Source organism: Pithys albifrons, chromosome 19, assembly GCF_047495875.1.
Source record: "Pithys albifrons albifrons isolate INPA30051 chromosome 19, PitAlb_v1, whole genome shotgun sequence".
NCBI lineage: Eukaryota > Metazoa > Chordata > Aves > Passeriformes > Thamnophilidae > Pithys > Pithys albifrons.
The window spans coordinates 12,666,492-12,731,862 of NC_092476.1; the positions used below are offsets into that span (position 1 = coordinate 12,666,492).

Here is a 65,371-nt window from a genome sequence, read left to right on the forward strand (position 1 = left end):
GGAAGAGATAAAGGTAAGAAGGCTTTCCAAATTCTGAGTTATCCACTGGATTCCTTCTCTCTAGAAGGAACTTCAGATACATATGAAATTACAGAATCAACAAGATGAGACGAGGAAAAAAACACCTGGGTAATTCAGTCCAAGTCTTCCCACAGTGGTTTTGCTCCCCCTTCCCTGAAGTCTATCAGTCAAACTTTTTGCAAATTCCCAGATCTTCCCTTTTCATTCAGTAGTTTTTCATCACTCACAGCAGAATTAGTGTCCATCAACATTTCAGTCAGGAGATTTCCCAGGATATTTCCATGCATTGTCACACTGCTATTTTTCCCCAAGGCCAAGAACGCCCTGGCCCACGCCCTGCAGTCCGCTCGCCACGACTGTGACTTGCTCCGGGAACAATATGAGGAGGAGCAGGAAGCCAAGGGGGAGCTGCAGCGCGCCCTGTCCAAGGCCAACAGCGAAGTGGCCCAGTGGAGAACCAAATACGAGACGGACGCGATCCAGCGCACGGAGGAGCTCGAGGAGGCCAAGTATGTGGGCAGGGTGGGATGAAAAGGGACTGGAGAAGGCTGAGAGTGGTCAAGAGAAATGGGAGTCTCTAAGTGAGTTGATATGCTCCCTTTGTAGTAAATTAAAAGATTGAGGGAGAGAGAAAGTGTAAATTGGAAGACAAAGTTTGCTCTTTAGAGCTGGAAGTGCTAAGACAGGCTTAATCCACCATAGGTGGCAGGACATTGAAAGGATAGATCTTTTAGGGTTTGTGAAAAGTGCTCAGCTCAGAAGGTCCAAAGTGTCCAACAGCCTCTCATGGCAGTGCAGAAGTGACTCCCTTCTAAGCTCTAACCTGACCTTGTGCTTATCTTCTCCCAGGAAGAAGCTGGCCCAGCGCCTGCAGGATGCAGAGGAACACGTTGAAGCTGTCAATGCCAAATGTGCCTCCCTGGAAAAGACAAAGCAGAGGCTGCAGAATGAAGTGGAGGACCTGATGATTGATGTGGAGCGATCCAATGCTGCCTGTGCTGCTCTGGACAAGAAGCAGAAGAACTTTGACAAGGTCTCTGGGGCTCCAGCCCTGGCACAGCTGGGCAGAGCATCCCTCTGGGATGGCCACATCCCTACTCATGTCGTGTTTCCCTTCAGATCCTGGCAGAATGGAAGCAGAAGTATGAGGAAACGCAGGCTGAGCTGGAGGCCTCCCAGAAGGAGTCTCGCTCTCTCAGCACGGAGCTGTTCAAGATGAAGAATGCCTATGAGGAGTCCTTGGACCACCTGGAAACAATGAAGCGGGAGAACAAGAACTTGCAGCGTAAGTCCCTGGCCCTCTGCTGCTGGATGGGCTTTCTCACAAGCTGAGCGTTCCTCAGGGCTCTGGGCCTGCAGGTGTGCAAAGATGCCAGTCCCCCTGGTGGGACAGGGCCCTTCCCATTCTGCTCAGTGCCTGAGCAAGCCATTGGTCTTTGTTCCCACAGAGGAGATTTCTGACCTCACGGAGCAGATTGCGGAGGGCGGAAAGGCAATTCATGAGCTGGAGAAAGTCAAGAAGCAAATTGAGCAGGAGAAATCTGAACTGCAAGCCTCCCTGGAGGAAGCTGAGGTATATACAGTCCTAAAAATTATTATAAATTCTTTGGAGATACTGCAGGAAAGGAAATCTAGGTTTCATTCAGACCTGCATAAATGACTACTTAGAACATAAATGGTAGTCTAAGTCACTGTTCCTGCACAATGTCCAGGCCTCCCTGGAACATGAAGAGGGGAAGATCCTGCGCCTGCAGCTCGAGCTCAACCAGGTGAAGTCTGAGATTGACAGGAAGATAGCAGAGAAGGATGAGGAGATCGACCAGCTGAAGAGGAACCACCTCCGAGTTGTGGACTCCATGCAAAGCACCCTGGATGCTGAGATCAGGAGCAGGAATGAAGCCCTGAGGCTGAAGAAGAAGATGGAGGGAGACCTGAATGAAATGGAGATCCAGCTCAGCCATGCCAACCGCCAGGCTGCCGAGGCACAAAAGAATCTGAGAAACACACAGGGAGTGCTCAAGGTCTGTTGAACTGAAAGTGCCAACAGAGATATATCTTCGTCGATCCTTTTAGTCCCCAGCAGCTCTAAATCTGCTTATAATTTCTTTCAATGGTTCTGCAGGACACCCAGATCCATTTGGATGATGCTCTCAGGACCCAGGACGACCTGAAGGAGCAGGTGGCCATGGTGGAGCGCAGAGCAAACCTGCTGCAGGCTGAAGTTGAGGAGCTACGGGCAGCACTGGAGCAGACAGAGCGGTGTAGAAAGGTGGCTGAGCAGGAACTAATGGATGCCAGTGAACGTGTCCAGCTCCTCCATACCCAGGTGAGGTCACTTGATGAGAAGTAGCAGTCTTGGTAAGTGGGAGAACACACGTGTGCTTTATTCCAGTCACCATTGGAGGCTCAACTCTGAGTGTCGTCTTTTCTGAAGTTTCCATCTAGTTATTAAAAAAGATCTTTGCTGAAATAGTGTGTGCACTGGCTGTTTTCCCAGACTGCATACCATGACAGCCACCTTATTTGCATCCTCAGAAAATCTCCAGAGGAAAGACACTTTAGTCACAGAGACATGCCAAATGCTCCAAGCAGTCCGGGAATGAAACTCTGAGATCACGGGAATATTTATTCTTGTGAGCTGAAATGTAGCAATGAGGAATCCTCATATTAGATCAAAAATGTATTTTGCCACTAGCAAGAAAGTGGAGCTGAACTCCTGACTCTGATGTAGCCCATACCATGCAGACTTTGACATGAGCTACATGTCATAACAGTCATTGAGTGGTCAAGTGCTGAAATTTATGGAAGTGTCTGGTTTCAAGTGCTGAAAAGGTTCTGGAAGGGATTCATTCTATTTACATTCAAAATTTTTCTCTTTTCAGTTTTTCATGGTAGATTACACTTCGTTGATGTTGAAGAGAGGCTTTTCACTGATTTCTCTCAATATGTTTTTGTTACTTACCTTTGCCAGCCTAGGTGGCTAAGATGTGGCACACATTACATTTTTAAGCACTTTCTAGAATTAATAAAAGTAATTCTCAGAGAAAAGAAAAAATTAAGACAAAACTCTTCTTCTCCAGTGGTAAGAAATTTTACTAGAAAAATCTCTGATATAAATTTTTCACATAATCATGTCTGAAATTATTCAAAATTCTGCATTGTTCTTTATTTCAAATAATGAGCTAACAAAAACAAACCTCTGATTCTGCTCAACAGAACACCAGCTTGATCAACACCAAGAAGAAGCTGGAGACAGACATCTCCCAGATTCAGAGTGAAATGGAGGATACGATCCAGGAGGCCCGCAATGCTGAAGAGAAGGCCAAGAAGGCCATCACAGATGTGAGCTGGGGGTTCTTTCATTGCTGATGGGGGTTGTATTCCCCTCAAAATGTCTCCAGCCCCACAATGGCTTTTACCTTTTGCTCTGCTCAGGCGGCCATGATGGCAGAAGAGCTGAAGAAGGAGCAGGACACCAGTGCCCACCTGGAGAGGATGAAGAAGAACCTGGACCAGACAGTGAAGGACCTGCAGCACCGTCTGGATGAGGCCGAGCAGTTGGCCCTGAAGGGAGGCAAGAAGCAAATCCAGAAGCTGGAGGCCAGGGTGTGTAGGGCTGTGTCTGTGCATGAGTGAGCATGTTCCTTGGAGAGACACCCCCAGGGAAGCTGCAGGGATGGGCTTCTCGTTGCAGGTGCGGGAGCTGGAAGGGGAGGTGGATGCTGAGCAGAAGCGCAGCGCTGAAGCCGTGAAGGGTGTGCGCAAGTACGAGAGGAGGGTGAAGGAACTCACCTACCAGGTAAGCCTGAAGGCTTCTTTGTTTTGACACACCCTTCTTCCAGGAAGCCAAAATGTAGTCCTTAGGAATTCCTCTCTGTCCTAAGTTACACACACAAAAACAAGAAGACCGTAAACACCAGAAGAACTAATCTTTCTGGTCATGTTAGGAAGATCCAGCATATCACTTCTTTCTTACTGGCCAGCAATGGTCAGTTAGGAAGGTTACTGTCTATTTCATGTAGAGAAAGGTCAAAGAAGTACCTGTTTTCTCTCTTTAGTCTGAGGAAGATAGGAAGAATGTTCTCAGGCTGCAGGATCTGGTGGACAAACTGCAAATGAAGGTGAAAGCCTACAAGAGACAGGCCGAGGAAGCTGTAAGTATTGCTGGATGCAGTCAAGCTTTATCAAGGGGGATGTAGAATTCTCTGTTGGAGTTTTCCCTTGTGTAGCTCTGTTTAAGTCCAGGTAAACACTGTGGGAGTACGTCTTTGTTTCTTTTCATTTTCTTTATTTTATATTTCTGCCTAACAGAAATCACCTTCACAAATTGTAATACATGATTTTATACTAGTAAATAACTAGAAAATTATTAATGGAAATCACTGCAATTATATGTATTTCAAAAATTCCATAGTGCATTAGCACTTGATATCTACAGCTGGGTTCTTGGTATGTCTTACTAACCACCTAAACATTTAGCCTTGAAGCTATTCCCTCAGATTCCCCCTTGAAGTATTAGAGATAATTCCATATTAACTCACAGTCCTAGGGTGGTCTTTTTTTCATTATGCCCCAGCATGTAAAGGGTACTGCTACAGTAGGACTATCATTAAACATTTTAAAGCATACTTTATGTTTCTTCTTATCTCCAGGAGGAGCTGTCCAACGTCAACCTGTCCAAGTTCCGCAAGATCCAGCACGAGCTGGAGGAAGCCGAGGAACGGGCTGACATTGCAGAGTCGCAGGTCAACAAGCTCCGAGTGAAGAGCCGTGAAATCGGCAAGAAGGCAGAAAGTGAAGAATAAATGACTCCAGTGCTGTAAAGTGAGAGAATTGCACAAAATGTGGTATTCTGTCACTTCTATTTTGTAATCACTGCTTAGTCCTTTATCAATCTCCAATTAATTATTGCCTAGATAATAAAAATTGTAGAGCTTTTCCCATGTAAATAATCAGAAGTTGAGTGTTGTATTTTAATCATTACCCTGAATTCGTACAAGGTTTACATTGCTTCTTATTTATTTAAACTTAAAAATCTTGCTTCAGGTATTTTCAAAGTGTTTCACCCACTGTTGAAGCAGTCTAAACAGACATCCTGATTTGTTCTCACCATGGAATTCCATCTAATACTTCCTTAATGGAGAAAATAATTATTTCTTTACAATAGAATATAATAATCCCTTATAGCTGTTGCTTTAGGAATTCAATGGATATTACCTCAAATGTTCTGTCCAAAGAATAAGAATTTATTGCATCTTCCATTAATCCTGTTTAATCTTTGATTAGAGTTTTAAATCTTGTGTCTTCTTTGCAAGAATATTCTATTTCATGTTAAAGTTCTTCAATCCTTCAAGCCACATTGGAACATAGTTTAGAGGATATTTAAACTTCAAATGAGGTCTACTTTCGTCTTTTCTTCATGAAAGTGATATGCAAACCAACACTCCCAGGGCAGCACACCAGCAATCTCATATAGTCAGTCATTCCTTGTCTATATTCTGTTCCCAAAACTCTCCTTAATCTTCTAAGTTGATCAGGTATACACTTACCACCTATGTAGTCTTCAGGGTAGTCCAGATAACTTTGCCCAGCCTGACCTCACTCAAAATGTGTGTTTTCATTCTTTATATCTCAGCAAATATCAGAGAAATCCATGGTCACCTCTTAAAAACAAGGAGAAATTGATGTCACTTTCTCTGTCATAATCTAATTTGTAGAGGACTGGTCCTTCCCCTGTCTGAAGAGATTTGAATCCCTGAGACCTTCTGAAGATTTTGTCATATTCCACCTGCAAATAAGATAATTGAAGAAGCCAAATCAGCTACTCCCATGGAAAATCCACAGCTATGTCTTTAGGAATAAAATCAATTATCAGCAATGAAAAATGTCAAAAATGTGTCTGTAGGATAACAGAGAAATGCTAATCTGGCAAAGGATGACTGCATTTTATTGACCCATCAGCACTACTGAATGACTGTCAATTCACTGCTCTGACATGGGCCTGCCCCACTCTTTGATTAGTTGATGAATCTGATGGTCAAGACAGGAAAGACTTACCAAGGCAGAACATCCTGCTACACCACCCTCACAGGACAGAATTTCTTTCTAACAACCAATCTAAACCTACTCTCTTTCAGTGGAAAGCCATTCCCCCTTGTCCTGTTTCTCCATCCCTTGCCCGAAGTCCCTCTCCAGCTGTCTTGGAGCTCCTTTAGGCACTGGAAGGGGCTCTCAGGTCTTCCTGGAGTCTTCACTTATCCAGGCTGGACACCCTCAGCTCTTCCAGCCTGGTTACAGAGCTAAGGGGCTACACTCCTCTGAGCATCTTTGTGGCCTCTTCCAGCCTCATTTCAGTGGCTCCATGTGCTTCCTGTGCTGGCCCTCAGAGCTGAAGGCCACTCTGCAGGTGGGGTCTCACCTGAGCAGGGCAGAGGGGCAGAAACCCACACCCCCGCACCCCCCGCTGCCCATGCTGTGGAATCAGCTCAGGGCATGGTTGGTGTCTGGGCTCCCAGTGCACATGGCTGGGGCTTGTCCAACCTCTCACCCACCTGCACTCCCAAGTTCGTCTTCTCATGGTTGCTCTTGACTCATTTCCTGGCCAGCAAGTACATGTGCCCAGGATAACATACTAAATTATTTATCGAAGGCAATTCATGTATATATATAAATATGTTTGTGTGTCTGTGTGCCTCTGTGTGTGTATAGATACATATACATACATATATACATACACTTATATATATGTTTAGCCGTAAAAGTCTGTAAAAAAGACTCCAAGCCAAGTTTTTGTAGGAGATAAGATAAAGGATAGTTACTTTAATGAGCAATCCAGCTCATCCAGGAATACATAGACGCACACGCGTGCAAGCTTTGATTTCCATAGCTTTTATAATATAATCTATCCAATCACTACTTTACACATATACAGTTTCACCTCTGTCCCTCCCAGTCCCCACCTCCCCAGGTTTGAGTCTGGGGTCATCGAGACCCTCTGTCTTCATCCACCTCCTCTTCTTCAGCACATAAAGGTCTCCTGGATGCTTTCCAGTGCTCCGGGTCACTCTGCTCTGTGCTTATGTTTCCCTCTGATATCCTCTAATCTTGTATCTTGAGAAAGAGACTAAATAGCTGGCAGATCTTAGCTGCCTGTTCTGGAGCAGGGGTAGAGATAGAAAGACCTTAAACTTAAACTATTAGAAATATTAACCCACTAAAATCTACAGTGCTACATCTACTGTGTTCCTAAAACCTACAAAATATGAAAATTGAAAAGTCAAAAACCTCTTCGGCATCATGTCCCCCCTTTTAGAAATGGACAAAACTCAAAATTTTGTTCCACTTCTACGTTCTATACTTGAAATTGTACCAAAGAGATGACCAGCATTTGCAGCCTTTGATCATGCAATAAGAAATTATGCAAACACTAACTATATATATCACTAACAAAAACAGCTGTTTTATCCAGGCCCAGTTCAGCAACCATGAAGTGAGTTTGTGGAAAATATCATCCAGACCCAGTGAAACATTATCAAGGGTTACCTGATGTAAAATTTTGGTTTGCTTCCGGATTACAGCCAAATCTCTGTCAATTCTTCCACTTTGGTCTATGTAGGAACAACAACTAGTGTTAATGACTTTACACACACCTCCCTGTGAGGCTAGTATCAAATTCAGGGCCATTCTATTTTGCAGTACTACACGAGACAAACTGTGGACCTCTTCTTTTAAAGCTGTAATAGCATCTGTGGTTTTATCTTGAAGGTTTCCAAGGATAGCTGAGATATTGACAACTGCTTTCTCTAATTTACTTACTCCCAAGGGTGGAATTGCAGCCCTGACTATGCTGTGGAAAAGTGCGGGATGATCTATAAGGGGATTATTGGTTCTCTTTACCGTTCTGGGATAGATTCTTCTCCATTCCTCCTGTTCATCAATTCGGTTGAGGATTGTTATGTTTGGTATCACAACTCCTAAGGCACAGACCCTATCTTTATTGAGGGGTAAAACTCTCCAGGTTTCATTTTCAGAGATCCAGTACCACCCTGAGCCCTGTTTAGGGACTATTCTCCAGGGTCGTGCTGCCATTTTTATCACCATGTTTGGGGTTAACCTTTTAGTAGCTGTGCCTGTGTCACCGTAGGTAGGAAAGGTGACATTTCCTGTAACATTAACAAACAGACAGGGAACAGTTTGATCGTCTTGACTGAGAATTACATTACTCAGAGGTATTGAATAATAGCCTCTCTCAACTGATTTCCATGTCCTTGGGACTCCATAAGTCTCACTAAAAGTTTATCTCATTCATTAAAATGGCAATCAGGGGCCAATCACTGTCATCGATCGCTGGCATTTGTGTACAAATCAGCTTTGTGAAGGATTTTAGGCACATTTTGCACTAGGGTCACATGTAAATTTTGATTCCACACTCACATCATAGTTACTGACTATACAGACCACATGCACAGAAGAAGCAGTCTAAGCCACATCATCTTCATCGGTGTCCGGCTCTGATTTGTCAGTCGTCCCAGGAATCGATGCTTTCTTCACTCTGGAGTAATGAAACCAGGGTCCTTTCCTGGCAACTTTAACTGCAGTAAAAAAAGTCAGCAGGACTTGGAACGGTCCTTTCCATTTAGCTCGCAGCGGATCGTTGTCCCACCATTTATTGTAGACCCAGTTTCCAGGCCGGAACTGATGAGAAGGTGTGTCTAGTCCAATTGGTCTGGATAGTTCAACAAATTTCTGGAGTTTCTGTAAAGTAGAGCTTAAAGCAATTAAATACTTCTGTAAATCAACCTTCCCTTTCATGTGAATGTCCCCTGGGAGGTGCTGAGCTTACTATGGTCTCCCATACAATATTTCATAAGCACTTAAGTTATCCCTCTGCCTTGGTTGTATACGAATTCTCAGGAGAGCCAGAGGCAGAGCTTGAACCCATGACATGGATGTTTCTTGACAAATTTTACTGATTTGCATTTTGAGGGTACCATTCATGCATTCAACTTTGCCACTCACCTGAGGTCTGTAGGGAGTATGCAAGTCCCCAAAAATTCCCAGAGTGTGACACACCTCTTTAACTATGGTTGCAATGAAATGTGTCCCTCTGTCTGGTGACATTCCCAGAGGAACTCCAAATCTTGGAATTATGTGGTTAAGTAAAGCTTTTACCACTTCCCTTGCTGTGTTTGTGTGGCAGGGGTATGACTTAGGCCATCCACTGAATGTGTCAACTAGTACTACTATGTATTCGTACCCTTCTCTGGGTGGTAACTCAGCAAAATCTATTTGCCAATAATCTCCAGGAGAGTCTCCAGCCTTTGTTACCCCTAGCACCACTCTCTTAGTTGTGTCAGGATTATTTTGCCTGCAAATTTCACATTCACTTACAATGGATTGCACAACCTCGGTCATGCCTGTTCCTATTATTACCTTTTTCAAGTGCTTTAGAAGGTTTTCTCCTCCCCAGTGTGTAGCTTCATGTTCCCGCAGAGCTATTTCCCTAAGGATTGGGGGTGTAACTGCAACCTGTCCTGTGGGTGTGACAGCCCATCCTCTTTCTTTGATTTCTGCATTAAGGGACTTAATTAACTGCTGGTCTTGTTCATTGTATTTTGGAGTAAATCCTGTCAAGTCAATTTCTTTTTGTGGTATTACTGGCAGGATGCCTTTTTCTGCAGCCCTTTTTGCTGCCTGATCAGCAAAATGATTTCCTAATTCAGGGGCTGTTTTCCCCTGTTGCTGAGCTTTGCAGTGAATGATAGACACCTTTTCTGGTTTCCAAATGCTTTGCAGAAGTGTATTAATTTCATCTGCGTGTTTGATTCCACTGCCCTGAGCAGTTAGTAGGCGTCTCTCCTTCCAGATTGCTCCATGGGCATGAACTATGCTGAAAGCATATTTAGAATCTGTCCATATATTTACCTTCTTTCCTTCACTTAGTTCCAGGGCTCTCGTTAATGCAATTAGTTCTGCTTTCTGGGATGATACATCTGCTGGTAAGGGTTTTGCTGCAATCACCTCGTCCTTCGTTGTGACGGCATATCCTGTCAAACTCTTACCATCCTTCATGAAGCTGTTCTCATCTGTGTACAGCTCCCAGTCTGGATCCTCAAGGGGTGTGTCCTTCAGGTCTGGTCTGCTGGCGTAGACCTCCTCTAGTGTCTGTAAGCAATCATGCTCAGGCACACTGTCAGTTAATGTTGAGGACAGAAACATGGCAGGATTTACAATGGATGTTGTTTTCAGGGTAACATCATCCTGTTCCAACAACACAGCTTGGTATTTGAGCATCCTGCTAGGGGATGACCCTTTTGCTCAAGCACTGCCTGAACTGCATGGGGTACATACATGACAATGCACTGCCCCAGGGTAAGTTTTCGAGCTTCTTGGATCAGGATAACATTCGCAGCCACAGCTCGCAAACAACAGGGCAGCTCAGCCCTGAGGGGGAGTTTGTAATCCCTCTGGCAGCAGCATTCCTGTGGAACCCAGAACACCTCATCACTTGTGGACATTAGCTGGAATGGTCACAGGGCTGTGCAATGCTGGAGCAATCTCCTTTGACTATGGAGTGCTGCAGGTCAGATGTACACTTAAGATATGTCTCTGGCTGACTGTGAGGAGTCACACCCTCGAGAAGAGGCTGGGCAGCAGCTTCTTCTTGTCAGGCTGCCACACCCTGATGATGCTGCGCAATCACTGGTGGGCTTTGCCAACTTGAGCAGTTGCAACAAATCTGGTCTCTTTAGGTTCTGAACAATATTGGGACATTCAAGGAACACCACTGGCACCAGAAAAAATAGGAAAGCTGTCACATAGCCTATCTGGCACCACAAATGGCACAACAACATTTTGATGAGGCCCCAGACGTTACACTAACACCAGCAAAAACATCGTTTGACTCTTTCTGCTTCCCCTCTAAATACATGTCTTGGTTTGAGATAAGCAACTGCCAACCCCCCTCAAGCACAGAGAGAAAAACCTCCCTCCTAACACCAGGGAAAGGGAGGAAAAGAGAGGGGAAAGGAAAAAAACACTTCAAACCACGTTTATACTAAAACTACATATATTTTTACAGAAAGGAAGAGACAAGTAGAAGAGAGTACAAATATACACTCACACAAGTCTGCAACAACAAGTTCCCCACCTCAACTTAACGAACACACAAATTCTACTGTCTTAACTACACATTACTTAAGAAAAGACTTATTCCCCAGGGAGACAAACTCAAGCAGAAAGGAGAGACCCAGAACAACACAGTTTACTTTCCTGAGATACCCTGTGAGCCAGTGGTGGGCCTGGTCCTCTCCATCCCCCCTGGGACAGCATCGTGCGTCCTCCCAAGACGAGGGCTGAGAAGCCACTGCCTTAACCACTCCCACACTGGTTCCTACTTCCATGGAGATGATGTCATAATGTGGTATGGAATACAAAATTACTGGCTAGAAGAGGTCAGCTGTTAGCTCAGCCCAGCTCAAGTCAGCTGACAGCTTCGGCCTAGTCCAAACTTCAGAGCCCAAATTTAGGCCCACCTAGGTGAACCCATAACATTCTCCACCCCTTATTCCATACCATATTATGTCACTCATATCTTAAGTTCTCATGCTTAAACACTCTTTATTTTTCCAGGGCTGTTTCCCACCCCTCCATATTGTGGCTAAGAGTCCATTAGGATGGGGTAGATATTTCGGACGGAAACAAAGCAGTTCAGCTCAGGTCATCTTATCTGATGATTCATGTCTTTCAGTAGGGTTACCGTCCTCTCCTCAGGAGTCTCTAGTTTCCCACTGGGGTTAAAATAGTGTTCACAGTCAGATCCACCCCTTGGCCTCATCCACCTACAGGTGGTCTGAGGCATCATAGGCCCATTGAGCCAGGAACAACCCTCCCCCAGCCAGTCCAGGGTGTGATGTTCTTCATTGGCTTGGCTCTTGGGCACATCAACACTCACACGATGGGTTTTCAAAGATTCAACTCAAATGGCAGTGTCCCACCACACATCAACAGCTTACACAGGCTTCTCTTCATGTCTTTCTCCTCGGTCACACAGAAGTACTACAGTTCACCATGTGACCCATCCCCCTTAGCAGCAGTCCTAACAGCTTTGGCAGCCTCGGAAGCAGCCCCGACAGCAGCACAAGCAAGCAGCAGAGGCAGAAGAGGCCCCGGCAGCTAGCCAGCCCTGGCTCACTCGCAGCCCTGGCTCGGCTTGCAGCCTCTCACGGCTCGCGGCCTCTCATGGCTCACAGCCTCTCATGGCTCACAGCCTCTCACAGCTCGCAGCCTCTCACAGCTCACAGCCTCTCATGGCTTGCAGCCTCTCACAGCTCACAGCTTCTCATGGCTCGCGGCCTCTCATGGCTTGCAGCCTCTCACGGCTCACAGCGTCTCATGGCTCACAGCCTCTCATGGCTCACAACCTCTCACAGCTCGTGGCCTCTCATGGCTCGTGGCCTCTCACAGCTCACGGCCTCTCATGGCTTGCAGCCTATCATGGCTCACAGCCTCTCACGGCTCACAGCCTCTCAGGGCTCGCAGCCTCTCCCGGCTCGCTCGCAGCCCTGGCGTCAGCCCCGCCAGTGACAGCTCTGGCTCCTGCGGGTCGCTCAGCACTGCGGGCGCTGGTTCCGGGCGCCGCATCTGTTGTGTTCTCTGCAGGGGGTTCCGCAGCTCCTCTTTTCCCCGTTCACTGGGGTCTCACAATGGCAAACACGCTTCACAGCTGTGGATAACCTTAAGAATAGTGTTCACGGTTAAATCCACCCCTCGGCTTTATCCACCTACAGGTGGCCTGAGGCACCATGGGCCCATCGAGCCAGGAACAACTCCTCCCCATGCCAGTCCAAGTGAGATGCTCCTCATCAGCTCGGCTCCTGGGCACATCAGCATTCACATGATGAGTCCTCAAACAGCCGTGTCTTGCCACACACGAACAGCTTACGTGGGCCTCTCTTTTTGCAGTGACTACAGTCACAGCAGGCACCAGTCGAGCTGTTTGAACTCACAAAGACAGTGAAACAGTGGAAATGAGCATTCAGCAGTAAGGAAGAGTTGTTTACATTTTCTATTCTGGATGTACCTAAACAAGGCAGTTATCAATCTATGTTTCTACAACAATCCTCCCGGGAAGCCTGCCAAGATTCTGGGACACCCGCCAAGGTCCTCTGTTGTTCCCGGGTTTTGGCACCATTAACTGTCTTGGTTTGAGATAAGCAACTGCCAACCCCCTCAAGCACAGAGAGAAAAACCTCCCTCCTAACACCAGGGAAAGGGAGGAAAAGAGAGGGGAAAGGAAAAAAACACTTCAAACCACGTTTATACTAAAACTACATATATTTTTACAGAAAGGAAGAGACAAGTAGAAGAGAGTACAAATATACACTCACACAAGTCTGCAACAACAAGTTCCCCACCTCAACTTCGTAACGAACACACAGATTCTACTGTCTTAACTACACATTACTTAAGAAAAGACTTATTCCCCAGGGAGACAAACTCAAACAGAAAGGAGAGACCCAGAACAACACAGTTTACTTTCCTGAGATACCCTGTGAGCCAGTGGTGGGCCTGGTCCTCTCCATCCCCCCAGGGACAGCATCGTGCATCCTCCCAAGAGGAGGGCTGAGAAGCCACTGCCTTAACCACTCCCACACTGGTTCCTACTTCCATGGAGATGATGTCATAATGTGGTATGGAATACAAAATTACTGGCTAGAAGAGGTCAGCTGTTAGCTCAGCCCAGCTCAAGTCAGCTGACAGCTTCGGCCTAGTCCAGACTTCAGAGCCCAAATTTAGGCCCACCTAGGTGAACCCATAACAATACATCTCTGACTTACCCCATCCCTGTCTGTCCTAACTCCATGTGATCACACCACAGTTGTGTATTACCCCTGCCATCACCCTTTTTTTCATGCTGGCTCACGCACTGTTCACAAAACAGTTCTACCACACGCCCACACCAGCTCCAGCCTGGCTCTGTCTCTGTGCACCATGGGCAGTCTGACAGCGGCTACTGCCCCAGACCCCTGAAGAGAACATTGCTATCCTATCCTGTGCCCAGGACAAGGCACTGCCTCATTGCAGGTAAGTCTCTGGTTTGGGCAAACATTTCCAACAACAAACATTGAATACCTAAAACAGTTGTGCCTCAACCATCACGTGTCTGAGGAAAGCAAAAGCAGCAAGTGGAAAAGGCTCAGTCCTACACATGCCTTTACAGAAAAGAAATAAATAGAGCTTCAATCTGCTTCAGCCATGATGTTTTCTTTGCCTGGTTGACTTCTGCAGAACCTCTGAAGACATGAGGCTGCAGCTAAGGTTCATCCCCACTGGTATGATGGGCTGCAGAGACTGTCATTGACTGAGAAGCTGATCACACCCTGGAATAGTTTACAACATAGCATCACAGAATCATTTAAGTTGGAGAAGACCTCTAAGATCATTGACTCCGATCATTAACTTAACACTGCCGGTCCACCACTAAAACCTGTACCTAAGTGCCTCACCTACTTTTTTTAATACTCCTGGGATGGTGACTCCATCACTTCACTGGGTAGCCCATTCCAATGCCTGACCACCCTTTCAGTAAAGAATATTCCCTAATATCCAATCTAAACCTCCCCTTGCATACTTGAGGCTGTTTTGTCTCATCACTTGCTCCCTGGAAGCAGAACTCAACATGCACCTGGCTCCACCTTCCTTTCAGAGAGTTGCAGAGAGCAAGAAGGTCTCCTCTAAGCCTTCCCCCAAACAGACAGTATATATCACTAATCATTTTGCAGTGTTCAGTAGTAGCTAAAAGACATCTTCAATATTGTGTATGTGAAGACTGGTGTGGAAATTGGCTTCATGATATGAGTTGGTTTCTTTTGAAAGACAGTTGGGCTACCACAGATCAAGTACTAAGTATCTTGAATACCAAGCAGGTAGAGGTCAGAGAGCTGAGGCAGGTTCTCTGCAAATCACGTGTTGAAAGCTGAGTTACTGAGGTACTAAAAATTGCCAATGAGTGTCCTCAACTTACAGGAGAGTTTCTAATTTTACGAAGTTAATAAATAGGGTAATAGGGCTTCAGTTCATAAAGGAACACTATAGGAGGGATGAAAGTTGCAAATTTCATCATTACCTTCCTTGTAAAGGATTTTGTGGGTTTTGACCTTTTACCACCTCCTTTGTCTCTACAACCTGCCTTTTTAATTCTTTCTTTACAATGAAACTTGCAGCTGTAAGTACTGCAAATATGGAGATAGTGCCTGTGTGAGCGCTGTCAACAACGTGCAGAGTGCAGCTGTGCAATTGGCTCATGAGGTGTACACACATGCTCTGGGAATACATCTGCAGGACCTGAGGGCATGGAGCTGCAGCAATTGTCACTCTCAGGCCAGCTGAGAGTTATATTTTCTGCAAGTGTGTTATATTTTCCTTCAAAATCCTGAGGTTTGTGATGCTGTTACAAGAGTATCCATACTTCAGCTGGGAAGACCAGGAAGGGAACTAAAATGAGTTGGTGCAGGGTATTCCTTGTTAAATGTGCAAGAAAACAACATTGTAGAGTTTTCTGTTTGTTTTGAAAGCTAGAAAAGGATAGCACATTTCACAAATTCCACTCTTTCTGATACCCATCCTCCGAGATAGTTTTGTAGCAAGGAGAGCAGCAGTCCCAGAGGAAGCTTCCTCAGCTTGGCTCCACAGAGATGAGCTGGAGAGCAGCTTTGGGCTGAGTGACCATCCAGGTAGTGCCGAGTGGCATGAGAAGAGCACGGCCCTGGTCTCAGCCCCATGACCTAAGCAGCTGTGCACTGGGTGCTGTCAGACTTCCAGGAAAGGTGAGGCAGGTGGGGGTGCTGGGAGAGCAACAGAGAGAAGCAATCCTACTGAGTCAGAAGGTCACTTCTCCTCACTCCCTTTACTGCCTACTTTGAAACAGCTCAAGCAAAGCAAAACATTGATGTCCCAGATGAAGAATATATTTTACAAAAATCAGAGAAGTCCTCAGCAGCACGCAAGGTCCTTCTGACACCCTGTTAATCCTTACTCAGTACACAATGATACTTGTTCTAACTCGTTTGCAGGTCCTACAGAGGACAGCAGGGGTATAGGGAACAATACTTAGGAGGGCTGTGAGGTTAATTAAGGAGAGTGAGGACACCAGGCCCATTGAGGGCAGTACAGGAGGGCTGTGCTGGGCCCTAATGCAATATATGTATAAATAGACTGCTGGATTGAGCTTCCCCCCAAGCTGCTCATGGGATTCGCTACAAATCAAGCCACTTTGGACACTCGGAGACCATTCCCAGGGACACTGTCTGCAGGATTATCAGCCTGTCCTTGTGCAGGATCACTTCTCAAAACTATCTTGTATAACAACAGAGACACAAACTTAGCTTCTATAAGAAAGGTGTTATACCTTCTCACACGGCTTATAGATATTCATTAAGGCAGTACCAGCTGGTTTTCTCACCTACCCACATATGTGGATTCTCCACTAGGTTTGTGGAAAACAATTCCCCTTTACAAATGCTGTTTTTCTCAGAATGTGATATTTATCACTGTGTCCTCAAGTTCTACTTGTTATTAGCTTCTACTCTTTTCCCAGTACTGGCACCAGGTTTACTGGGCCACAGTTCCTTAAAACAGTTTTCAAAATTTAGCTTTCTACTAGACAACTTCCAGATCTCCAAAAGCAAGGCAGTTTTAGTAAAAGCTCACACACCACAGCCAATAGTTCAGATGTTACACTCTTTTTTGTCATGTGCTTTTTTGGAAAGCTTGTGTAAATGCCCTCTGGTCTTGGCCACTTGTAACTATTCATGTTATCTGTTTGGCAACAGGCAGAATATACAGTCCTCATGATTCAATTAGCTGAAAAATTCTGGCATGAAAGTCATGACATTTTTATCTCAACACTGTTTTTTGTGTTTTTTCCTGCTTGCTACTACATAACATCCCAAATACTAAATATAAGTTGCTCTTGTGCAAAGAGACAATATGGTTATGGGACCAGCTGTAAGTGGAAGCAAACAATCTGCATTATTTCACTTGCTTCTGCCCCTACTTTTGCTTTTGCTGCCAGAATGGCCTGGGGAAAAACACAAAGTGTTTTCTCGACTTCACTGTGGCAAGGTACAAACGATGGCCTGGTAATGAATTGTCTTCTAGTTTGGTTGCCTCAGAAAGGGCATAAGGAAGTAGATCTGTCATTTAAGGTGAAATGGCCCCACAGTTCACAGGGTAATACATTTCTTGTCAGTAACTTGCACAGATTACAGATTGCTGCCAACTTTGCAGCTACTGTAACAACCTGAAGATATGATCATATCCCTGCTTTATGCTGGTGGGAAAAAAAAGAGAGAACAGTAAACTCAGAATAGAGATCTCCTTCCCCCCCAAACAGACAGTATATATCAGTGACCATTTTGCAGTGCTCAGTAGTAGCTAAAAGACATCTTCAATGCCCATGCTCCAGTATTGAAACAGAAGATTTCCTAGGCTGGAGGTAGATGACAGCTGTGAAAAAAGCTTGCAAATATATTTTTAGAAAGGAATCCCACAAAGATTATCATTACTTCTATTTGGCCTTGGTGCAGTGTCAAACTCAAGGTCAGTGATGCAGAAAATCAGCATGCAGTACCAGACACTTCTGGCAAGTTTAAATTATCTTTATGTTCCCTTTATATAAATTATCTTTGTATTTTCATTAGAAAAGAGTATTATTTAAAGTCAGGTTCAAAAAATGAATTTTAATACATATGCAAAGGTCAATAATTTTATTTCTATTTAATGCAGGAATCCTTGCTGACATCAAAAATATGTTTGAATATACATTTCTCCATGTATTTGCAGGTTTTCTGGCAACACTGATCATATGAGCCTCAAAATCACACTGGCTAACCTGAGAAGAGCTGTGGAGGAATTCTTGCTCTTTTGCCTATGGAAAAGGAGACTGAACACCAAAACACTTTCAATAAAATAGGAGATTATCCAAATAAACTGTGGGGTTACCATAGCAATAAACTGCAGTGAGTCTTGTACCAGTTCTGCATGTTGTGAATGGTCTCTTTTCCTCCTTTTCTCCAGAACCAGTCTCCTACAACATTGCAAACACATAATTTAAAGCACTGGAACAGGCTTTATCCCATCATGAACACTAATAATGTGTATGATAGAGTATGTTTGTGGATTTCAGAGATCAGCATAAACAGTGAAGGATACAGTTGAAACTTACAGAATTACTAATGCAGATTAAGGATTTTAAAGGTCAGGCAACTTTGAATCACAGAGGATGTAACAGATGACTCCTACATGAAGGCCAAAGCCACAAAAAATAGATTTTCAGAGGTTTTTTAAATTGCTGGGAGACAAGAAGAAGACAGTTGCCTGTATTCCACTTTCAGTCTTCCCCGTTGTACTGCAATAAGAACAACAATGTTAAGATGGAGTGATTAAAGATCTGAAAGATGATGGTACCAGGAACAAATAAACATTTGCTCAAAGCATCAGGGAAAGGGGGGTGGATATGAAATGTGAGAATAGGTACACAAGTTTAGATCAAAATGCCCATCTGACCCCAGAGTGTCAGACACTTGCAGACACAGCAGCTTATCAGTCAGTGGTTTGGGGTCTTGGTATGGCAGGTTGGCTTCCCCGGATAACTGTATGGGAAAATCATCCCTTCATGAGCATCCAGTGGAAAAGATCCTGGGTAACTGTCATGGGTTCAAAGCTATTTAGTGCTATGAACAGATGTGGTGTGCACCCTGCACTAACTGCAAAGACTTGAGGAGTACTACCAGCCTCATAGGAGAGAGAAAATGTACACTCTTCTATCACTAAGAACAAGTAATTCCTAAGATAATAAAGTGCACAAATTAGTGAGGTTGTGCTTTTCAGCTCCCAAAGCAGGCTGACATTTGTGTATCTTATACTGTTTGACAAAGCCAGAATTATGAGAACTCCTGAAGATGTTTGTAATTGGCCAAATTTTGCAAATAGCAGAATTTACAGAATTTCATGGATAGAAGAATTTATAGAAACCCTTCAAGTGAATCAGATAGTACAACATATGTTTAGAGACTGCCACAATAAATCTTGCCATTTCCAAGACAGATAAATTACTGTAAAAAATTGCATACTTATGCTTTTGATAAATTCACATCTACATGCAAATTCAACTAGGGGAAGTGTCGGATTCTGCACCTGAGATGAGGCAACCCCTGATGGATGGAGAGACTGGGAATGAGATGCTGGAAAGCAGAGCCAGGAAAGGGCCTTGGGGGTCCTGGTGTGTGGCCAGTTGGGCACGAGTCAGCAGTGCCCTGGAGCCAGGAGGGACATCCCTGTCCTGGGGGGCATCAGGCCCAGCATGGCCAGACCAGGGAGGGGATTGTCCCGCTCTGCTCTGCACTGGGGCAGCCTCACCTGCAATGGGGGGCAATTTGGGGGGACACAATCGAAGGGAGAGATTGAGCCATTGAAGAGTGTCCAAAGGAGGCAACAAAGATGGCTCAGGGCCTGGAGGGGCAGCGTGTGAGGACACTGAGGGCACTTGGTGTGTTCAGCTGCACAAGAGGAGACTGAGGGGAGACCTCAGTGCAGGGACAACTTCCTGGGCAGGGGCAGAGGAGGGGCAGGCCCTGAGCTCTGCTCTGTGGGGCCCAGGGACAGCACCCAGGGAATGGCTGGAGCTGTGCCAGGGCAGGGTCAGGCTGGATCTCAGGGAAAGGCTGTTCCCCCAGAGGGTGGTGGGCACTGAGCAGGCTCCCCAGGGCAGTGGGCACAGCCCCAAGGCTGCCAGAGCTGCAGGAGGGTTTGGATGATGCTCTGGGACACAGGATGTGACTCCTGGGGATGGGCAGGGCAGGAGTTGGACTTGATGATCCTTGTGGGATCATCTTGGCACATTCTGTGACTGTGTGTTATGTATATATGAAGTAACTAGTATGAACAACAAATTAATTAAGACAGACAATAGATCAGTCACATCAATGTCTTCTCTATATCTGCTTACAACTTCCTCTAGAACTTACCTGATGTGTTTACCTGAACTGACTTAAAATCTGCTTTCCACAAATCTTCCTGATACATAATGTTTTCTGAGTCTTTACCTGCAGCAGGTTTGGTTGATTGTTTTTTCATCTTAAATAAATTTTGCAGGTTCAGTTTCTTTAATTAGAAGTGACAATTTTTGCTTGACCGTAAGAGAAGTCTTTTATATTTTGTTTATTGAAAAGAGAAATTATTTCCCCACTCATAAAATGGGTAGTAAGGTAGACATTGAGACCCCTGAGTCATTTGGCTCTTCAGTGCCTTACTGGGATGCCCCAAAAAGTCAGCATGCTCAAGAGCACACATACAGACTTTCCCTGTCTTTGGAGTTGTTCTTGCAAGATAATTGGATGATCACCAAGAGGGGAAACTTCTTTTGGCGTAACACAAATGCCCACTTATATCCAGGAACTGGGAGCCATCGGAAAAGATATTTATATGCTCTGGAAAACAAAAAGAAGTGGAAAATGTAGATCTGTCTTATCTGGAAAATAATTTTCCTCCTGAGATTGCTCCTGAGTTTGTTCATTGGTCTGTAATATACTGTGTAAGAGGAGTACTCCAAAACATGACTCCCCACATTCTCTCAGCATCACCAGATTTGAGTTTTTCCAGGACATGGATGAGTGTAATCCTGGGTCAAAGAGATACTGAGAATGCTGGAAAACCCTTCTTATCCTGTGCAAACCAGTCATAGAGTCCATCACAAGGAGAGTCCCAAGAACAACGGGGCTGCCAGTTTTGGGGCCTCAGTGGAGTGTACACCTCACGCTATTCTGTCGCTGAACAGGGCAACACTACTTGCCTGCCACAGGAGCCTCCAGTGCCTCCAGATCCGAACTCACTGTCCTGTGGACATTTTGGACAATTATCTCTCTATTGGTTTATTCTGTCTCCTTGCAGGATTCTTCTGGTTTTCCTGCTCTGGTTTTCAGAGAAGACTGTACCTGAGACAAGGATAGAGAAGATACAATGTGCCCTGAAGTTGGTATGGACCTGTCCTCTCCATTCTAGTTTAGTGGAAGTGGTGGTGTTTTATTTTCTGTATTTCAGAATTGTAATAAGTAGTGTGCAGAGCCATAGGACTGCTTTACAGATATTTGGGCTTTTCTGAGAGAGACAGTGCCAGACATCATTACCTGTGAAGAAAAAGGAATGGATTTTTGTCAAAACAACAAAAAGAAGAAGTTCTACTTAAAGGTTCTTTGTGTCTGCTGATAGCAATCACAACTCTGGGACTGTCATCACCTGTAACAGTAGTTCCTTTTGGCTGGGATAGAAATGCACAATCTGTGTGTTCTGATAGTACCCCTGAAACTCATAATCTGCACCACCTCCAGTCCCTTGCTTCTCACACCCCACGTCCTCTCCCAAAAACTTGTGAATTCCCAGACATGCTGGAAGATTATCTTTATTGCTTCTCCTTCATTCCCCCATTCCCTTGGAAAATCCATTCTCACTGACTCTTGCAGTCAGATTCCCTGTGTAGGCACATCCATTATGCCTTCTGGTACAATTCCTTTCACCTGCTTTGAACTGTCATGCTGCTTTCATTTGCCATTGCAGATCTTACATAAAAGAGACATTGAATACACTCTGGATTTTTCACATAGTTCAGATGTATTATCTTCTCCACTGAATCTTTTTCAAATTGGAAAATCAGTCTACTTAGTCATTCCTCAGGAGGAACTTACTGCATACCAGTCATTTGTTTCTGCATGCCTCTTCTGAAGTAAGTTGTTTCCCAACCTGGCAAGCAGATATCATATTGTAGAAGCATAATTGATAATAATTTTCAATAATTCTTGAAATATTGGAGAAGATCCAGAGGGCAGCTAGCAATTTAAAATTCTAAAAATAGTAAACATATGTGCAACACTTGCAGCAGTGTTGTAAATAATGGACTAATCATATTGATACTGATTTGAGGCAAACACTGAAATACTTGGTATGTCAAACTAAATCCAGTAATTTGCGCTGTCTTTAAGGTAGCTTAAACTGGGTTGATATTTATGAGTTGATACATTTTCTTGTTAAAAACAATAATAATAAGCACAAAGATCTGCTACCGATTTTCATTTGTATGTATTTTGGTAAGCTAGAACACCACTAGACCAGAGCAGTACACACTACACAGATTAAAATTTGCTGAATTGACAAGTGTTAAAATTATTCAGAATGTGTAGGGTCACCAGTAGGTGGGTGTGCCTTTGGAAAGGATTGGTTCATCACTACATATTGTTTTACTGCTTTTAACCCAAGAGAAAATGCAAAATCATTTTAATTACAAAGGAGCTGGATGAGTCAGATGTAAAAGATCAGACAGCGTCTGACAAAGAGAATCATGGTTCCAGTATACTTATGCTTAAGCCAAAGATGCACATGATCAAAATGCAAAAATAAGTCCATATAGCAAATAATAAACACAGTCTGTAATACAGACGGGGGGTACCAAAACTAGGTCTTCAAACAGTTGAAATGTAAAAAAAACCAGAAATTTTGGGGGTGCAACCAGCATAGCTCATTTGAATGTTTGATACACAGTAATTGGTCAAAGAAAAATATAATAACAATATTATCTCCATATCTGAGTGGTGTCATTGTCATTTCAGACAGTGTCTGTACTCACACGTCAGGTCAGACTGTGAAAGACTGAAAATTACTCTGATTAAAAAAAAAAAAGAAAGTAATAAAAGCATGGAAAAACATACTAGAAAAGACTCAAGAAGCAAGAGAAAAAGCCTAAATAAGATGCATATCAACATTGCAGGAATCCATTTTCTATAGCAGAATCCAATGCAGATGCCTTTTTTGCCTTTTATATAGGGTAGTTACATCATAGGCACCATGTACACATCCAAAACATACAGCCAACAAGAACTGGATAAATGCACCAAGGACTTTCCCCAGACCCAGCCAACATGAAGAGATGGCAACAATGCATCTAACAATTCATCTCTTTCCAGAAAGGGACCTGGGCCATTCCAGAAAGAAGTGGTTAGATTGCATGGCCTCCAAAGTTTAAGTAATTTTCTGACAAATGTTTCTTCTGCCGTTAAAATAAAGAAAAGATCAGATGATGACAAATCTACTTTGCAATCTCATCTCCTTTACAAAATAATCTAACTGTAAGAATATTTTCCCCAAGTTGTGAGTGACCTGCAATCAGCTCTTACTGCCCCTTGAGATCCTAGGCGCTCATTCTGGTAGCCACAGAGCATGGGCCCAGGTGGGAACAGATGAACATTCTCTCCAGCCCTGCTGAAATTCTAATCTCCAAGAGAATAAAAAAAAGTAGTCTTCAGGAGGGCTTGAGACACAGGATGACTCTGCACCCTACTGTTCAGCTCTACATCCTAAACCTTATTCAAAGGCCTCTTTGTATATTTTATATCAAGCAGCTGCTGATTAAATATCATAAATGGACACCACCTTTGTGATGATCCTACACAACCATGGTTATCTCTGGCTTTCTCATATTTGTTCTAACTCAGAACACTTCATTTTTGGTTCTTATCAAAACAGCTTCAAGAGAAACGAAGGAGAGATTCACTCTTTCTTCAGTGTAACTATCTTTTAATTAAAGCTGCAGACTAAATTAATAATAATAAACATGAAATTATGCCCATTAGAAAAAATTAATCCCATGCAGATTTTACACACAGAAATAGGGTCTAAGTTGACCATCACTATTCAGAAGAAATCACACTGATGAAATACCTATTCCTCTGAAAACATTAAGCCAAGTAGTACTTGTCTGGGAAGATTTCTCCATTCCTGACAGTGGAATTTCCTCCTTTACACTGATGATTTGGCAAGCAGCAAGCACATCCTTACTCAAAATCCATTACCATGTCCAACTAGAGCATTTTTGTGAATGAGGTCTCCACCTGCACACTCCTAACCCAGGAAGCTGCTACATAGCTGGGCTCCAGTAAATGCTTGTCTAAAACATAAGTCTCCCACACAACTCGCCAAACCATTGCACCTCCGTGATGGAGAGTACTAAGTGATATTAGAACACACAGCACCTCCTCCAGCCACATCAGCCCAGTGAGCCTGTCTGGCCACTGGTGTCCTTGGACCCAGTGATTCTGCCCAGGCTGAGGGACACAGCTGTCACTTTGTTGGGTTCATCTGGTAGCAAAGCTGAGCCTGTGCCCCAGCAACACACACAGACAAAGAGACAGACACATGCAGGACACTGATACAAGTGGCCACAGAGACTGTCACAGCCAGGTGATCCCAATAGCAGTCACACAGGGTGCCACATCACACAGGCAAAGACACATCCCCTCCTCCTCCTCAGGGACTGGCAGAGACAGGAGTCTCCAGTACAGCCACAGAGATCCCCTCACCAGGTTCCCAAGCACATGCACATTTACAACTCCCTTGGGTCCAGCACAGGAACTCTGTCCCAGCTCAGCCCCCAGTCCTCTGACCCACCTCCCTGGTACCTATTTGTTCGCTGGTTCAGCTTGATGCTCACACCTCCATTCATCCCACATGAACCTCATATTCACAGGTCCCGTGGACACATCAGCACAGGCCTGCTTGATACCCCAGCCTGGGCCCAAGGCTCCCCTACTGAGCAGCTGGTCCATCTGAAGGTTTATGGTGAGGGCACACATACAAACCAGGACTCAGGAAGAACAGATGCTCATCTGCCATTCCCAGCAGCAACAGGCCCTTGGGCTGTTAGTTCTGCTCCCACTCCAGTAGCTCACACTAAACCCCTCACTCACCCCAGTGTTCCCCAGCAAACTGGCTTTAGGAACACACTCCATTCCCATGCAATTGCCTGGAGGCCGAAGACCCCACTCTCTCTGGCAGCTGATACTGAGACCTCAATGTCTCCAGCAGCTGAGCCCACATGCCAGGGATGTCCCCAGCCTGGCTCCATTGGATATCACCAGTTTTTACTCACACATATGCAGAAGCCTCACCCTTAGCCAGCACTTAGTCAATGCATGCAGCTGCAGAACAGACAAGGAGATCACACAAAGAGATAGTTAAGAAAGGATTTATTGATATATAAGAAGACAGGGCAGACTATGGTGAACAGGTGCAGCGCTCAGACAGGCACACTGACTGGCCCTGGTTTACACCCTTCCTGTTTACTGCCTTCTTCCTTCCCTCCTGCACCCCCTTGCCCTGCACATCCCCTCATGGGTTTCTACAGCTCTGTCAATCCCTGCACCCACCCCAACCCTGTCTGGCACACTTTTATCAGTCATGAAGTGCCGTTGATCTTTCTGGAAGTGGAATCTGTGGTTTCCTTATAAGCCCATCACCAAGTGTTAATGGTGAAGTTTGTTTCTTCTTGTAGTCTCAATATTGGTTTTGCCAGACCTTTGTCTGTTTTTACTCATTCCTTAGCACTTCTCCTTTTACCTTAGTTTCCCAACAGACTTAGTCCCTGATCTGATAAGCTTGTAGGAATAAACATTTTTACACTCTTACATGCTTTCATCAATGTGACTGACCAGGTTTGGTTCACATCACCTTCTCCCTTACCATTCGTCTGGCAGGTCTGTGTTCCAGTACCTTCTCAGTTGTTGCTTCCTCCCTTTCTTAGTGCCCTTTGTGGTGTCAAAAAGCAGTCCTTAACCAAATTCTCTTAGAGGACCTGACACTGTCCTTCCACCTCCCCCTACAGAGCAAGTTACAGTTATTGTGGTTTGACATCCAGCCTGCTCCATAACATTCCCTGCAGGATAATGGAGCACAAAAGTCAGACACCTTCCTGAAGACTGAGATCTTGAGCATGTCTGCAGGCCTCAGATATTATAAACCTAGAGGCCAGGACTGAAAGTCTGTCTTGTGGCCCCTAAGTTGGCAGTTTTCTGTCTCACTGTCCCAGCTTCAAGGCTGGCTTCAGGCTTGCCAGTGCCCTGTACAGTGGTATAAAAAATTTAATGGGAGAAAACTTTTGCCGCTCTAAATCTTTCTCCTCTATCAGTGTAGATAGAGAGGATAGGATGGGATCTCAAAATTACATCCGAAAAAATAATTGTGTACTATTAGAAAAACACCATCCTGCTGGCTAAAGTGAACTCTGGCAGTGTGGAGCCAAGTGTTGCCTTATTTGGCTTTATCAGAGCTGTCTTTGGGTTCCTCCATCCTCCATCCTGGCACAGAGCAATGTGAAAAGAACAGGTCATGCAGCTGACTCAATACAACCTAAAACCAATCCTGTCTCTGAGTAATTAGCAAAGAGATCAGAGCTTCAACACATTTACAACCAAAGAGTAAATTATTATTGACCAAAAATAGAGTGCTCTAATGCTGTGTGAGCAGAAGGTTACGTATAAAGAGCCACAGCTGAAGGCAACTTTATCATTTGTTACCTCAGCATCTCAGGGTAAGTCCACTTGCCTCATCCTCTGACCATGACATCTTCAAAGCTCCTCAAACAGATGGAATATACAGGGGAATTTTCTTCTCATTCCCCACCTCTAACATTTCAGGGCATGCTTTGTGTGCCATGTCAAGGTTATACAACCCAAACCACTCCAGTGTGGTGGCACAAGCAGAAGAACCACAGCATGCCATTCCTTGAAAGGGCCTTCAAGGCAAACTTTGCTACCTCCAAGTCCTATGAAAGGCAGAGAAAAACTAACTTTGAAGGCAGGTGAAATGGACTGGGATTATATATGTAGAGTAGCTGACCTTTCCCTGGACATTAGATTTGTTTTCAGCAGCTCACTGTAGTGTGGGGAGGAACATAAAATTTTGTATGGGATTTTGCTCTAGCTCAGGAGTTGTTTGGTTCTGTGTGCACTTCACCTGTCTGGAGAGACTACATAGGGTGTAGAAATGTTTGATACAGCATATGCTCAAGACAACAGGCTGGTTTTGATGTAACTCTGTCTTTTCTTTAACTATTCCACACAGGCACTGAAAGTAGATTTCCTCGTGGGGTCTCTGAAGGTAAGAGTCTAACAAATAACACATACATTTGCTAATTGATCCTGAACAGTCAGTGAAGCTCACCCAGACAATGGTGAGAGCAAGTGCAAATAACAGTGACATAGAACAAGGGTCACTGAAAAAGTTACATGCTATTTTGTTCTACATGAGCATATTCCCAGTTCTTGGTAGGAATACTACATTTATTGGGAGAGAAAAGTTACAGATGCTCAAGCTTAGCCAAGAAGGCATGAGAGACAGAGACAGCTATGTCCTTTTGGGGGGTAACCTTGCATTCTAGGATTTATAGATGATTAAAATTCATCCCCTGCCATCTACACAACAGCTGGAAGCCTGAAATGGAGTTGTGTTCAAAGAGGAGGCTCAAAGCACAATTTAAGTGTTAGTTTCCTCTGGGGTAAAGTCTAGAACAATATTTACTGATTTTGGCTTATTACACAGGCAGCAAAACCAGAACAAAGTTCAGGATGATCTTGTCTTCCACCTGGTGCTATCCTAAACCTAGAAGTGTTCACTGAAATTGGAGATGAAAGGGATGGTAGTGTATGTTATTCTCCCAGAGAATGCCACCTTCTCTGTTCAGGAAGTAGAGCTAAAATTTACATTATTTCCTGTCAAAGACATTCAGTAGTTTAACAGACTGTGCCTCTTGAGGAGCTTTCCCATAACATATTGGCATTTTCTGATGCTCTGCTTCACTTTTTCACAGACATTGTGAAATGACACTTCTCTTTTATATTGCTTCCCTTGAGCTCCTCAGAGGCAGAATCACATAGGCAAAAACTCTGGGCTATAGGCAGAATAATACTTCCAAAGTAAGTTAAGGGTTCTGGATTTTGTGCTTTGGAATTCCTGGGAGCTGAAAGTTCCTGTGAGAGACAGTCCCTCAAAGTCATTGCAGGGTGTAGATCCCACAGCAGATAGCTTTTGCTGAGAGAGATCCACACTCTATAATGTGTCCAGAAGTAGCATTACAAATGCCTTTATACTCCTTTCATCATTTTCTTGCACATAAACCCACTCCATGCTGACAGTTTCAGTACTGTAACCTTGGGTGTACACATCAGAGTTGCTCAATTCTGTCCTTTTTCTTCTGAAATCCCACCGTGCATGAGACAGCACACGAAGTAGCAGGAGCTCAGAATTTTTGTATTCCTTTGTTTCTGGCCTGTACATTAGCCTGCCTGGGAAGGAGATTCTGTTCATGCTAGTTCCTGTCGATGTTATTTCTGCTTGTGCTATCCATGACAGTTTAGACTGTAGCAAACAATAGCATTTATTCATGCTGTAGAATTTTTACTAGATATTTTTAAAAAATGTAAAATAAAACTGAACATAAAGCAGTTTTCAAAGTATTTCTACTAAACAAATCCATGATAATGTTTGGTATATATTGGTACACATTAATTATCTTTTAGGGATTCACAACCAATATTAGTCTATATAATATGTTAAAGCTAAAAGATACTGTGTAATTGAAATTCTTTGAAATGCTATATGACATTTATTTATCTAGATACTATATTGTTTACCTAATATTATGTTAATAATTATTATCTGCAATATATAATATTCCTTTATTGGCTGATTTTGCAATGTATCTGAAAAGATGTTTTATGTTTGGTATCTATGGTAAATAGGTTTACTGTGGATAGGTGATGACTGACCCTCACAATTTGTTCCAGTTCTTGGTATAGACAGAAACTAGTTCCTTTTCCCTTGCTTGGTATTACAACATAGAAAACAGAGGGCTGTTAAGAACACCTTCACTGAGAAATCTCATGAGAAAGCCAACCTGTGCAACTTACAGATCTTACTTGCATCTAAATTTTCAGATGTCTAATGAAACAATCTCAGTGGGTCTGTGTATGTGGCTTTGAGAAGGATGTGGCTGTGTAGCTCTGTGAGTAGTAGATGAAGATAGAGCAGGCCAGCTTTTGAATACTTCTAGCTTGATGTTCTCTCTGTCCTCATTTTGGGCACACAAACATCCTGTTTAAGGGGGATAACTCTGTCTACAAAAGGAACTTCTTTTATTAGCACTTCTTTAGCAGATACTTATAACTGAGGCAGAAGTTAAGTGCCTGATTAGCCCTCCTCTTCCCATTAGTATTTGGGCATGACCACTTTCTGGATAAATATAAACTAGAAATGCACAGACTTTCTGAAGCTTTTCTCTATTCCTCTAGAGCAACTGCAGCCATGAGTTCAGATGCAGAGATGGCAATCTTTGGAGAAGCTGCTCCCTATTTACGGAAGTCAGAGAAGGAGAGAATTGAAGCCCAGAATCGTCCATTTGATGCTAAGTCAGCCTGTTTTGTAGTGGATGATAAGCAAATGTATGTGAAAGGTACCATACAGAGCAGAGAAGGTGGCAAAGTCACAGTTAAAACATATGATGACACAGTAAGTGACACCAACCGTAACTCAAATGTGATCATCCAGTTCAGGCAGTTCCCTGTTTCAGATTTTCTTCTCCTGTTGCTCCCTTCTGTTTTCATCAGACTGTGACTGTCAAGGACGATGAAGTCTTTCCCATGAACCCTCCCAAATTTGATAAAATCGAGGACATGGCCATGATGACCCACCTGCACGAGCCCGCTGTGCTGTACAACCTCAAAGAGCGTTACGCAGCCTGGATGATCTACGTAAGTGGCACAGCAGCTTCCTTTGGGCAGCTGCAGGAGCTGCTCTGCCAGGCCCAGGGGAAGCCAACGTGCTGTCTCCCTTCCTCGCAGACATACTCGGGTCTCTTCTGCGTCACTGTCAACCCCTACAAGTGGCTGCCCGTGTACAACCCAGAGGTGGTGACTGGCTACCGAGGCAAGAAGCGTCAGGAGGCCCCTCCACACATCTTCTCCATCTCTGACAATGCCTATCAGTTCATGCTGACTGGTGAGTCATTTGGCAAGAGTGGAAAAACCTGATATGCATAGGGCTGGCTACTTGGTCAAGGAACACTTGATAGTTCAGGTATCTTAGGTTCTACTCAGTGGTCCCATAGTCCTACAGCACAACTCAAGGTCAAACTGCCTGTAACATCTTAATGACCTCTGGGCTACCAGATAATGAAGGAAAACAAGCGGCTGACTATAACTTTGTGTCCTCTCTGCGTGTAAGGAACTTAAATCAATGGTAAAGAAGAAACACAGCAATCTGATTTGAATTAAACAATATTTAAGCCAAGGTCTATACATAAAAAAACCCCAAAGAGTAAGTGGGAAGCCTTATAAAGAATCATTGCTTGAAGTTAAATTTTGAGCTGCTTCACCCTTTCTGCTCAAAAAACCAATCCAGATGTACACTAATGTAGAATTCAGCTTATCTTGTAACAAAGTGATAAATACAGATGCAATATAGTTCTTTCCATTGAAGTCAGCTATTTGTGTCTGAGGAAAAGAAGGACTTCATATCTCATTTGAACAGCTCTTTCTGTGATTTTTATTTCAGATCGTCACAACCAGTCAATCCTTATCACGTGAGTATATTTGCGCATGAGTGACAAAGCTGACAGAGAAGAGAAAATATTTCCTGTAATAATTAATATTTTTATTTCAACAGTGGAGAATCTGGTGCAGGGAAGACTGTGAACACAAAGCGTGTCATCCAGTACTTTGCAACAATTGCAGTTACTGGTGAGAAGAAGAAAGATCCACAGCCCGGCAAAATGCAGGTATGGCATTGGCTCCCCCTTCTAGTCTTGCCCACATTGTGCCCACAGAGCAAAAGTACCAATGTGTATTGTGGGGCTGCAGGACTATCAAAAACCAGAAAATATTGTGCAACAGAGAAGGCAATCAGGATGCACAGCCCAAACATACCTATGCTCATTGACCTCTGCTACCCAGCCTCCATCCCTCTGAACTCTATTTATAAAACCATTTTGTCAATGTAGGAAAGGCCCAAGCCTCAGTTTCTCTCCAGTTTCCATTTACACACGTGAGTCTTCACCAGGGAGAGGAAGACAATGTTAGACAGCAGCTTTCTCTGTTCTGGCTGTCTATCTATTCACCTACCTATCAGTATCCTCTGAGATCAGCCACATCCACAGCACCTGAGTGGCTGTAGGTGTAAAGGGAGCAGTCAGTTCCCACTGGCACCTGGTTGTGCCATTCGTGGTCCTTGGTTCATGCATATTGGCAGGGGAAGTGCAGGTACTCTGGACTCCAGGGTGGCTATGCTGAAGTTAAGAATCATTTTGATTGCATCAGGCAGTAGTTTCCACCAGCTTGTTTTTCTGCCTGGGGTCAACTGAACTGCCCTGAAGGGCAGCATGAGAAAAGGGGCATTTTTGGGACCGCTGGGACTACTTGCTGGGCAGTTAGAAAGTAACCTCAGAAAGGATCCTTGCAGGAAAGAAAGCATATGCCCCGATGTCTCTTTGTTGAGCAGCACAGCTGCTGCAACCTGAGCCCCCTGGTGCATTGGTAAGGAATGGGCTTCATTTCCCAGCACCGAGCAAGCAACAAACACCCTTGTGGCACAAGTGTGTGTCACCACAGCTGTGAGATGGTATGTGCATCAAAGGGGAAGACACGTGTCAGCACGTTATTTGAGTACCCAAGGGCATAGCAGAAGTTAAGGAGATTCCAAGGCTGAATATTCTTTTCGCACTCAAAGGCAGGTGTTTGTGATTGATGGGTTGTTATGGCCAAAGCAAGTTCATCACAAGCACTCTTTCCATCAGCACTATGTTAGAATCTCCTGGGCTCAGCTTTCACCAGCTGCTCACTATGCCAGGACTGATCTCAGAAAAGCTTTGAGATAGCTGAGAGAGGTGCAGACCATGTGTGGTATAGGGAAAATCACCTGGCCTTGAGACTGACAGTGTTCTGTCTTCTTCTGAATTTATTCATAGAATACTCTATTTTTCTTTTAGTATTCCAATCTCTGTGACATTAGTATGTTCCTCTTCATAAGAACATTAAATAAAACACTCAGGTTATCATTCTGTGTAGCCCAGCATTCTATCACAGATATAGGCTGAAAGCAGATGCCAGGCAGGAGTATAAGAATAAGGGATGCATGTAACAGCATTTCCGCAGAATATTGCCTCAGCCTCCAGCACTTTGTCACTCAGCCTGTAAACAGGTATACAGAATGAACTTATGTAAAGAACTGCCATGTCTACTTCCATGCTTTTATCCATGTACAATTCTCTTGTGGTTGTTCCCTGGTTACAGCTGTGCACTAAAAAATCCTCTCTTCTCCTCTCCTCTCCTCTCCTCTCCTCTCCTCTCCTCTCCTCTCCTCTCCTCTCCTCTCCTCTCCTCTCCTCTCCTCTCCTCTCCTCTCCTCTCCTCTCCTCTCCTCTCCTCTCCTCTCCTCTCCTCTCCTCTCCTCTCCTCTCCTCTCCTCTCCTCTCCTCTCCTCTCCCTTTCCTCTCCCTTTCCTCTCCTCTCCTCTCCCTTTCCTCTCCCTTTCCTCTCCTCTCCTCTCCCTTTCCTCTCCCTTTCCTCTCCTCTCCTCTCCCTTTCCTCTCCCTTTCCTCTCCTCTCCTCTCCCTTTCCTCTCCTCTCCTCTCCCTTTCCTCTCCTCTCAGCCCCGCCCCTCCCCTCCCCTTCCTCCCCCCCTTCTCCTTTTCTAAATGCAAAAGTTCACTTAGAAAGCAGAAAGATATATGTGAGAGGGCATTACTCTATGGATTTAGGATTTTTTATTTAGAAAAAAAAGATACAGAGCTTCATACGCTACTGTGTTGTCTTAATGTTATAGGCCCATTCACAGTGACTTAACAAAAACTAATTTAAACCTGCTGTGCCATCTGCAGACAGTGCTGGGAACGGCACCCTCTCCCCACTGCAACATGTTCAAGGCTGCACTGAGCACTATACACACAAACACGCAGCAACTGGAGCAGTACCACTCCTCTTTTGTCTGGATAAAACCTGCTTTGCCTTTTTTTTCTCATTCTTTATTTTCCATATATTTTGGAAATTATCCCTGGCAAGACTTTCACACCCTAACTATGTAGGAATCATGATTTTGTTAGAGACACATTGGTGCCTGTAGCACCAGTGAGACTAAGCACACCAGTGACTGGGCTTCCTGGACTGTATCTCAAAGAAAAGGAGAGATGTAATGTCACAGAACCTCTGTTTTCCACTCATATTTTTGCAGTTACCAAAAGACATACAATACAGTATGAAAACTTTTCATGTTGAAAAAAAAATACAAAAATAATATAAAAAAAAAGTCAAAGAATCTCTGTTCTCTGCTTGTCTAAGTTTGGTATTTGAGTGTCAGGCTTTGCCCATGTCCCACTGTTTTCAGAGATGTATTGCTGCATCCTGACAGGCTGCTGTTGTTTGAATGCAATTCCAAAACTTTACATTCTCCTCAGTAGATGCCTCCTACCAAAGGCTGTAGCTCTTTCGGTGTATCCAAAAAAATTTCACGAATCTTCCCATTTTCTTCAACTGTCATGGCCTTTGTGAACAAGAGTGTGGAAACGCCTCTCATACAGATTTCAAACTCCCCAGGCTCCACTGCAGTGACTGCGTATGTGATATCCAATGTGTGATATCAGGTACTAGAATCAAACAAAACACACCACTCTTCCCTTTGAAACCAATGGCAATATCCAAGAATGCTGGCTGATGAGTGCTTAAAAACTGATAATTTTCCAGTTAAAATCATATGTGATGTGTAAAAATTATCTGTTTGTAATACCTCTTTTGAAATATTTGTTATTAACCACTAGCAAAGTTTGATAAGAGGCATTTTCTCCTGTAACTAGGGAACTCTGGAAGATCAGATCATCCAGGCCAACCCACTTCTGGAGGCCTTTGGCAATGCCAAGACTGTGAGGAATGACAACTCCTCACGCTTTGTGAGTTCATTTCAGATTTTTTGGGATGCAGACATATCATAGAAGTCTCATTCATTAATTGTCATAACCAATGGGTTGATCTGTACTGCTTGATAGGGAAAATTCATCCGGATTCACTTTGGAGCAACTGGCAAGCTGGCCTCTGCGGATATTGAAACCTGTGAGTTAGAGCAACTCCATGCAAGCAGAACCTGTGCACTTAAAATCCCAAATTTATCAGGAAACTAATGGCACCTCTCTTTTGGTTAGATCTCTTGGAGAAATCCAGAGTGACTTTTCAGCTGGCCAGTGAAAGGAGCTACCACATTTTTTACCAGATAATGTCCAATAAGAAGCCGGAGCTCATTGGTGAGTGCCAGCAGTACTGGGCTTGGCTCAGTGCGTGCTTTCTCTTTCCACTGTGACCTACTTCAGTACCACTAAAGATGCCCCATATACCTGCAGATCTCCTCCTTATCTCCACCAATCCTTATGACTTCCCCTACGTGAGCCAAGGAGAAGTCACAGTTGCCAGTATTGATGACAGTGAGGAGCTGCTGGCGACAGATGTGAGTTCAACTGAGCACAAGTGGGTCCTGGCCAGCCCTGGCTCAGTGCCCACATCCCAGTGCCACAGGACTGGGATGGTGCTGCACATGCTTGGCACAGGCAGGGACAGAAACCCCCCCGATTCTTGTGCTTCAGCCTTTGTGCTTTCACAACTTGCCCATTGCCTCTGCAGAGCGCTGTAGACATTCTGGGCTTCAGCCCTGATGAGAAGGTGGGGATGTACAAGCTGACAGGGGCCGTCATGCACTATGGGAACATGAAATTCAAGCAGAAGCAGCGGGAGGAGCAGGCAGAGCCAGACAGCACAGAAGGTAGAGCTGACTGAAGAGTTTGCTTGTGACCTGCACCAGGAGCTACTAACACAGTCTCATAAATTGCCCAACACTTCTGAAAATAATTTTCCTTTCCAGAAACTAATTTTTTTTACGTTTGTTGCAATGTCCACAAAGTCAATTATTTAATTCATGCTCTACAAGAAAACAGAAAGACATAAAGCTTAAGCATTGCTGCAGGCCTCCAGGAATGGAACAGGAGTGTGCTGCAGCTGAGACACTGCCTTTGGAGCAGGGGGAATATTCTCCATGGGACTGGAGAGGCCCTTCTCTTGATAATAGGTGCATCTGAGTAGCACCAAAAGTAGGCTCTTTGAAACAGAAACATCACAGAGTAGCAGGACACTTTTCTTTGTCTCTTTTGAACTCATTTGCTGTTTCTGGTCCTAGTGGCTGACAAAGCTGCCTACCTGATGGGTCTGAATTCTGCTGATTTGCTCAAGGCTTTATGCTATCCCAGAGTGAAAGTTGGGAATGAATATGTAACTAAAGGACAAAATGTCCAACAGGTACATAAACACCTGATCAGCTTTTCATTTTTTTCACATAGTTCTTTCAACTTAAAAGCTAATTCAACATTCATTACTGCCATGGCTGTGCTTCTTACAGGTGTACAATTCAGTGGGTGCATTGGCTAAATCAGTCTATGAGAAGATGTTCCTCTGGATGGTTGTTCGCATCAACCAACAGCTGGATACGAAGCAGCCCAGGCAGCATTTCATTGGTGTCCTGGACATTGCTGGCTTTGAAATTTTTGACGTGAGTTACCATAAGTACACTTGCTCATTGAGGACTGCTTGAAACTAACTGGCATTTTTTTTTATATTTCGAATTTGCAGTTCAACAGCCTGGAGCAGCTGTGCATCAACTTCACCAATGAGAAACTGCAACAGTTCTTCAACCACCACATGTTCGTGCTGGAGCAGGAGGAGTACAAGAAGGAGGGAATTGAATGGGAGTTCATTGACTTTGGGATGGACTTGGCTGCCTGCATTGAGCTCATTGAGAAGGTAGAAGAAATCCTTTTCATTTTAGGACAGCAAATTTCTTTTATGATCATTTATTTTAGTCAAGTAACTCTTGATAAATTGACACGTTACTGTTGAATTACCCTCTCACATCAAAAAGGGGCAGCTTATAAAACCAAAGCTTTTGGCGTAACAAGCTGCCCCTTCACAATGATTTCCTGAACAACACAGTTGAGGTGGAATGGAGAGGGGCTACACAATGTTAATTTGGTGCCTTTATTGACTGCCTTTAACAGTTAGGTGAACCTGAACCTCAACTCTTAACTCTGTGCAGTAATAGCTCTGCTCCTCACCCCTTATTTTCTTCATGTATTCGTATTTCCCCCAGCCCATGGGCATCTTCTCCATCCTGGAAGAGGAGTGCATGTTCCCCAAGGCAACTGACACCTCTTTCAAGAACAAGCTCTATGACCAACACCTGGGCAAGTCCAACAACTTCCAGAAACCCAAGCCAGTCAAAGGCAAGGCTGAGGCCCACTTCTCCCTGGTGCACTACGCTGGCACAGTGGACTACAACATCTCTGGGTGGCTTGACAAGAACAAGGACCCTCTGAATGAAACTGTTGTGGGGCTGTACCAGAAATCTTCCTTGAAGCTGCTGTCCTTCCTTTTTTCTAACTATGCTGGTGCAGAAACAAGTAAGTGCTTGTTTGGTGATGACCAATAAGGCAAGAATCAACTAAACTCTATTCCTGCTTCTCCTCTCTTGGTATACCACAGGCTACTATCCCCTAATGTGGCCTTGCTCTTTTGTGCATCCAAATATGCCAAAAGTGATACCTACTGTAGTGCAGAGAAGTAAAGAGCAGCAAGTCTGAACCCCAGTGACAGGAGGTGTATATTTTCTGGCTGTGTTGTGAATCACATCATGTTCACTCAGCCACTAGACAGGTGCCAAATACACATGCAGATTGCAAGCACTTTATAATCTTTGGAAAAAGAGTTTTGTTTCTTGAGGTGAACTGGAAGAACTAAAAGGAGCCTATGGAACTATTTCATATCCAGCTAAACAATCTTGGCTTTGTGAGGGAAAATGAGAGAGATGGGGAATATAATTTAGAAGTCCTCTATGGGCATCAGAAAGCAGTGCTATCTCTTGCCTTTTTGTTTTGTTTTGAAGACCATTGAGTCAGACAGTCAGTAGGTCTGCCTTACCAAAAATGGCCACCCAGATTTCTACAAAACCTCCAAAACAATGTTCTGACAGCCTGGATGCTGGGCAAAAAGCAGAGGCAGTGTACAGCAGTCATTCAACAGGCACATGAACAGCAGGGTTTGGGGCTCAAGAGAACAGTGCATGGGGGGTTCCCTGGGATCAGCTCGGCTGACACAGTGTGTCTGAGCAAGCCCCGAGGAAATACTGGGGATGGGTCAGCTGTGAACCTCACAGGTATGATCGGTATCAGGAAGACAAGAACAAAGGTTATAGAGATAAAATTTTGGACAAGGTTGAAATTCAGAGCACAAAGACTCCATTTGTTTCAATTTAATTGGCTTAAAGGGTGTAGCAAATGTGGAAAGACAGTGAGCTGCTTGGACTTGTATTCCTGAGACTATGGTTTGCTTCCTGTCTCGGGGCTGCAGTAACTCAGAATAGAACTGCATTCTTCATCTGAAACATTGGATTACATGAGTTTTCTAAAGACTTCACTGCACTGATAAATGAATGTCCACTGCTGAGTCATGTTCTTGTGGTCTTCCTCTCAATCAAAAAAATTTAATTGAGGCTATGGGATAATAGTAAAAGCAATGTGACCATTAGTACAGAGTACAATGTTAGGAAGCCTATGTCAGGCTACACTGTTCCATACCAGCAAAGCCATATACACTGTGTCACAAGCTAAATCTTGTACTTGAGACCAAATACACCGTACACTGAACAACTAGGTAGTATTCATTCACTAAACTCTCATGCAGCAGTGTGTCAGCATTCAAAATTAAGTATTATATTGGACAGGAAGGTGAGGCCTGCAAAACATATTACTTAATCTAACTGTTCCCCTTCCATCTCCTTTTTCCAAGGTGATAGTGCTGGTGGTGGCAAGAAAGGTGCTAAGAAGAAGGGGGGTTCTTTCCAGACAGTGTCTGCTGTGTTCAGAGTATGTGAATTTCTTTTTACATGAACCATGCTTCCACAAAATGATGTGAGGGCTGGAAAACCTGTCCTATAAAGAAAGTTGAAAGAGTTGAGGTCCCTCAGACTAGGGAAAATTCCAGGGGCACCTTATTCTGGCTTTTCAACATATAAAGGGGCTTTTCAGAAATGCAGAGAAAGACTTTTTACTGGGTCCTGTAGCAACAAGACAAAAGACAGTGATTTTAAACTGGAAGATGTTTTACATAGGATAGAAGGGAGAAATTTTTTACTGTCAGGTTGGGCAGTCCCTGGCACAGGGTGCCCAGAGAAGCTATGGCTGTCCCATCCCTTGAAGTGTCCAAGGCCAGGTTGGACAGGGCTTGGAGCAAACTGGGCTAGTGGAAGGTGTCCCTGCCTTTGACAGTGATGTTGGGCTTGATTACCTTCAAAGGCCCCTTCCAATCCAAATTATTCAGTGATTCTATAACTCCCTGACATTTGAATAAGAATGCAAAATCTTCATAGCTGGAAGTTGAAACCCTTGTTTTGTCCTATGACAGGAAAATCTAAACAAGTTGATGACTAACCTGCGGAGCACCCATCCTCACTTTGTGCGTTGCCTGATTCCTAATGAGACCAAGACACCTGGTAAGTGTGTCATTATACTCTGAAACATGAGACTCATGGGAATTGGCCTGTTTAGGTTCCAAACCAATTTCTGAAACCTTTGCACATAAACTCCTTGTGGGGGTTGTCCTGCAGGACAGTAACCAAGTAAACTTTCTTGTGTTACCTACCACGACTGTAAAATTTTGAGCATTATATGGTCCACAACACTTACCCATCTTTGTTTAGCATGTGTACAGAAGTGAAGGTGATAAAGATCATCTTGATTACAGCAGATAAAATTGTCTATTGTAGGCAACAATATTAGAAAAGCCCTTAAGAAATGCCTAGTTTAAGGGACCACTGTATCATTCAGAACTGTTGGGTTCAGCCCAAGACCACTTACTAGTTCCCAATTATTCAGTGTTAGGATCTGATTCACTGAGCTGGGGAACTGTCAAAGAAATTGTATGTCATTTGTAGAATTCCATGTACAAGCTGCTGTGTGCTGCTAGCACTTGGAAAGCATTTTAATATAAAGTTACTTTTTTAAAAACGAAATATTAAACTCTCACTGAGAGTTTAGTCTCTGAGAACTGTCAAGTTCGGGAATGTTGTCGTGTGGTCAGTAAAGTGAAGTACTTGCAAAGAGTTTGCCAGGGTGGGTTGTAGGAGTCTAATCATAACAAGACCTGATAGTGGTAGGATAATAAGGTAGATGCTGTCAGAATAAAGTGGATGCAACAGGAATACCAAGAAACAGGAGCTTAGCATTTGCTCAGGAAACAAAAGATGAATTTGAGAATTTTCTACCTTTCTCATTTATGTCCCTCTGTATAAACCTGAAGACCACAAGCAGGGTTTAAGCAACACTGATGTGTAACATTCACATTCCAGTTATTCATACAAACTCCTTTTCTATTCAGTGGAGAGAAGCTGGCCTCCTAAATTGGCATTTTAAGGTATGACTCATCTGGCTCCTTATATACATCTGCCTTAGAATGAGATGAATCACATCCTAGAAGAAACTGTTTCACTCCACTGACTATAAATAAAGCCCAAATGGAAATGTCCACACTTCATATCCAAAAGTGGAGAAAGAGGAACCCCACTGTGGTCTTGACAGTCAAGAAGATGAAAGGAGGGAATTAAGAAATCTGGCCAAAATAGAAAAGCATATTTGAATGGATGATGTTGCCAGATATGCCTGTCATTTTAATGTTGGGTTGGTTGTTTTGGCAAATGTGACTCAAGGGGAATCTTTACTTTTGCCTTTTAAAAGAAAAGTAGTACTGTGTAAGTCAAATTAGGGATGGTGACATGAAGAAAGGAAAACTGGACATCATTTTGTTTTTAGCTGGTTTTAGGCTGCTTATGATTGACTTTTCTAACTACTTCCTTGGGTAAACCTTTATTGATTGCACTAAAAAGATTAAGGGTATGGACCATTCTGTATTAATGAATGGCTCTAGCAGCAGATGGGAATTTCTACATAACAAAGTGATTCCAAGAGTTTTATTCCACCAGTTGTACTTTGTAATATTTGGGGATAAAGCTTAGTTATGTACTTGATTATTATATCCAATAGATATTTTAGCAGGAGGAACTCTATTCCATTTTTATTCAACTGTCCTCCACAGAAAGAATAAGAGCTTTAAGTAACCTGCTTCTCCACTCCTGTGCAGTAACGTTACAGAACATGAAGAGCCAATTGTCTGGATGGCACTACATTGCACAGTGCTACCTTTGATTACATCCAGTGAGGAGGCTGATGCTGTTGAAAATTGTTCAGCTGGTCTCCTAAAGCGCTGATGTGCCATTTCCCAGAAATGTTTCCTTTGCCTTTTCACAAGCACTGGTAGCCCTCACATTCTTAGTGGAATTCACTGAAGAAACTTTCTGCAACTTGTATACATTGAAGGCACATTCTGTCTGCAGTTCCTGCACCTTTAGCCAAGAACTGCTTGAATTTCTTTTAAAAAGGGGGAGATTATCCTGGAATGCTAATACTTATGATGATTCTTTGGAAGAAAAAGGGAATTATAATGGATATATTTTGTTTAAGGTGAAATGGACCATTACCTGGTGATGCATCAGCTACGGTGCAATGGTGTTCTAGAAGGCATCCGAATTTGCAGGAAGGGGTTTCCAAGCAGAATCCTTTATGCAGACTTTAAGCAACGGTAGGTGTCCAGTTACTACTGTCTGTTAAGATAAGGTCTCAGAAAACACACAGCTGAAGAGACATCATGGGAGGGACACCCTCTGAATCAGACCAGAGGCATTGGAGGGAAGTAAGTTCTTAATACTCTCTGGGGTCACTCCACTGTTTCCCTCTCTGACCAGACCAGAGATTTCTTGATACGTCAGAACCAGTATCATTTCTAAACTGAAATTAATGCTCAGTGATTCAAAGAGATGCAAAACACTTGCAGCATAATGAATAAACTGACACTATAGACTGATTTTACAAACTGCTTTTCAAGGTAGACTTGAGATTAAGAAGTGCTCCCATGTAGAGTCACACATTCACATTGATGTATCTGAAGAAACCCCTTTAGAAGGATTAAGTCCTGTCTGTGACACAGGATTACCTTAATCATTGTTACTTGTAAAATGCTAAAATTGCCATTAGCATTTGCAGAACAATACTATGTCATTTTCAGTTTCTTCAAGGATTCATTGGTATCACTTGTAGAGACTGAGCTACGCAAGATCTGCATTCCTTTTGCAATATAGCTGCTTTTTGTCAATGTTTTTTTAATTCATCTTCAACTCTAATTTGAGTAGCATTCCTCTGATCAATGAAACAAGTTGAGAAGAGGGTGACCCATTCTCACTAATTTCTTCCTAATTCCTGGATCTGCAGACACTCTCAAGGATGTGCCTTAACTTTGTATGTAACAGCACACAGTTGTTACATAGCCAACAGATTCTTCTATAGATATATCCCTTTTTCATCATGCTTTGTTCAGCCAGCCAACACTGTCTAGATTTCAGATCTATTCAGCTGCTTTGAAATAGCTCAGTTTCCACATGTTTCATGATACACAATGGATCATATTTTTCTCACCCTATTTGCAACCAGTTCTTGCAATGTGTCTCATTATAGGTACAAGATCCTTAACGCCTCAGCCATTCCAGAAGGTCAATTCATTGACAGCAAAAAGGCTTCAGAAAAGCTTCTTTCCTCCATTGACGTTGACCACAACCAATATAAATTTGGCCACACCAAGGTAAAGCCCTTGTAAGAGTGTAGGTATAATTAATGGCAAAATATTTAATTTGTTGGAAGTTTTTCTTGTATACAAAGTCAGCCTTCATGATGATTATAAACAAAGTACACCACAGGCAAGAAGGAGTACAGAAAACTTGTTCTTATGTGAGGGGTAGTACTGCCAGCCCTGGGAACATCACACTACCAGCATGATCCAGGCATGGCTGCAACTAGATTTTCTGTTGCCCCTTTCTCCTGCCAGTTGAACACATTTATATCAGTGTACATTAGACAGGCTCAGACAAGTTTGGACAGTCATACTTTTCAGGGAATTTAGGCACGCAAAGCCTGTCTTCCATATCCAAAGCAACGTTAGGTGAGACACAGATCCTCTGGTCAGCACAACCAAGGCAGTGCTATCTCTAGACAGAAATCCAAACACCTCCACTAATGAACAGATACAGAATCATGGAATGGTTTGGGTTGGAAGGGACCTTAAAGATCATCTGGTTCCACACCCTGCCACGGGCAGGGACACCTTCCACTGTGCCAGGTTGCTCCAAGCCCCAACCAACTTGGCCTTGGACACTTCCAGGGATGGGGCAGCCACATCTTCCCTGGGCAACCTGTGTCAGTGTTTCACAATGCTCATGGGAAAGAATTTCTTCCTAATACCTAATCTAAAGCTACTCTCTTTCAGTCTGATGCCATTCCTCCAGCCCTGTCACTCCAGACCCTTGTAAAAAGTCCTCACCTATTTTATAGGCTCCCTTCATGTCCTGTAAAGGCACGATTAGGTCACCCCAGAGCCTTCTCTTTTCTGATTTTAACAATCCCAATTCTCTCAGCCTTTTCTCACAGCAGAGCTGCTTCATCCCTTTGATCAATTTTGACTTGCTCCAACGGCTCCATGTCCTTCCTATCCTGGGATCCCAGGGCTGGAGGCAGCTCTGCAGGTGGGGTCTCACCTGAGGGGACAGAATTACCCCCCTCTCCTGCTGCCCATGCTGTGGGGTCAGCCCAGCACACAGTGGGTTTGTCCAGCCTCACCCACCAGCATCGCCAAGTCCTTCTCCCCAGGGCTGCTCTCAATATGTTCATTCCCCAAGCCTGGACTGATCCTGGGGCTGCTCCAACCCAGGTGCGGCACCAGCAGTTGATCTTGTTAGACTGCATGAAATTCCCATAGGCCACTGTTGAGCTTGTTCAGGTCCCTCTGGATGGCATCATCTATGCATCTCAAGCCAGTTCTAAGGAAGTTACAGACCAAATCTTGAGCCTGAGTTAGAAAGGTAGAACACAGCAAAGGGACAGAGTAGGATATAGTAGTAAGTTGAAAGTCAACTCTTTGAGTTAATAACTATTGATGAGCTAGATTTTCTTGACCTACACTGGAGCAGGCACCAAATAACACTGCAATAATGTGATTAGATCATAGAGTGACTTACCATGAATCACAGCAACACTGAGCAGTTAAATACTGACAAAATTTCTCTAGCTGTTAAACCCTTATCCTGCAGCCATTTTTCCAAAACGGCCTTGTACTGCCCTGCATCAGCTGTCAATGACTGTGTATCTGCCTAACCCTCAAACCATTTGACCCTCTTTTATGTTCTAGGTGTTCTTCAAGGCAGGTCTCCTGGGACTCCTAGAAGAGATGAGAGATGAGAAACTTGTGAGCCTCATTACTCATACACAAGCCATGTGCAGAGGATTCCTCATGAGAACTGAATTTAAAAAGATGAATGCAAGAAGGTAATATAAGAAAACACTAATTGCACTGCATCAGACCAAAGGTCAATCAATGCAGGGTATTGTCTTAGACACAAAACTGTCTTTGGGAAGGAACCTTAGAAAGGGGGAACAAACAAGTACGAACTAACAGCTTCTGCACAACAGCTTCACAAATTCTAGCAGTGGCTATTTAGGAATTGGATCATGCAGCTGGACTGTGATACTTAGTGTTTAACAAGGAACCTTTTTCCAGAACTGCACTCACTGTTTCCAACCTTTAAAGAATCCCGTGACAAAGACAGACGACTGAACAAGGCTCGGGTTTGTCTGTTTTGAACATGTCTCATCGTTTCATTGGATCATGTAGGTTTTGTAAGGGATGACATAAAATCACTCTCTGCTCTCCCTTTCTTTAATTTCCTTTCTTGGCTCCATCATCTAAGATGAACAATTTGAGCTTGTACAGAGAATATACTCCATACTTTCAACTATTTCACATCCCCTTCAGCTCTCTCCCTTTGAGATAGGATGAACTATGCAAAATTTAAAGTGCAGGAGTGACTGCACTGGGCAAGCCAAGCAAACTTTCTCAAATGTTGTTGACAAGTGACAGCTTTAGCAGGAGTAAGGTTTGCATACAGGACACTTTGCCAACCAGCTGCTTTTATTTGTAATACTGTGCAGCATGTATTTAGCTCAGGTTCTTCCTGAGCCACACATAGTTTATAAGAATGTAATAACTCTTACTGGATTTCTCTTCAAAGAATTGTCTAATCTCCCTTTGAACTATGGGTGCAGAGAGAAGGAGAGATTTTTGAGTTGACAAAAAGGGTTTTTAGAATAACAGCTTTTTTAGGGCCTCCTATTAGGTGCGGTTTGTTCTGTGAGAAAGAGATTAGTGACTTGAAAAACAAGGGAGATAAGGTTTCAAGTCGGTTTGCTCATGGCAAAAGAATCTTGAGAGACAATGTGGTAACAGCAATGGTGCCAAAAGTGTCATCCTATTAAAGCTGTGATGAGTTTGATGGACGCTGTGGTTCAGCCTGTGGGATGGAGCTATGGGTGGGAATAAGGAAAAGGATATATTCTGTAATTAGAAGTTAGAGGAGAAGTTTTTACCTGTCTTTTTTCTCTCCATGGAGTTCTTGAATAAAACTGTCTTTGAGTGTGACACCTGTAAGCTGTAGCCTAATTAATCTTTTCCCATCTTCAAGATTTTCTACGAACTCACACAACCACACGTTTACATATGGGCATCAACAACATCCACTCACATTCGATACCGTAAAAAATTTTCCCATTTTTTTTCCCCCAAAAAGCATCTAGCCATTGCTTCCATAATTAACAGTAACTGCCAGATTTGTAATCTCAGCAACAGGACATCAAGCATGTCAGTTTTCACCCTGGTATTTACCTGAGCACACACATTTTCCTTGAGGCTGGGGAAAGTTTCAGAAATTCCCAGTCAATATGCCAGAGAAGTCTGTCTGGTTTGGAGTATTTCTCCCTCATATATCCAGACATAATTATCATTCAAACTACTGAATCAGCCATTCTGCAATAAGGGACTGGAAATGACTCTTAAATAACAGCAAGGGAGCTGAGGGAAAAAAAATCTTATGCAAAAGGTCTTTGTGGTAAATGCTGATCCTGTGTGGCAAATAATGAGAATATGTTTCCAGCTCAAGGGTCACCAACCTCTCAAACTGTTTTATGTCTTTTCAGAGAATCCATTTATATCATCCAGTACAACATTCGTGCATTCATGAATGTCAAGCACTGGCCCTGGATGAAGCTGTACTTCAAGATCAAGCCCTTGCTGAAGAGTGCAGAGTCTGAGAAGGAGATGGCCAACATGAAGGAGGAGTTTGAGAAAACCAAGGAAGAACTTGCAAAGTCTGAGGCAAAAAGGAAAGAACTGGAGGAGAAAATGGTGACCTTGTTGCAAGAAAAAAATGACCTGCAGCTTCAAGTTCAGTCTGTGAGTAACCTCCATTTTCAGATTCATCCCATTTCCTCTCATTCTGTTGCCCTTTCCCTTTTCCATTGCCCTTCATAAACAGGCACGTAACTGGAGCAGAGCCTCCACTGCTTTGTATCTCGTCCTGTCACTGACACCTAAGCAAAGTGAGGACAAAGCAGACACATTCACATCAGTAGGAATACAGGAAGTTCCAAGTAGACTCCCAGGTAAACCCACTTCACCATTAAGCAATCACCAGTGGAAGACTCAGATGTCCCATGGTATATACAATGTGCTCCTCACAGTGGTGTCTGATTTTGGATGAAATATATGTTCTTTCCACATCTGCTGATCTTTACCATACGGAGCCAGGACAGGGGTGCTTTAAACTCTGGGAACTGCTTTTCTCTGGAATATTGCTTAATAGAAACTGAAACAGCACCTGTCAGGTTCTAAAAGGCAAAGGCAGTCTGGTGCAAGTGGACCTGTCCCTTGTTGCCATGTGCTTTTGAATCAGTTGAGATTCAACTAGATTTCTGTATTGTTTCACAAGGCTTTTACCTGTGTCTGCTGAACATAAGATTCAGTATCTGAATCCTTCAGAACTTAACCTTGCCCAGTTTTCTGAGTTTCTTTTTACCATTCCTGATACTTAATGTTCTGTTTTCCCAAACCCACCTAGTTTCCAAGCATTTGGGACTTCAATTTAGCCCTTTAATTCCTAGAATTGGTGAGGTTGGAAAAGACCTCTAAGATCATCATGTAAATACATCAACAGTAAGTCCAGCACTGCCATGTTCACTGGTAAACCATGTCCCTAAGGGTCAAATCTACACATGTTTTTAACACCTCCAGGAATGGTAATTCCACTGCTTCCCTGGGCAGTCTGTCCCAATGCCTGGCCATCCTTTTAGTGAAGAAATTCTTCTTAAGATCCAATATGAACCTTCCCTGGTGAAACCTGAGGCTTGCTTCCTCTTGTCCTGTCACTTGGGAGAAGAGACCAACTTGTACCTGGCTCTCTCCTCCTGGCAGGGAGTTCCAAAGAGCGAGAAGGTCCCCCTTGAGCCTCCTTTTCTCCAGGCTGAGCCCCTCCAGCTCCCTCAGCTGCTCCTGCTCCTCCAGCCCCTTCCCAGCTCTGTTCCCTTCCCTGGACATGCTCCAGCCCCTCAATGCCTTATTTGTCCTGAGGGGCCCAAAACTGACCCCAGGATTGAGGTGCCTCACCAGTGCCCAGCACAGGGGACAGGCATTGCTCTGGCCCTTTTGGCCACACTGTTACTGACACAAGCCTGGCGCCCTTGGCTTTCATGTCCACCTGGGAATACCTGGGCTCATGTTCAGCTGCTGTCACTAGTACCTCCAGGTCCTTTTCCAGCTTTCCAGCCCCTCTGCCCCCAGTGTGGATCACAACATGGGTTGTTGTGATCCAGCAACAGGATCTGACACTTGGCCTTGTTGAAACTCACACTGTTGCCTTGGCCCATCAATCTAGCCTGTCAAGATCTCTCTGCAGAGCCCTCCTGCCCTCCAGCAGATCAACACTTTCACACAACTTGATGCCATCTGTGAATTTGCTGAAGGTGTCCTTGATCCCCTCTGTTGCCCTAGGAAACAGCAGATACCTCTTCTAGTATTCCGCCTAGAATACAGCATAGTAGCATTAATTTAGATAAAATTTTATCTGTTAATCATGTGTCACAAAATGTTAGCTATAGTAAAAGTTCAGGCTACAATTTAGGTGGAGCTTGACCCTGTCTTGGCTGAGAGAGAGATTAGAGAATGATGGGAACCAGGTTAGCCTCACATAATTAAACTGGGGAGAGACAGTCTTACCTGTATCATTAGAGTTGAAGGAGCTTATTAAAGACAGAATTACCTACTGTTCTGTGAAAGATGACTTTGAAATGCTGTATGTTTTACAAATCCACATCTAAGATCATGCTTCCATGATCTTCCACTTTGCTGCCCAACTATTTATCTCACTGCTTCCTTGCAAGCTCCTTGAAATGACTGAACCCTGAGAGGCTATTGCATGGTACTGTAGTCAAATCATCTGATCAGCTAAAAGGAAGTGCCTTTTGGGATTATGGTCCACTTTCCTACCCATGGCTGAACAGGACAATTTCCTCATGATTGAATCACATGGATTACTGTGATTTGCATAGAAAATCCTGCCCTGACTTGTGCAATCAGTTTTCTGGATAGGGAACTTGAACTACATATATTGCCTTTTGTCATTTTTATTATAAATACAATGAGCCTTTAATATGTTCTGACAGGAGAGTGAAAATCTAGCTGATGCTGAAGAGAGATGTGAAGGACTCATTAAAAGTAAAATTCAACTGGAAGCTAAAATTAAGGAACTAAATGAAAGACTGGAGGATGAAGAGGAGACAAATGCTGAACTGACAGCAAAAAAGAGGAAACTTGAAGATGAGTGCTCTGAGCTGAAGAAAGATATTGATGACCTTGAAATGACTCTGGCCAAAGTGGAAAAGGAGAAGCATGCAACAGAGAATAAGGTGACAGAGGAAGTGGGGAATTATTCTTCCCCAGACGGTTTTCCCAGACAGTTGTCAGTTTTGTGGAAAGTTGCAGTCATTCTTAAGTGCTCTGAAAAGAACTGAGGTGTGCCCAAGACACAGGAGATAGGTATTTTCACTTAATCAGCTGCCAGAATATTTTATGTTAAAATTTTAACTTCCTCTTAGGAACAATATATTTTCTTTGATAGTTCAGAAATAGTTAAGAGGTTGTTATGGTGCTTTATAATGAATCTTAATCTTTGTCTATTTGCAGTCTTAAGAAACCAGTACATTTGTGTCTCTTGTGGACATTGGAGGGTTATTGAGAGCAACTCAACACAGAACAGCTATGTTGGTCCTTTCTCACATGCATTGAGAACTGATTTTATAAATGTTAAATGTTATCTTACGATTCTTCTGTGTTTAAGAGGTCCAGATCTCAGTCAGGATGGACATCCTTCCCTTCCATTGACCTGATGACACAATGAGCGTTCTTCCTGACTTTTAAGGTTCAGACTGTCAGCGTAGCAAGGAGGGTCTATATCAGGTGGTCATCAACTCATTTATCTCCCAGTAAATGCACATGTACATCTCAACAATCAATATGAACAAAACAGAATTGAGAGACAAATGTTAGAATTCAAAAGTCCATGTGTGCGGGGACAGTATTCAGTCCTGCTGTAGACAGTGCTGGCTGGGCTGTAGCTGTAATGTTGAGGTTCACTCCACTGTCATCACTGAGAACAACACTGGATCTCCTTTGCAATTACAGACATGTTGGATACTACAATTCTAATGTTTACAGGAGATCTAGCTGGTGCTGGGTATTAGGATGAGAGAGTGCCCTATGGGATATCAGGGCCATATACACACTTAGCAGTATAGACAGTCAGGCTTTCCCATTTGAGTGCAACAAATGGACAGCAAGGGTCAGGCAGCCTGATACGCAGGCCTGATGCATTTGAGATAAGGTTGCTGACATGCATTGCTTGATTGAAATACAAGGAGTAAGTTTCCAAGATAAAGCTAGTAGAGCCACTATGTCTGGCAGCCCTGTTAGAAGCCCCTCCCCTCAACATATGATTGCTTGTCCCACAGGCATAGGAATTTCCATCATGTTATCATGTTTCTTTCACTTTTATGGAAAACTTTACATATCTTTGGCTGTGTTTGACACTTGACTATATCTTTTTAAAGAACCTGACTTGCTGAGAATTTAGAGCCATTTTGATAGAAAACACATCACATGCAGGAAAGACATTTTTTGAGCAAGAGCAATTCACGGGGCTTTTCTAATTCCCAGTGGGAAAAGCTTGCAGGGGCAAGTGAAGATCTAGCCCATATTCCACTATAAAATTCAGTAGGATAGGGCAGGTGATCAAAGCCAACTAAAGCAAGAATTCCTACATGCAGAACAGAGAGGTGAGACTCTCAGGCATGACATTTGCTGCTGCTCTTAATCAATATAAACATTTAGTGGAGAGTATTTTGACTTCATCCATGCAAGAGTGCAAGGATGCACTCACTGTGTTCTCAGTCTGCTATTTTTCAAGGCACTCCCTCATAGAATGGATGCTGGCTGTCTGACAGGTTAAGAATCTTACAGAAGAGATGGCAGCTCTGGATGAAAATATTTCTAAACTCACTAAGGAGAAAAAGGCCCTGCAGGAAGCTCACCAGCAGACACTGGATGACTTGCAAGTTGAAGAAGACAAAGTCAGCACACTCACCAAAGCCAAGACCAAATTGGAGCAGCAAGTAGATGATGTAAGTAAAAGTTTTTGGGTTGCATATGTAGATGCTCCAACAGATTAGAAGAGACTAGAAATCTGTAGTTGGGAGTATAAGCAACACCAAAAGTAGCTGAGCCAGCTCTAATAATTTCAGCTAATAAATCATTGCTAATTGACAGGGAATTGTGGAATGCAGTTCATCTTTTATGTTCATCACTGGGTATTTCAGCATTGTAGACTTTTGTGACCTGATTTAAACCATTAGCTGGAGCAGGACATCTGTGACAGGTTGCAAGTTGCTGCACCGTTATTTGTGTGCATATACTCCAGAAAGTTATGAATACTTATTTAGCAGTCTATATACTAGAAAGTGCAGCCACTGGAAAATTTTAATTTCTGTTTTTTGTAAAAACTTGTATTTCAACTGTGCACAAGCCAAGCTGTGGACAGCTTAATGACTGAAACCAAATCACCATGGCAGCTCTGATCTCACAGTGAGAATGCAGCACAGTTGGAGATTATCTGATTGTTTTCTCTAGGCATCAATTTCCAACTTAGTTGGATTTTTAAAACAAGAATAGTTACTTTCGAAGTAAAATTTATGTGTTTCAAAGTATGTTCTATATGTTTTAGCTTGAAGCATCCCTGGAACAAGAGAAGAAACTGCGAATGGACCTTGAGAGAGCAAAGAGAAAACTGGAGGGTGATCTGAAAATGTCTCAAGATTCCATCATGGATCTGGAAAACGACAAGCAACAGATGGATGAGAGGCTAAAAAAGTATTGCACTGACTTCTCATGCTCTTAATCCTGAAAATCAGGATTTATCTTAACTGTATTGAATCTGCCTTCTTATTCTTTAACAGAAAGGATTTTGAAATTAGCCAGTTGCAAAGTAAAATTGAAGATGAGCAGGCTCAAAGTTCTCAGCTGCAAAAGAAAATTAAGGAGCTTCAGGTAAAGTCTAAAGAGTTATTAATATCTTTAGTAGTAAGAACAAGTTTCTTAGAATTAATTGATATTTATTCTTAGACCATTCTACAAAAATATTTTTCCTCACATGAATAACCACTAATATAGACTCTGTATGCTGTTCCCATCTCAGGGTATTTTTACAGTAACTTTGGCCTCAAATCATACATAACTATGTAGGAAATTTTTTAAGTGAAGATTGTGACAGGCTTTGAAAATTGCCACTGACAATCACTTTTCTTAGGAAACAATAGAATGTGACATACTGTGTCATGATCAGGACAGAGATTGCCTTCTAAATGCAGAGCCAGAAAGACAGCTTTCTTCAGTGCTATTATCCCATGACTGCTCACCTCAAAGTTCCTTCCATCCTGTTTACTGATGGAGAAAGGACACTGCTTTGTTTTGGCTTGAACTTTGGAAAATTTTTAAGAAACTCACACTCCTTTACATTTTCCAAAGACCCTCTCTGTTTCTTCAGAAAATTATAATTCTAAATTCTTCACAAAATATTAAATCTATTCTGAGCTATAACATAAAATGACATATCAGATTTTAAATTCACTATTGTTCCTAAACTGAATAACGCATGTCCTATTACCCAATTCAGTGAAATTTCTAATGGAGCTTCTCTTTCTATGCTTATATAAATGGATGTGAATGTTTGCTCTTTATTTCTTAATGATAACTTCAAATCAGTCCGTTCAGAAGTCCTCTTTTAATCAATTAACTGTCACAGGCCCGTATTGAGGAACTGGAGGAGGAAATCGAGGCCGAGCGAACCTCTCGCGCTAAAGCAGAGAAGCATCGCGCTGACCTGTCGAGGGAGCTGGAGGAGATCAGCGAGCGCCTGGAGGAAGCAGGAGGGGCGACGGCAGCTCAGGTGGAGATGAACAAGAAGCGGGAGGCAGAGTTCCAGAAGATGCGGCGGGACCTGGAAGAGGCCACGCTGCAGCACGAAGCCACGGCTGCCGCCCTGCGGAAGAAGCACGCGGACAGCACGGCTGAGCTCGGGGAGCAGATCGACAACCTGCAACGCGTGAAGCAGAAGCTGGAGAAGGAGAAGAGCGAGCTCAAGATGGAGATTGACGACTTGGCCAGTAACATGGAGTCTGTCTCCAAAGCCAAGGTTGCTGCCCAGGAAGAACCATTTCTCGTCATTACCATTGCTGTTCTGAACAATGAGATGAACTGAAGGAGATGTTTTTTATCTCTTCACAGAGCAACCTGGAAAAAATGTGCCGAGCTCTTGAAGATCAGTTCAGTGAAGTCAGAACCAAAGATGACGAACATGTGCGACTAATTAATGATCTTAACATACAGAGGACACGTCTACAGACTGAGAATGGTATGTCCCTTGATAAGATGTAATAGTCCTGTGTTAAGTACTCCTATATCCTGCCTGAATGCCTGTGTATTTTTTAACATGTTCATCACTCTGTGATCTGAACAAAACTCAGAATGTCGATTTCCCCCCTGGTGGCAGTCATAGAAACTCCACCCAAGGAAATATAAAACCAAACTAAAAGAAGATTTCTCAATCAAATTGAATGTGTGGTATTGCGGTTAGTTCTTCTCCTTTCCTTTGATACCAGCACAGCATTTTTCTTTGACAGGTTTTCCTATTGGTGGGAATTATATTGCTTGCATCCCTTCAATTTACCACATTATATCTTGTAATCACTTTCCACATGACAAGATGCTCTCATTCAATTTTTTTATTTCTCCTATCACTGTCTGAAAAAATCAACTTTTTCTCATTAGGTGAACTTACACGGCAACTGGAGGAGAAGGAGTCTTTGATTTCTCAGTTGACTCGAGGCAAACACGCTTTCACTCAGCAGACTGAAGAGTTGAAGAGGCAACTAGAGGAAGAAAATAAGGTAACTTGCTTTCATTTGGACCAACAAATTGTAAAATAAGTAAATACCTAAAATATAAATTAGATTTTTCCTCGGAGAAAGGTGGAGACATCAGAAGAGTGAAAGTTTTGAACTTTGCCTTGGAGTATAATCCAGAGAAGAGACATTCGCAATTAAATGAGAAAGACAGTTTAAGTCCTTCTCATCATGACTTCTGAAGTTCAAAAACATGAGAGAAGCTAGTAAAGTCAGCTCTGGGTGCATACCTTACTGCTACTGGAAATCCCTGAGGCAAAGCAAATAGCAGCAGCCACAAAATAGGAAATAGAGTAGGAGTACTTGCACCTTGTCTGTCTGGATTTTCTGTCTCTGCCTGAAGCATTTGGTGCAGATGTGTTTGAGAGGTGGTGTCCCAGAAAAGATGGACAAGCACCTGACCTTTTTTAACAGCATCAAGTCTGAAACACAGAGTCCCTAATGCTGTTCATTTTGCTCCTTCTGTTGCTCTAGCAACTGTAGCACATGGGCAGGGAGATAAGAGGTTTTGATCAAACTGCAGTAAAAAGTCCAGTCACAAACTGATTTGTATTGTTTCAACTCCCAAGGCCAAGAACGCCCTGGCCCACGCCCTGCAGTCCGCTCGCCACGACTGTGACTTGCTCCGGGAACAATATGAGGAGGAGCAGGAAGCCAAGGGGGAGCTGCAGCGCGCCCTGTCCAAGGCCAACGGCGAAGTGGCCCAGTGGAGAACCAAATACGAGACGGACGCGATCCAGCGCACGGAGGAGCTCGAGGAGGCCAAGTACACGGGGAGGGAGGGATGGCCTGGAACAAGTAGAACAATATTTAAGTATAAATGAGTATAACTGAAGGAAACCAGAATATGTTTGTAGTGGGAGTATGCAGAGCATTGTGCTTTGTAAAGTGTTAGGACTGAAAGGGGAATGAGTAGACATTTAAAGGAGCAGGTGGAGTCGAGGCTTAAGAGTGTCTACATAAGAAAATTCCAATGCATTAACTAGAGAGTTAATCATAATAGTTTAAAAAAATCACACTGCTAATATTGAAAGTGTATTTCTGGTCCCTCTACACATTGGTACAGTATGTAATTTGGGTATGTATTCTCCCTCCCTTCCTATGAACCCCTCCAGAGCACTGCATCATCCCAGGCTCTTAGCACCACAGCATTCTATGTTGCTCTCTCTGCACATCTTTCCCATTCACAACTTCTTTGATGTCCATTTCCTGAGAAGGTCAGAATTTTGCTTTTCTCAATGGTGATTCTCTTGTTCTGCAGGAAGAAGCTGGCCCAGCGCCTGCAGGACTCAGAGGAGCAGATTGAAGCTGTCAATGCAAAGTGTGCTTCACTGGAGAAGACAAAGCAAAGGCTGCAGGGGGAAGTGGATGACCTGATGATTGATGTGGAGAGATTGAATGCTGTCTGTGCAGCATTTGATAAAAAGCAGAAGAATTTTGACAAGGTTCATTCAAAAGACCATGTCAGATCTGAACATCATTAGATATTTGATAGGCCAGGACAAATTCTGAAATAATGAAAGTTCTGCACCCACAGTAAGATAAATTGCATCTTACCCAAAGCAAAGTTATGTGGTAAGGACCACATAATGGGGCATATGGGAAAGACAAAGTCACTGTGTAAGTAACCCCAGATGATAAAGTAGCTTTCTCATACTTTTAGGAAGCACGAAGTCTTCACAGGGGAGACTGGCAGGATCCATATGTAGTCTTTGGTCAAGCAGACTGAGCAAGTACTCACATGCAAGATATCAAGCCCTGACTTTAGCCTGGTGCAAGTCTGACAGCCTTGTATTTGGGTGGGGAAGAGCCTCAGGCTCATGTAAAGTTTCGGCCTTCATTGCCTTTACTAACATCTAAAAGAATCCACACTGTTGGACCAAGTTGCAGATGTTGCATAGCTCTCTGCCTTGGCCTAGCCTTGTGTGAGCAAATTAAGTGACTGTGGTAAAAGGGATGCCTTTCAGGGCTATGGTATCAAACTCAGGACAGAATCAGTAGAGTATGACCTTTCTGGGTGGGCTAAGTCCAGGACTACTGGCTCCTGCAATAATACAAAGGCTCACACATCCTTATTCAGACCAATCACATTGCATCCAGGCTGGTGTCAAACCAGATCCTGTCTGAGGGCTTGGGGCATGCACTAATGCTGGCTGAAGAGGCAAATGTAAGCAGATTCCACCAAAACAGCCAGAGTATGTATCACAGTGAGTCATAGGTAGAGAACAGTCCAAAGCAACAGACTGTAGGATAGACCATGCCTCTTGGGTTCTTGTAAAGGTGCAGAGACGGGAGTGTTGCAGAATGGGTCATTCCTATGCTTCTGTTATCCAGGTCCTGGCTGAATGGAAGCAGAAGTATCAGGAGAGTCAGGCTGAGCTGGAAGCTGCCCAGAAGGAGTCTCGTTCTCTCAGCACTGAGATCTTTCGGATGAAGAATGCCTATGAAGAAATGCTTGACCAGGCTGAGACTGTCAGACGGGAGAACAAGAACCTCCAGCGTAAGTTCAGATGTCTGTCACCTGGAATCCACCATGAGCCCTAAAATGCTTTCACTCCCGTTGTCAAAGAGTAATTGCAGATGCCACTGATAACATTTTCTAAGATAAGCTGAGTATCTATTTTCTGGTTGCAGAGGAAATTTCTGATCTGACTGAACAGATTGCTGAATCTGGAAAAGCAAATCATGGGCTGGAGAAAGCAAAGAAGCAAATTGAGCAAGAAAAGTGTGACCTACAAGCAGCATTAGAAGAAGCAGAGGCAAGTGTCCTCAATAAGGGGCTTGCTTTCAGGGAAATCAGGAATAGAGAAAATTTAAATATATATTTTATATTCTTGTTTATTCTTAAACTTTCCCAAAGGTGCAGTAAGAGAGCACAGACAGACCAAATAGCACCAAATGGCACTCCTCTTCCATACTATTGTGGCATTCCTTGTTGTGCTATTATCCACAAAAAACCTGAGTCCCAGTCTAAAATTGAGCTCATTTTGCATCATCTGAGTTTGCTCCCATGGAAAGCTGAAGAAAAGTCATTTGTATTCCAAAACACTGACAATTTTTGTTTTCTAGTCAAATTTATCAAGGATTAATCAAGGGGACATGCCCATGCAGTCACTGGTGTGGGACTAAGTGTAGAGCCCCTAAGCAGAATTTATCATGGAGATGCAAGAGAAGGCAAGCTGCTTATGAGCAGAAGGCTTGGCTGTCCTATTTTATGTTCTCATGTGATTTGTTATCTCTGCAGTGTCAACATAACAGTCAGTGCCCAAACCTTGTGGTATTGGAGTCATTTTCCTAAGGAGTATTACTCCTAAATTACGATTTAATATCCAGCTGAGGTACAGTGACTCGAGTATGGGATAGCAGATTTTTCAGTGTTTGGCCTTTTCTGAAGGTCCATGTAAGGCAAATACAACTGCCCTGCTGGCTGCAAAGGGTCACATTTCTGCTTGGGCATTTCCCACTAATGGACACTGCATAGACAAATGATAGTATTTCAATCCTGACAGGGCTCTTTAGAGCACGAAGAGGGAAAAATCTTACGTGTTCAGCTGGAGCTGAACCAGGTAAAGTCAGATGTCGATAGAAGGACTGCAGAGAAAGATGAGGAAATTCAACAGCTGAAGAGGAATCACCAGAGAGTATTAGAGTCTATGCAGACCACACTGGATGCTGAGATCAGAAGCAGAAATGATGCTTTGAGGCTGAAAAAGAAGATGGAGGGAGATCTAAATGACATGGAAATACAACTGAGGCATGCCAACTGTCAGGTAGCAGAGACACAGAAGCACCTTAAAGCCGTGCAAGGGCAACTCAAGGTAGGGACCACAAGGCTACAGTCGCACAGGTCTTTGCCACTCACTCTGCCTGCCTCTGAGTCTCATGGTGCTTTCCCCTCACAAGGATTCCCAGCTCCATTTAGATGATGCTGTGAGAGAGAATGATGACCTGAAAGAGCAGCTTGCCATGGTAGAGCGTAGGAACAACCTGATGACAACAGAAATGGAGGAGATGCGAGCTGCTATGGAGCAGACCGAGCGAGCCCGGAAGGTTTCAGAGCAGGAGCTGACAGATGCCAGTGAGCGAGTGCAGCTGCTACACTCGCAGGTATTTGGCACCTCCTAGTAAACGAGATTACCATAGGCATATGGGAGTGGCACAGATGGGGTGGGAATGACCTGTATTCTGACTGTCCCAATAGAACACAAGCCTCCTCAACACCAAGAAGAGACTGGAAGTGGACATTACTCATTTACAGAATGAAGTTGAAGACAGCATTCAGGAAGCCAGAAATGCAGAGGAGAAAGCAAAGAAAGCAATCACAGATGTGAGTCCTTTTGCTTGCCTCCCTTCCATTTTACACTTTAGAAAGGCAGCCATCAGGTGGAGTAGAACCAATTCTTCAACAGAAAATATCTGTGGCACATGATCCCTCCCACATGGACCTCATGCAGCCCTGCCCTACTGCTTGCCTCAGAAGACCAGAATAAATGTAATAGGATAGAACAGATTGTGTCAAAATTGTAATAGTACAAGAAGTATTTGAACTGAGCCCTGTTTAGACACAGCATAGAAAAGCAGAAATTAAGACAAAAATTATACACACTTCTATACAGATGCTAGACATGTAAGAAATAAAAAGAGAGAATATAAATATTTCATTTAAATAAGGCTATAGTTCCACAGCCTCAGAAGGAACAATGCTTAGGACCATCTAGGAGACGTATATGGAAATGAAACAGAAAATAGTGACACTATTGCATCAGGTCCTGGTGCACCAGTGTCTAGTCCTGACTGCCCACCAGCAGCTTTGCTGCATGTCCCCCTGACCTCTCTGCCCTGCCACACTGGGGACAGCTATCCATCCTGGATCCTGAAGATCTCAGCAGGCACAAGTTTTCAATGCAGTTTGAGGTACTCAGGGTCATTTCATTGGCAAAAACTGCTTAGCAGTCTGACTCTGGCAAATTTAGGCACCAAACAGCCAGACACTCAAAATCACCTGGGAGCCAAGAGATGCAGAGTGCTCACTGGTGATACTTCACGATGCTATTAATTTTTGCTGACTTAAAAAATAAAACTTTGGTACTGAACCATTTGCACCCCTTAATTTTTTTTCTTTGTGTCAACTATGCCTGTTCTCCAAGGTGGAGCAGTTTTGGAAATACAGATTTTGAGGAACAATGTTCATCTTTGTGTTACAGACCCTTAGCACGGCAACAGGCACTGACTGAGAACATGCAGGGCACACACCAACACGAAGCTGGGCCTTGCTTCCAGGGACACAGGACTGCCAGGGTGGGGAGCTGTATTTGTAACAAAACTGTGCTCTACAACCAGGCAGCCATGATGGCAGAAGAGCTTAAGAAGGAGCAGGACACCAGTGCCCACCTGGAGAGGATGAAAAGGAACCTGGAACAGACAGTGAAAGATCTGCAGCACCGTCTGGATGAAGCTGAGCAGCTGGCACTAAAGGGTGGAAAGAAGCAACTCCAGAAACTAGAGGCAAGGGTATGGTGAAGATTTGAGTAGACTGGGGTGAAGTTTTGAACTGGGCTTTTGATTGCTGGAACCACATGGAAAGGTGACAACAGGGCAGCCTCAGACCAGGAGGCTTGATGAGAGCTATGTTGAGTAGCCAAACATTGCACTGTGGGTGAGGAACTTGAGAATGACCTCATAAAAACTGAGTGGGCAAAAATGGGGACAGATAAACATCAGAAAAACACAGTAACTTTTTATCTAGGGAAAAATAATTTAAAATGTACTTAGCTGGGAATGAACTTGGAACTGGCAAATACAGCCCAGACAGGAAGGAGAGCTCAGTCACATCCAGGACAGGGCTCAGAAACTGGTTGATGTGGAATAGAAGCAAAAACCTACAAAAAAAAAAGTTTGGGCTTCATTAGGAAAGGCACTGAGAAAAGACAGCATCCTTGCCACTTTAGTAAATATAACATGGGCAGTTCTGGTCTCTGCAACTCAAGAAGGATCTGAGGGGTGAGGTCTTACGAGTATTTACAAACAAGACTAGGAATCTGCCATTTGGAGAGATCAGGACATCTTCATCTGGACATCAGTTTAAAATAAATAAAAGGAAGTACTTTATGGAATGGGCAGTGAAATTCTGAACCTGCTGCCATGGGAGGCTGTAAAAGCAGCTGGTAAAAGGCTCAAAAAGGGAGGAGAAATCAGCCTAGTTCATAGACATACTTAAGGGAACATAGATATGCCACACCTTATATCTCTAATCTAATGGCTGTGGAAACTGGGTAAGAGAGAAGGGAGTAGACAGCAGCCAGGTTTTCAGGTTGTCCCTAAATGGGACATGCTGCTGCCACCCCCAGAGGCAGAGCACTTGCCTGACCCACTTATTGTGCTCTTCAGCTGTTTCCATTCCAAAATACAGCACAACTGACTGGGAATTCAGTGCTTTTGGCTTTGAAAGGGAACAGCCACACAGAAATAAAAACATTGGTATTCAGGTTTGTCTGATATATGCTGCAGAAGAGAGATGGAGCATTGGGAGGTTGTTAAGAACTATTCATGAGGATGAGCTGGACTCAAAGATAACAAATGAAACAGACTTTGACCATTTACCTGATGAACGTGGATAGAATCCTCCCTTCCCTGTTTTCTATCTCTGATAGATTTAAACCCAATTTTGATTATAAATGCTCTAGGTATGCACAGCTTACCTTTATATATCCTTTTATAAATAACTATGGATTCACACACTACTAACATAGCATGGTGAGCAGTTTTTAGCTAGTCTAGACCCAAGAAGTAGCTACAGTAAGCTGCCCTACTCTATTTGCCACTTTCCATGCAGCCTTAATCTGCAGAGCCCTGGTTCCCAGGATCCTCCAGCAGGATCAGCAGCCATTCTTGGCAGCTTGCTATCTTCACCATGATTCTGTGTTTCAGATTAATGAGTTAGAAAATGAGCTTCATGCTGAGCAGAAACGAGGAATAGAGTCCCTGAAAGGAGCTCGTAAGTACGAACGAAGGCTGAAGGAGCTCACATACCAGGTATTGCAAATCCTTTGTCTCTTATGTGGATCGCCTCAGTCCATCTTCCAAAGCTGACTTGATTTTCACTTCCTACAGTCTGAAGAAGATAAGAAAAATATTCTCCGGCTCCAGGACCTGGTGGACAAGCTGCAGTTAAAAGTGAAAGCATACAAGAAACAAGCTGAGGACGCTGTGAGTTCGGGATTTGTTTCAGTGGGCCGTGGGTAGAGATTTCCAGAAGGTCTGGGCTCTGTAGCTCATTAAAATAATTGAATACTCAGTTTAACAGGGCAGCTATGGGCACTCCATTTCAATATTCTTTATTTTATAAAGACAGCTCAGAACAGAGTGGGCGTAGCTGTAATTACCCTGTCACTCTTGTGCTCTTGGAGCCACACAAGCCAATTTCCCCAGCTGGAACTGAGCAGGACTAATCGTTCTGTCTGCCAAGAGGTCCTATTTTTGATGGTACTAGTGGAAATGCACAGGGTACTGGCAATGTAGGGATGTAGTTTTGAGGCTAAAACAGGTGATACTACTATGGCACAGCCACAGAGTTAATGGTAACAGGGCAATGTCATTTGTGTCCATGTCACCAATGGCGCTGTCTGACTTTCAGGAAGAACAGGCAAACGTTAATCTCTCACGATGCCGCAAGGCCCAGCACGAGCTGGAAGAGGCTGAAGAACGAGCTGATATTGCTGAATGTCAGGTTAACAAGTTGCGAGCCAAAAGTCGTGACATTGAAGGCCAGGTGAGTTGGAGGGATGCAGAGAGGGACCACTCCTATGCAGCCAGTGTCACAAAGATCTCTTCCCAAACACCAGGAATACAGCCATAGCTTATTCCTCCTACTCTTTCACTGGAGTGTCCTCAAGGGCAGAAACTGACACTTACTCAAAACCAGTCCATTTTGAAAGTCCTTTTGGTGCCTCCCAAGAGTCAGCCCAAATATGATCATCTCTAAGAATCCAGGTCTTTCAGCAGAACTGGGAGATAATAGTTCTTCATCAGTAAAATGGTAGTACATTTGCAATAGCCACAAAACTGAAACAAGCTCACAATTCATTCAGTTGCTCCCATATCCTCTACATTATCTTCCTTATTTTATATTTAGAAATCAGAGAAATGAGGTCCCTGACCAGAACTGTGGAAGGCTTCCTCCTGATACAGACTTCGGTGTATTCAGCAGATACCCAATACTTTCTTCAAGTAACTCACTACTTTCTTCAAGTAACCAGGCATGTGTGGAATTAATATATTTAGCCAACCTTAAGTAGAAGCTATGAGAAATAAAAATAAACCTGAGTAATGCTCTGGTTAATGTAAGGACTATTCATTCACTATGAGATGGACAGTGAGAGTTTGTAACTGGATGCAGCAGGTATGGCAGTGGTTCCCAAACTCCAGGTTATGCCCTATGCAAGGAGAATGATTCCTAGGCCAGTGGGAGCACATTCCTGGTTTTATTCTCAATTTTAACTTTCTTGGTTGAGAGACGCTAACAGGAACTTAAGGAAAACAGAGAGAAGATCTCTGTCAGGTTGTAACAATATGGAACTTGAGCTGCTCCATCCTGCTGCCTCTGCAGCCCCTGCCATGACCATGTAGGGCCTGGGAGAGCGGCTCCTGTGGGCAGCACGTGTGTCGGATCCGGCAGGAGCAGAGGGGGTGAATGTGCATGTGCATGTGTGTCTGTGTGTGTGTCTGTCTGTGTGTGTGTCTGTGTGTTGGTATCTGTGTGTGTGTCTCTGTGTCTGTGTCTGTGTCTGTGTCTGTGTCTGTGTCTGTGTCTGTGTGTCTGTGTGTTGGTATCTGTGTGTGTGTCTCTGTGTCTGTGTCTGTGTCTGTGTGTCTGTGTGTTGGTATCTGTGTGTGTGTCTCTGTGTCTGTGTCTGTGTCTGTGTGTCTGTGTGTGTGTCTGTCTGTGTGTGTGTCTCTGTGTCTGTGTGTGTCTGTGTGTCTCTGTGTCTGTGTGTCTCTGTGTCTGTGTGTGTGTGTCTGTGTGTTGGTATCTGTGTGTGTCTGTGTGTGTCTGTGTGTCTCTGTGTCTGTGTGTGTGTCTGTGTGTGTGTCTGTCTGTGTGTGTGTCTCTGTGCCTGTGTCTGTGTGTCTGTGTGTTGGTATCTGTGTGTGTCTCTGTGTCTGTGTGTGTGTCTCTGTGTCTGTGTGTCTGTGTGTCCGTGTCTGTGTATCTGTGTCTGTGTCTGTGTGTGTCTGTGTGTCTGTGTGTCTGTGTGTCTCTGTGTCTGTGTGTCTGTGTCTGTGTGTCACTGTGTCTGTGTCTGTGTGTGTGTCTGTGTGTCTGTGTGAGTCTCTGTGTGTGTCTGTGTGTCTGTGTGTGTCTGTGTGTCTGTGTCTGTGTGTCTGTGTGTGTCTGTGTGAGTCTCTGTGTGTCTGTGTCTGTGTCTGTGTGTGTGTGTGCGCTGCGGAACGTGCTGTGTTTGGGGGAGGGAAGGAAGAGGAGAGCACCCACTCATACAAGGCACGGGAACACAAATGGATCCGCTCTTAGCAGTGGGCTCTGCTCCACGCAGGACGACGAGGGGAGGGCTTTGCTCCCGGTGGGACGGGGTGGGGCTCCGCCATCCGGCACACGGCGGTGACTCCACCATTCCCACACACAGCGGCGGTTCCACCATTCCCGCACACGGCGGCTCCGCAATCCCGCGCACGGCGGTGGCTCCATCATTCCACACACAGCGGCTCCGCCATCCCGCACACGGCGGCTCCGCCATCCCATACACAGCGGCTCCGCCATCCCGCACACGGCGCCTCCGCCATCCCGCACACGGCGGCTCCGCCATCCCACACACAGCGGCTCCGCCATCCCGCACACGGCGGCTCCGCCATCCCACACACAGCGGCTCCGCCATCCCGCACACGCCCGGCCCGGCCGAGCCGGCGCTGAGAGGACGCGCCGGGAGCGCCGCCGGGACCAGCCGCGTGCCCGAGGGCGGCGCCAGGGGGCGCTGCGGCAGTGCCGGGCCAGGGCCGGGGCCGGGATGGGAGGAGTGCGGGGTGAGGGGAGGAGTGCGGGGTGAGGGGAGGAGTGCGGGGTGAGGGGAGGAGTGCGGGGTGAGGGGAGGAGTGCGGGGTGAGGGGAGGAGTGCGGGGTGAGGGGAGGAGTGCGGGGTGAGGGGAGGAGTGCGGGGTGAGGGGAGGAGTGCGGGGTGAGGGGAGTGCGGGGTGAGGGGAGTGCGGGGTGAGGGGAGTGCGGACCCGCCCCGGGAGCAGCCAGGAGATCCCGGCGCTGCCCCGGCCTCGCCCCTGAGCGCCGCCGCCGCCCCGTGCCCGGAGCCGCCCCGGAGAGCAGAGGGAGGGGGCGAGGAGGTGCTCTGGCCGCGGTGCCCCGCACAATCTGCTGAGCTGTTCCTCCTTCTCCAGGAGAGGACACAGTTGGGAGCACACTGACAGCTCCGGGAACTCCTTGTGTAGTATCCTGAAATACTCCTGAACGGAGACAGGTGATCCCGCAGACTGATCCTGCTGCTGCCCAGCATGCCAAGGCACAGGCAGTGCTGGCCCCAGAGCTATAGTCATACGTGGCTGTGCTCAGCGGGTGGCCCAAGTGATGGCTACCGGCTCTTGGTGCTCTCAGTCCCATTTCTGTCTCCAGGCACCTATGCCATCACCTCCCACCTGCTGGTCACCCTAGCCAAGGCTCCTGCCTCCTCTCATTCACATTCAGCACTCAGTGGCCCCCTTCCTCCTGTGTCATTCTTTTCTCCTGATGTATTCATCTGCATTCATTGTTCCCGTACACTGTGTTGCATTTGGGTTTCTGTCATCCTTCTGTGTTTTATACCCTGTCATCACTGCTGGCTGTAACCCATGTGCCTCCTGACTGGCCATTCATTCTCCAATTCGTATTCAGAGTCCTTTGTCCCATTTAAAGCTCTCTGGTGTGTTGTTTACTGACACCCCATCAGACAGTGTTCTACCATCTCTGCCTGTCAAGCTAACAAAAAATCTCATTATTCCGTTTCCCAGTTCCATGGCTACCTGCAATTGCTGGCTCTAGTTTACATGTTCTCCAACATGGCCCTGTCTGTGTCAGGGATGGATGTGGCAGCCAGATCATAAACACAGCAGTCTATGACTTGAACTTGTCGTTTTGTCCAGCCCCCCAAACTGCAGGTCCTGCCCACACTCACATGACACGATGCAGTTTTCATTGCACAGCTGTGCACACTGGGACCACGTTTGCCCCAGCCAACAAACAGTGCTGTGATAAGCATAATGCTAGCTGACAAATCAGTAGATTAGCAGGGTTTATCCTTTGCTAAGTACAAACCCATTGTCAATAATCTTATTTGTACATAAAGCAAGAAAAAACTGAGAGAATGAGAAACAGCTCTTGCACGGGAGTTTTGTCATGTACGTGTGATCTTGGGGCTATTTTTGGATCCATTATGATGATGGTTGAGAACCTATTTATAAAGCTGAAAGAAAAGCCTTTGTCTGAAAATTTCTTTGCACTCCCAGAAGCTTCTAGATGTGCTTTGCAGTTGTCATGAGATCTCTAGAGCCCTCTATGTCCTTTACTCGTCCCAGTACACCAGGAAGGGAGAGGCAGTGGGGTGACCAGATGCATGAGCATGCCGCAGGAGCCAGCACGGCTGTGCCTTGGCACACTGGGCAGCACCAGGGAGGAGCAGTCTGTGGAATCAACTGCCTCGCTGCAGGAGCGTTTCAGTACAGAAGCCTCTGAGGTGTGAGGCTGTACATTAGCTTCACTGGCTTTCTTTTGTGACTGCAGACCATGTCACCTTAAAAATGACAGCACACACTCATGACACCCATTCTTCAGAAACTGCTCCCTATTCAGCCATGTATCTCCAGAGAGACTGAGAAGGCAGGATAGAGGCATGGAGCCTCCAGAGCCTGGCAAGGACCTGAATTCAGATCTGTGCTCAGCAGTTCCAGTAGCAACTTCAGACTGTTCCCAGCTCAGTGGTTTTTGTACTTCTGTATCTCTCTGCTTAGTTCTTTGCTCTCAGTTTATAGGATATGCAGGTGCGTTTTAGCATTCTGTAGAGAAGCAAGCAGTTCTGGAAAATAGAATAGGGACTGAGGGGACAAAAAAAATCCCTCTCAAAAAAAAAAAGCATGGAAAGCTGTAAGGAAAATGAAATAGAATTACTGGTGGGTTTTCAAAACAAACTTTATTTATTTCTTTTAAGAACAATATAAAACATAAAATATACCATTTTTCATTTAGTCAAACCAGAGGTAACATGAGATATAAATATTTCTTATATTATGAAATAAAAAAGGACAAGACTTTATTTTAGAACAGTAACAAATTAGTTATTAAGAGAGCGGAAGCTGTGTCATACCTCAAAGTATATGAAGGACAATTCTTGCTGGTTTACCTATCTGCAAAGTCAAAAGGAGGATTAAAATGCTGATTTAAAACCATACCATGCACACACAGAGCTCATCCCCTCTAGGCATGGTGCCTGCTTCTTTGAGGTCCTGGGCGAATGGATAGAAGTGGGATTCATTCCAGTGGCCTACCACATTCTCTTTCAGGCCTGCAGAACCTTTTGCTAGGAAAAGGGTAAGTTGTGCTGAGAGCTACTGCGCCTTTGCTTATGTCTGTGACTGGCATCAGAATTTCTCCAGAAAACCAAGGTTTCTCAGGTATGAGATGGGGCTCCCATGTTCCCACCATTGCTCCATATTTGTATTAGTAACACACTCAGCATGAGAGAAATCAGGGTTTAACTCTTTTTAAAATCATGTGATATTTGGTCTAATTCACCTCATATATTTGTTTTAATTCTACAAAAAAATGAAACCTTTATTTTTTCAACCTGGCACAAAACAACTCCATGTATCAGTTCATACTGGGAATTGACATAGGGTAAAGCCCTGTGGGAA

The 65,371-nt window shown here is 44.1% G+C and overlaps 2 protein-coding genes across 3 annotated transcripts in view; both read left to right on the forward strand.

Moving 5' to 3' along the window:
- LOC139680657 (myosin-1B) overlaps positions 1 to 4,826 on the forward strand; it is a 19,336-nt gene extending 14,510 nt beyond the window's left edge. For both annotated transcript variants that reach the window (XM_071573495.1, XM_071573496.1), the window contains exons 27-38: positions 1 to 13; positions 334 to 530; positions 871 to 1,054; positions 1,141 to 1,306; positions 1,470 to 1,594; positions 1,734 to 2,042; positions 2,144 to 2,347; positions 3,238 to 3,363; positions 3,457 to 3,627; positions 3,716 to 3,820; positions 4,080 to 4,175; positions 4,674 to 4,826. The exon at positions 1 to 13 is cut by the window's left edge and continues 106 nt beyond it. In XM_071573495.1, coding sequence (XP_071429596.1) covers positions 1 to 13; positions 334 to 530; positions 871 to 1,054; positions 1,141 to 1,306; positions 1,470 to 1,594; positions 1,734 to 2,042; positions 2,144 to 2,347; positions 3,238 to 3,363; positions 3,457 to 3,627; positions 3,716 to 3,820; positions 4,080 to 4,175; positions 4,674 to 4,826 — 1,849 coding nt within the window. The remainder of the gene's footprint in view (positions 14 to 333; positions 531 to 870; positions 1,055 to 1,140; positions 1,307 to 1,469; positions 1,595 to 1,733; positions 2,043 to 2,143; positions 2,348 to 3,237; positions 3,364 to 3,456; positions 3,628 to 3,715; positions 3,821 to 4,079; positions 4,176 to 4,673) is intronic.
- A 24,376-nt stretch (positions 4,827 to 29,202) lies between these two features.
- LOC139680597 (myosin-1B-like) lies at positions 29,203 to 60,682 on the forward strand. Its single transcript, XM_071573353.1, has 39 exons — positions 29,203 to 29,406; positions 29,505 to 29,648; positions 29,739 to 29,895; positions 30,451 to 30,478; positions 30,562 to 30,673; positions 33,740 to 33,832; positions 33,929 to 33,992; positions 34,082 to 34,180; positions 34,277 to 34,380; positions 34,554 to 34,692; positions 35,104 to 35,222; positions 35,323 to 35,472; positions 35,553 to 35,723; positions 36,070 to 36,389; positions 37,771 to 37,840; positions 38,379 to 38,466; positions 40,490 to 40,607; positions 41,537 to 41,660; positions 43,260 to 43,396; positions 45,101 to 45,356; positions 47,621 to 47,863; positions 49,457 to 49,633; positions 50,233 to 50,378; positions 50,465 to 50,555; positions 51,310 to 51,699; positions 51,792 to 51,918; positions 52,335 to 52,453; positions 53,038 to 53,234; positions 53,730 to 53,913; positions 54,803 to 54,968; positions 55,103 to 55,227; positions 55,978 to 56,286; positions 56,372 to 56,575; positions 56,670 to 56,795; positions 57,809 to 57,979; positions 59,396 to 59,500; positions 59,579 to 59,674; positions 60,102 to 60,236; positions 60,600 to 60,682. The coding sequence occupies exons 1-39, from the start codon at positions 29,203 to 29,205 to the stop codon at positions 60,612 to 60,614; spliced, it is 5,823 nt and encodes a 1,940-aa protein (XP_071429454.1). The 3' UTR covers positions 60,615 to 60,682.
- Positions 60,683 to 65,371: the final 4,689 nt, after the last annotated feature.

Bases quoted from the DNA above. Each gene is read 5' to 3' on its own strand.
- LOC139680597 (XM_071573353.1), top strand. From the start codon at position 29,203: ATGAGTTCAGATGCAGAGATGGCAATCTTTGGAGAAGCTGCTCCCTAT. The intron at 47,864-49,456 runs GTGACAGAGGAA...GCTGTCTGACAG, and splicing joins AGCATGCAACAGAGAATAAG to GTTAAGAATCTTACAGAAGA. The intron at 59,675-60,101 runs GTGAGTTCGGGA...TCTGACTTTCAG, and splicing joins AGAAACAAGCTGAGGACGCT to GAAGAACAGGCAAACGTTAA.